Genomic DNA, 71,271 nt, shown 5'->3' with positions numbered 1-71,271 from the left:
GATTCACTGTGTCGGTGATTTGAGCTCCATTAGAGTTGTGAACTCCCTGTGTTGTCCTTTGAGCTCAAGTCTTCACTTGTGTGTGTGGTTGTGCTGCGTATTTGAGTCTTGTGTGTGTTGCTCTCCCAACCTTACTCTCATGCTTTCTTTGTGATCATAACCTTGTAAGGGCGAGAGGCTCATACTTGTGGAGATTCCTCGCAAACGGGAAGGATACTCAAAGACAAAAACACTGTGGTATTCAAGTTGATCATTGGATCACTTGAAAGGGGTTGAGTGCAACCCTCGTCCATTGGGATGCCACAACGTGGAAGTAGGCAAGTGTTACTTGGCCGAACCACGGGATAAAAATTGTGTGTCTCGTGTATTGCTTCTTGTGATTGTCTTGTTCGCACGAGCGTGTTCCATAGCCACTTGATTTCACTAACATCTTTACAATCAAGTTTGTGGCTATTTAGTGTTTGATTCCACAGGATCACCTATTCACCCCCCCCCCTCTAGGTGCTCTCAATTGGTATCAGAGTCGTACTCTTCATTTAAGGGACTAACCGCCCGAAGAGATGGATCCTAAGGGAAAGGGGATGGTGGTAAACGACAAGGAAAAGGAGTCCATCTTCAACGAGCCAAGAGACGACAAGCCCACTGACTCAGGCTCGAGTCACAAGAAGAGGGACGGGAAGAAGAAGAGGCGCATCAAGAAGATCATCTACTACGACAGCGATGCATCTTCCTCTTCACCAAGGGACAATGACGACTCCTCGTCCAAGAAAAAGAAGGTCAATCAAAACTATTATTTTGATTACTCTCGCATGCCCTATAATTCAAATGCGCATTTACTATCAATTCCCCTCGGAAAACCTCCACACTTTGATGGAGAGGACTATTCGTTTTGGAGTCACAAAATGCGTAGTCATTTATTTTCTCTCCGTCCTAGCATATGGGAAATTGTAGAAAATGGGATGCATTTCGATAGCACTGATAATCCTGTTGTTATAAATGAACAAATTCATAAAAATGCCTAGGCTACTACTATTTTGCTAGCATCTCTTTGCAGGGATGAGTACAATAAAGTGAGTGGCTTGGACAATGCCAAACAGATCTGGGACACCCTCAAAATATCACATGAGGGAAATGATGCCACCATGATCACCAAGATGGAACTAGTGGAGGGCGAGCTGGGGAGGTTCGCGATGATCAGGGGAGAGGAGCCAACTCAGACCTACAACAGGCTCAAGACCCTGGTCAACAAGATCCGAAGCTACGGAAGCACAAGATGGACGGATCATGATGTCGTCTGACTCATGCTAAGGTCATTTACTATAATTGACCCCCATCTTGTCAACCTTATTCGTGAAAATCCTAGGTACATCAAGATGATGCCTGAGGAGATCCTCGGAAAATTCGTGAGCGGGCACATGATGGTGAAGGAGGTGCGATATGTGGACGATGCGCTAAATGGTCCACTACCCGTCTACGAGCCACAACCCATTGCTCTTAAAGCAACGAACAGCAGGGAGGCGCTACCAAGCAAGGTGGCGCAAGTAGAGGCTGCCGGGCTAAATGAAGATGAGATGGCACTCATAATCAAATGTTTCAAGACCGCGCTCAAAGGACGCAAAGAGTACCCCCAATAAGAATAAAACAAGGGGAAAGCGCTCATGCTTCAAATGCGGTAAGACTGGTCACTTTATTGCTCAATGTCCCGATAATGACAATGACCAGACACAAGAAAGACATGGGAAGAAGGAGAAGAAGAAGAATTACAAGAAGGCAAAGAGCGAGGCACATCTTGGAAAGGAATGGGATTCTGACTGCTCTTCATCCGACTCCGACGATAAAGGACTGGCTGCCTCGGCCTTCGACAAATCTTCACTCTTCCCTAGCGAACGTCATACATGTCTCATGGCTAAGGAGATGAAGGTATGTATTCGAGATACTCCTAAGTACTCTTCTTCCAGTGATGAGGAATCTTCTGATGATGAAGTAGATTACTCTGAATTGTTTAAGGGTTTAGATAGAGCTAAGGTAGAGAAAATTAATGAATTAATCGATGCTCTCAATGAAAAGGATAGACTGCTAGAAAAGCAAGAGGACATTTTATATGAGGAACATGACAAGTTTGTTAGTGTTCAAAAATCCCTTGCTTTAGAGATTAAAAGAAATGAAATGCTATCCTCTGAGTTGTCTGCTTGCCATGAATCTGTCTCTAGTTTAAAGAATTCAAATGATGAATTAAATGCTAAGCTAGAGGAAGTTAATAAAACTAGTTCATGTGTAGAACATGTTATTATTTGTAATAGATGTAAGGATTTTGATGTTGATGCCTGTGATGAACATCTCATTTCTATTACTAAATTAAACAATGAGGTGGCAAGTCTTAACGCTCAACTTAAGACTTGCAAAGTTGATTTTGACAAATTAAAATTTGCTAGGGATGCCTACACTATTGGTAGACACCCCTCAATTAATGATGGACTTGGTTTTCAAAAGGAAACCAAGAACTTAACAAGTCAAAGGATTCCCACTCTCAACAAAGAGAAAGGGAAGGCCCATATGGCTAGTAGTTCTCAAAAGAATCATGCATATATGTATGATAGGAAATTTACTAGGAATGCTTATAATGATAGATGTTATGATCATGCTGCTTATAATGATTCACGTGCTATGTTTGCATCTAGTTCTACTTTTGTTCATGGGAGAAGTAGGTCTAGGAGAAATCATGTTGTGTCTCATGCTCCTAAGAGAATGTGCAATGGACCTTCTACTATTTATCATGCTTGCAATACTTCTTTTGTACTTTCATATAAGAACACAAAAGTAGTTGCTAGGAAGTTGGGATCCAAATGCAAGGGAGACAAGACTTGTATTTGGGTTCCAAAAGTTATTGTGACTAACCTTGTAGGACCCAACAAGAGTTGGGTACCTAAAACCCAAGCTTAAATTCCTTGCAGGTTTATGCATCCGGGGGCTCTAGCTGGATTATAGACAGCGGATGTACAAACCACATGACGGGGGAGAAGAAGATGTTCACCTCCTACTTCAAGAACAAGGATTCCCAGGATACGATCATCTTTGGAGATGGGAACCAAGGCAAGGTCAAAGGCTTGGGCAAGATAGCCATCACTAACAAGCACTCAATATCAAATGTATTTCTAGTAGAGTCGCTTGGGTACAACCTTCTGTCTGTAAGTCAATTGTGTCACATGGGTTACAATTGTTTGTTTACAAATGTTGATGTATCTGTCTTTAGAAGGAGTGATGGTTCATTAGCTTTTAAGGGTGTATTAGATGACAAACTCTACTTAGTTGATTTTTCGAAAGAGAATGCCGATCTAGATGCATGCTTAATAGCTAAGACTAATATGGGTTGGCTTTGGCATCGCCGTCTAGCACATGTTGGGATGAAGAACCTTCATAAGCTTCTAAAGGGAGATCATTTGTTAGGACTAACCGATGTCTGTTTTGAGAAAGACAGACCTTGTGCAGCATGTCAGGCAGGGAAACAGGTGGGAAGCACTCATCACGGCAAAGAATGTGATGACAACATCAAGACCACTGGAGCTCCTTCACATGGATCTCTTTGGACCCTTTGTCTATCTAAGCAGTGGGGGAAGTATGGTCTTGTAATTGTTGATGATTTTTCCCGCTTCATTTGGATGTTCTTTTTACAGGATAAGCCAGAAACCCAAGGGACCCTAAAGCGCTTCTTAAGGAGAGCTCAAAATGAGTTTGAGCTTAAAGTGAAAAAGATAAGGAATGACAATGGGTCCGAGTTCAAGAATCTACAAGTTGAAGAGTTTTTTGAGGAGGAAGGCATCAAGCACGAGTTCTTCGCTCCCTACACACCACAGCAAAATGGTGTGGTAGAGAGGAAGAACAAGACGCTTATCGACATGGCAAGAACGATGCTTGGAGAGTTCAAGACGCCCGAGCGGTTTTGGTCGGAAGCTGTGAACACAGCCTGCCACGCCATAAACCGGCTCTATTTGCATCGTCTCCTCAAGAAGACCTCCTATGAACTTCTTACTGGTAACAAACCCAATGTTTCTTACTTTCGTGAATTCGGGAGCAAATGCTACATTCTGGTGAAGAAAGGTAGACACTCTAAATTTGCTCCCAAGGCTGTAGAAGGGTTTTTATTAGGATATGACTCAAATACAAAGGCGTATAGGGTCTTCAACAAATCATTGGGATTAGTTGAAGTCTCTAGCGACGTTGTATTTGATGAGACTAATGGCTCTCCAAAAGAGCAAGTTGATCTTGATGACATAGATGAAGATGAAGTTCCGATGGCCGCAATGCGCACGATGGCGATAGGTGATGTGCGACCACATGAACTACAGGAACAAGATCAGCCTTCTTCCTCGACACTGGTGCATCCCCCAACTCAAGATGATGGACAGGTACCTCAAGAAGAGGAGCGTGATCAAGGGGGAGCACAGGAAGAACCGGCTATGGAGGAAGAAGCACCACGGGCCCCTCCAACTCAAGTCCGAGCGTCGATCCAAAGACATCACCCCGTCGATCAAATTCTGGGTGACATCAGCAAGGGAGTAACTACTCGCTCACGATTAGCTAATTTTTGTGAGCATTACTCGTTTGTCTCTTCTATTGAGCCTTTCAGGGTAGAAGAGGCCTTGCAGGATCCGGACTGGGTGTTGGCCATGCAGGAAGAGCTAAACAACTTCAAAAGAAATGAAGTCTGGTGCCCGGAGCCATGTCCAAAGCAAAACGTTGTGGGAATCAAGTGGGTGTTCCGCAACAAGCAAGACGAGCATGGGGTGGTGACAAGAAACAAGGCTCGACTTGTGGCAAAAGGTTATGCCCAAGTTGCAGGTTTGGATTTCGAGGAGACTTTTTCTCCTGTGGCTAGGTTAGAGTCAATTCGAATTTTATTAGCCTATGCCGCTCACCATTCCTTTAGGCTATTCCAAATGGACGTAAAGAGCGCTTTCCTCAACGGACCAATCAAAGAGGAGGTATACGTGGAACAACCCCCTGGCTTCGAGGATGACAGGTATCCCGACCATGTATATAAGCTCTCTAAGGCGCTCTATGGACTTAAGCAAGCCCCAAGAGCATGGTATGAATGCCTTAGAGATTTATTAATTGCTAATGCTTTCAAGGTTGGGAAAGTTGAGCCCACTCTCTTTACAAAGACTTGTGATGGTGACCTTTTTGTTTGCCAAATTTATGTCGATGACATAATATTTGGTTTTACTAATCAAAAGTCTTGTGAGGAGTTTAGCAGGGTGATGACGCAAAAGTTCGATATGTCGGTGATGGGCGAGTTGACCTACTTCCTTGGGTTCCAAGTGAAGCAACTCAAAGATGGCACTTTCATCTCCCAAACGAAGTACACTCAGGATCTCCTCAAGAGGTTTGGGATGAAGGACGCCAAGCCCGCGAAGACACTGATGGGAACCAACGGGCATGTTGACCTCAACAAAGGAGGTAAGTCCATTGATCAAAAGGCATACTGGTCAATGATAGGTTCATTAATTTATCTTTGTGCTAGTAGACCGGACATTATGCTTAGTGTATGCATGTGTGCTAGATATCAATCCGACCCCAAGGAGTGTCACCTTGTGGCCGTTAAGCGAATTCTAAGGTATTTAGTTGCTACGCCTTGCTTTGGGATCTAGTATCCAAAGGGGTCTACCTTTGACTTAATTGGATACGCAGACTCCGACTATGCCAGGTGCAAGGTTGATAGGAAGAGTACATCAGGGACGTGCCAATTTCTAGGAAGGTCCCTAGTGTCCTAGAGTTCCAAGAAACAAACATCTGTTGCCCTATCCACCGTTGAGGCCGAGTACGTTGCCGCAGGTCAGTGTTGCACGCAACTACTTTGGATGAGGCAAACCCTCTGGGACTTTGGCTACAATCTGAGCAAAGTCCCACTCCTATGTGACAATGAGAGTGCAATCCGCTTGGCGGATAATCCTATTGAACACAGCCGCACTAAGCACATAGACATCTGGCATCACTTCCTGAGGGACCACCAGCAAAAGGGAGATATCAATATTTATCATATTAGCACCGAGAACCAGCTAGCTGATATCTTCACCAAGCCGTTGGATGAGAAATATTTTCGCAGGTTGCGTAGTGAGCTAAATGTCTTAGATTCACATAACTTGGATTGATCTATAGCATACATGTGTTCTCTGCCTTTGATCATGTTACTTTGTGCATTTAAATCAATTATTGTGTGTTTATGGTGCTCAAGTTGTACAAGTAATCCCCGGACCTCATAAGTAGAGATGGCAATGGGTACCCGCGACCCGATACTCGATGGGTATTTACTCCATTAGGGTATGTATGTGGGCTAAATATTCTACCCGTGGGTTTGTTATTGGGCAAAAATCTTCACCCAATGGGTAAACGGGTATTAGAACGTTCCGCCTTCACCCATACCCGTTAACCCGTGGGTATAAAATACCCAATATAAACTTATCCGAAGCATGAACTTGGACTTTAGTCATCCAACTTTTTTACTATTTAACAACAATTTAATGACCATGTAATGGAACATGTAATGTGCTATGTAGTACTATCATAGTGTTACTACTTTATCCAATTATCTTTGGTGTGTTGAATGGATGGTTAAATGATGCTACAAAAATTTGTAATGGTATTTATATGGATATACTTGACATTTGTATAGTATAATATTTTGATAGTTGTTTAATTTTTGTGGGTACGGGTGACCCGATGGGTGACCCATACCCACATGGGTATGGGTATGGGGGTAAATCCATACCCGCCAGTATATATGGGTGACCCGGTGGGGTTATTTTTGTGTTGTGGGTATGGGTATGGGGTAGTAATACCCGGTGGGTATTTACCCATTGCCATCTCTACTCATAAGTCCATATGCAAATGATGCACATATTTAGGAGGAGATGTGCTACAACTTGACTCTCTGAGACTAACATGTTTGTTTAAGTACACCTGATGTAGTCTTAAAGGTACATTGAAAGGGAAAATGAACTTGGACAATGCAAAGACTTCCACTGCACTCCGGTATTAGTGTATTTAATTCCAAGTTCATCCTTATGCTCTCATTGCCTTTTTGCTCATTAATTGACATTTTTGGTGAGGCAATGCGGTTAAAGGGCCAAGAATGATCCTGCTTTTGTGCTTAATGCCAAAGGGGGAGAAATTAAGGCCAAAGCAAAATGGATCAGCCAACCACTTGTGAATTTTGAAAATAGAGGAGTTAGAATTTGGTTTTTATCAAAATACTCTTATTGTAAAATTTGGTCTCTTGTGGGGGAGAATGTTGATGATGAGAAAAAGGGGGAGTTTTTGGCACTTGATTAATTTTACTCTTGGAATATCTCTCGATTTGCCCAAACAAGTGTGTTTAACTTAGAGATAGGAAAATGAATTTGATTTGCAAAAACAAACCAAGTGGTGGCAAAGAATGATCCAAATATGCCAAATCCTAAGTAAAGAGAATTTCGTCTTCGTTTGCATTGATGTTGCACTTCTTTTGTTGCTTTTTGATGTGTTGGCATGAATCACCAAAAAGGGGGATATTGAAAGGGAAATGCGCTCTTGGGCCATTTCTATAATGTTTTGGTGATTAAATGCCCAACACGATTGATTAACTACTTATGTGCTAAATAAAGAGAGAAATACAAATCATATTACAAAGGTATGTTTCTATACTTAGTACATTGTTTTTGAATACTAATGTGTTTGTCTAAGTGATAGAAACAGTGACAAAAGAAGGAGAAAAGAAATGGAAAAGAGTTGGCTGCCAGCTCGGCCTGGCACATCGGACTGTCCAGTGGCGCACCGGACAGTGTCCGGTACCCCAGACTGGTCGACGGTGAACTGGCTGCTCTCGGGAAAATAATCGAGGCGTATGGCTAAAATTCACCGGAATGTCCGGTGAGCCAAAGGTGCTCGCGGCCAACGGTCGGCTGCACAATCCGTGGGCGACGCGTGGCCCGCAGCAACAGTCGGTAGGGCACACCGGACTATCCGGTGTGCACCGGACAGTGTCCGGTGCGCCAACCGGTCTCGAGGAGCAACGGTCGGCTGCGCCTTATATGGAAGGAGATCGCGCACCAGACATGAACAGTGGTTGTCCGGTGGTGCACAGGACTGTCCGGTGCACCACTCGACAGAAGGCAGGAATTGCCTTCTAAGTTGGTCTCCAATGGCTCCTAACTACCTTGGGACTATAAAAAGGACCCCTAGGCGCATGGAGGAGTACAACAAGCATTCTCTAAGCATACTAAGACATCCAGACTCCGCTCCCATGCATTTGATTCGTTGTGTCGGTGATTTGAGCTCCATTAGAGTTGTGAACTCCCTGTGTTATCCTTTGAGCTCAAGTCTTCACTTGTGTGCGGTTGTGCTGCGTATTTGAGTCTTGTGTGTGTTGCTCTCCCAACCTTACTCTCGTGCTTTCTTTGTGATCATAACCTTGTAAGGGTGAGAGGCTCCAACTTGTGGAGATTCCTCGCAAACGGGAAGGATACTCAAAGGCAAAAACACCGTGGTATTCAAGTTGATCATTGGATCACTTGAAAGGGGTTGAGTGCAACCCTCGTCCATTGGGACGCCACAACGTGGAAGTAGGCAAGTGTTACTTGGCCGAACCACATGATAAAAATTGCGTGTCTCGTGTATTGCTTGTTGTGATTGTCTTGTTCGCACGAGCGTGTTCCATAGCCACTTGATTTCACTAACATCTTTACAATCAAGTTTGTGGCTATTTAGTGTTTGATTCCACAGGATCACCTATTCACCCCCCTCTAGGTGCTCTCAGACGGCAAGAAAAAGAAAGTACAAGCTAGAACCACCCCCAAGTATACTACATCCAGTGATGAGGGTAGTTCTAGTGATGATGAAGATAACTTGCTTAGTCTTTTTGCCAACCTTAACATGCAACAAAAAGAAAAATTAAATGAATTAATAGGTGCTATTCATGAGAAGGATGAACTATTGGATAGCCAAGAGGAATTCCTTATTAAGGAAAATAAAAGCATGTTAAGGTAAAAAATGCTTACGCTCAGGAAGTAGAGAAAAATGAAAACTTGACTAAAGAGCTTACATTTGCAATAACACCATTTCCAACCTTAGAGCTGAGAATACTAGTTTAATTGCTAAGGTTGAAAAATCAAATGTTTGTCATGATTCAATTGTCAATCTTAAAAATGATAATGCTAGTTTAATTACTAAGATTGATAAATTGAATGAATCAATTGCTAGCCTTAAATCTGAGAATGAAAAGTTAATTTCTAAGGCTAAAGATTTAAATGTTTGCAATGTTTCTATTTCCAATCTTAGAAATGAGAATGCTATTTTACATGCTAAGATTGATGAATTAAATGCTTGCAAACCCTCTACATCTACTGTTGAACATGTTACTATTTGTACTAGATGTAGAGACATTAATGTTGATGCTATTCATGATCACCTAGCTTTAATTAAACAACAAAATGATCACATTGCTCAACTAACTGCCAAAATTAATGAGCATGAAATTGAAAATGAAAATTTTAAATTTGCTAAAAGCATGCTCTATAATGGGAGACGCCCTGGCATCAAGGATGGCATTGGTTTCCAACAGTGAAGCAATGTCAAACTTAATGCCCCCAAAAGATTGTCTAATTTTATTAAGGGCAAGGCTCCCATGGCTCAGGATAACGAGGGTTACATTTTATATCCTGCTGGTTATCCTGAGCATAAGATTAGGAGAATTCATGCTACGAAGTCTCATTCTATTTCCCATCATGCTTTTATGTATAAGAATGAGGCTTCTAGCTCTAGGCAATCAACCCATGTTAAATTGCCTAAAACGAAGACTCCTACTGCATCAAATGAGCCTAATGTTTCATTTAAAACTTTTGATGCATCATATGTGCTTACTAACAAATCAGGCAAAGTAGTTGTCAAATATGTTGGGGGCAAACACAAGGGATCAAAGACATGTGTTTGGGTACTCAAGGTGCTTGTTTCTAATGTGAAAGGACCCAAGACCGTTTGGGTACCTAAGAACAAGGCCTAAAACTGTTTTGTAGGTTTATGCATCTGGGGGCTCAAGTTGGATTATTGATAGCGGATACACAAACCACATGACAAGGGAGAAAAGAATGTTCCCCTCCTACGAGAAAAACGATGATCTCCAAAGAGCTATCACATTCGGGGATGGAAATCAAGGTTTGGTCAAAGGACTTGGTAAAATTGCTATATCACCTGACCATTCCATTTCCAATGTTTTTCTTGTAGATTCTTTAGATTACAATTTGCTTTCTCTATCTCAATTATGCAATATGGGTTACAACTGTCTTTTTACAGATATAGGTGTTACTGTCTTTAGAAGAAGTGATGATTCAGTAGCATTTAAGGGAGTATTAGAGGGTTAGCTATACTTAGTTGATTTTAATAGAGCTGAACTCGATACTTGCTTAATTGCTAAGACTAATATGGGTTGGCTCTGGCATCGCCGACTAGCCCATGTTGGGATGAAGAATCTTCACAAGCTTCTAAAGGGAGAACACATTTTGGGACTAACAAATGTTCATTTTGAGAAAGACAGGGTTTGTAGCGCATGTCAAGCAGGAAAGCAAGTTGGCACCCATCATCCACACAAGAACATCATGACAACGGACATGCCACTTGAGCTACTCCACATGGATCTATTCGGCCCGATCACTTACATAAGCATCGGCGGGAGTAAGTATTGTCTTGTAATTGTGGATGATTATTCTCGCTTCACTTGTGTATTCTTTTTGCAGGAAAAATCTCAAACCCAAGAGACCTTAAAGGGATTCTTGAGACGAGCTCAAAATGAGTTCGGATTAAGGACCAAAAAGATAAGAAGCGACAATGGGACGGAGTTCAGGAACTCACAAATTGAAGGCTTTCTTGAGGAGGAGGGTATCAAGCATGAGTTTTATTCTCCCTACACACCCCAACAAAATGGTGTAGTGGAGAGGAAGAATAGAACTCTACTAGACATGGCAAGGACCATGCTTGATGAATACAAGGCTCTGGACCAGTTTTGGGCTGAGGCGATTAACACCGCCTGCTACTCCATCAACCGGCTCTACCTTCACCGAATCCTCAAGAAGACATCTTATGAACTCTTCACCGGTAAAAATCCCAATGTTTCATATTTTAGAGTCTTTGGTAGCAAATGTTTTATTCTTAATAAAAGAGGTAGAAAATCTAAATTTATTCCTAAGGTTGCATAAGGCTTTTTACTTGGTTATGACTCAAACACAAGGGCATATAGAGTCTTCAACAAATCCACTGGATTAGTTGAGGTTTCTTGTGACATTGTGTTTGATGAGACTAATGGCTCCCAAGTGGAGCAAGTTGATCTTGATGAACTAGATGATGAAGAGGCTCCGTGCGTCGCGCTAAGGAACATGTCCATTGGGGATGTGTGCCCTAAGGAATCTGAAGAGCCCACTCATGCACAAGATCAATCGTCATCTTCCAATCAAGCATCTCCACCAACTCAAGTTGAGGATCAAGCTCAAGACAATGAAGAATAAGATAAAAAAGATGAGCCACCTCAAGAGGACAATGATCAAGGGGGTTATCGAGTCAACAAGGACGAGGAAGATGAGCAAGAAATTCAGGGTCAAAGACCGCCACACCCAAGAGTCCACCAAGCAATTCAAAGAGATCACCCCGTGAACTCCATTCTCGGTGACATTCATAAGGGGGTAACTACTAGATCTCGAGTTGCTCATTTTTGTGAATATTACTCTTTTGTGTCCTCTATTGAGCCATACAGCATGGAGGATGCACTAAAAGATTCGGATTGGGTGTTGGCAATACAAGAGGAGCTCAACAACTTCACGAGGAATAAGGTATGACATTTAGTTCCACGTCCTAACCAAAATGTTGTAGGAACCAAGTGGGTATTCCGCAACAAGCAAGATGAGCATGGTGTGGTGATAAGGAACAAAGCCCGACTTGTGGCCAAGGGTTATTCACAAGTCGAAGGTTTGGATTTCGGTGAAACCTATGCACTCGTAGCTAGGCTTGAGTCAATTCGGATATTACTTGCCTATGCTACTTACCATGGCTTTAAGATTTATCAAATGGACGTGAAGAGTGCCTTCCTCAATGGACCTATCAAAGAAGAGGTCTATGTTGAGCAACCTCCCGACTTTGAAGATAGTGAGTACCCTAACCATGTTTATAAACTCTCAAAGGCGCTTTATGGGCTCAAGCAAGCCCCAAGAGCATGGTATGAATGCCTAAGAGATTTCCTTATCACTAATGGCTTCAAAGTCGGAAAAGCTGATCCTACTCTCTTTACTAAAACCATTGCAAAAGATTTGTTTGTATGCCAAATTTATGTTGATGATATCATATTTGGGTCTACTAACAAATCTACTTGTGAAGAGTTTAGTAGGATCATGATTCAGAAATTCGAGATGTCAATGATGGGGGAGTTAAAGTATTTTCTAGGATTTCAAGTCAAGCAACTCCAAGAGGGCACCTTCATCATCCCAATGAAGTACATTCAATATATACTTACCAAGTTTGGGATGAAGGATGTCAAGCCCATCAAGACACCCATGGGAACAAATGGGCATCTCGACCTCGACACGGGAGGTAAATCCGTAGATCAAAAGGTATATCGGTCGATGATAGGATCTTTACTCTACTTATGTGCATCTCGACCGGATATTATGCTTTCCATATGCATGTGTGCAAGGTTCCAAGTCGATCCTAAGGAAGTTCACCTTAGGGCCGTGAAAAGAATCATGAGATACTTAGTTTATACTCCTAAGTTTGGACTTTGGTACCCCAAGGGATCTACTTTTGATTTAATAGGATATTTCGATGCCAATTAGGCAGGATGTAAAATTGATAGGAATAGCACATCAGGGACTTGTCAGTTTTTGGGGAGATCCCTGGTGTCTTGGGTTTCAAAGAAACAAAATTCAGTAGCTCTTTCTACCGCCGAAGCCGAGTACATTGTCGTAGGCCATTGCTGTGTGCAATTACTTTGGATGAGGCAAACTCTCAGGGACTATGGCTACAAATTGAGCAAAGTTCCTCTCCTATGTGATAATGAGAGTGCAATCCGCATGGCGGATAATCCCGTTGAACACAGCTGCACTAAGCACATAGCCATTCGGTATCACCTTTTGAGGGATCACCAACAAAGGGGGGATATCGAGATTGCTTATGTTAGCACCAAAGAACAATTAGCCAATATCTTTACCAAACCATTAGATGAGAAAACCTTTACCAAACTTAGAAATGAGCTAAACGTTCTTGATTCCCGGAATTTTGATTGAAACATTGCACACATAACTCATTTATATACCTTTGATCATATCTCCTTTATGTCTACGACTAATGTGTTGTCAAATGTATTTTTATGCTAAGTCGTAGATTGAAAGGGAAATGGAGTCTTCGGCGAAGACAAGGCTTCCACTCTACTCTATCGATATCATTTACCCTTCGCCATCACTCCACATCACTCTCAAATTAGTATAATCTTCACTCACATTTACTTGTACCAATAGGAGAGACAAAGGGCTCACAAAGTCTCCGTTTTTGGTGATTAAAGCCAAAGGGGGAGAGAGTATTAGCCCAAAGCAAAAGGACTGCACCACCACCAATTTCAAAAATTTCAAGAACCTTTCTGAAAGGGAAATAGGCTTACACCTTTTTCCTAAATGATTTTGGTGGTTGAATTGCCCAACACAAATAATTGGACTAACTAGTTTGCTCTAGATAAGTTTTACAGGTGCCAAAGGTTCAACACAAACCAATAAAAAGTCCAAGAAAGGGTTCAAATAAAAAGAGCAAAGACAACCCAAAGGCAGCCCTGGTCTGGCGCACCGGACTGTCCGGTGTGCCACCGGACAGTGTCCGGTGCACCAGGGAGATCAACTCCAAACTTGCCACCTTCGGGAATTCTAGGAGCCACTCCGCTATAATTCACCAGACTGTCCGGTGTGCCAGCGGAGTAACGACTATACCGCGCCAACGGTCGTCTGCAAAGGAACAGTGAAACGCTATAGTGCGCGCCTGCGCGCACAGAAGTCAGAGCAGGCGTCAGAAGGCGCACCAGACAGTGAACAGTGACTGTCCGGTGCACCACCGGACTGTCTGGTGGCCCACATGTCAGAAGCTCCAATGGTCGAACCCTAACGGTTGGGTGACGTGGCTGGTGCACCGGACAGTGTCCGGTGGCGCACTGGACTGTCCGGTGCGCCATACGACAGCAGAGTTCCCCAACGGCTGTTTTGGTGGTTGAGGGCTATAAATACCCCAACCACCTCTCTTCAAGATATCCAAGCATTCACTACTACTCATTCAATACAAGAGCAATACACAACACTCCAAGACACAAATCAAAGCCTCCGATCAAATCAAAATCCCCAATTCAACTCTAGTTCTTAGGACTTGTGAGAAGATCGGCTTGTGTTATTTTGTTGTTCTTGTCGCTTGGTTGGCTTTCTTCTTCCCCATTTCTTGTTCCCAAGATCATTGTAATCAAAGCAAGAGACACCAATTGTGCGGTGGTCCTTGTGGGGACTTAGTGTCCCGTTTGATTGAGAAGAGAAGCTCACTCGGTCTAGGTGACCGTTTGAGAGAGGGAAAGGGTTGAAAGAGACCCGGTCTTTGTGACCACCTCAACGGGGAGTAGGTTTGCAAGAACCGAACCTCGGTAAAACAAATCACCGTGTCATCCGCTTTATTTGCTTGTGATTTGTTTTCACCCTCTCTTTAGGACTCGTTTATATTTCTAACGCTAACCCCGGCTCGTAGTTGTGCTTAAACTTTATAAATTTCAGATTTGCCTATTCACCCCCCTCTAAGCGACTTTAAATTAGTATCAGAGCCCGGTTCTTCATTAGAGCCTAACTGCTCGAAGTGATGTCGGGAGCATCCGCCAAGAGGGAGATCGGGATTGGCGACAAGTCCGCAAGATCGGGGAGAACACACTCAAGGGAGTCCGCCCACAAGCACAAGGAGGAATCCTCTTCCTCCATCAAGTCCCAATGGAAGGGTGACAAGAAGAAGAAGATGAAGAAGGTGGTCTACTACGAGACCGACTCCTCGTCACCCTCCACCTCCGGCTCAGAATCGGCATCCGCCACTTCTAAGCACCATGAGCGCAAGAAGTATAGTAAGATGCCCCTTCGCCCCTCGTATTTCAAAACGCACTCCATTACTTTCCGTCCCATTAGGCAAACCACCTATGTTTGATGGTGAAGACTATTCTATGTGGAGTGATAAAATGAGGCATCACCTAACCTCACTCCACAAAAGCATATGGGATATTGTTGAGTATGGAGCGCAGGTACCAAAGAAGGGGGACAAGGATTATGATTCGGAGGAGGTCAAACAAATCCAACACTTCAACTCCCAAGCCACCACTATACTCCTCACCTCTCTAAGTCGAGAGGAGTATAATAAGGTGCAAGGGTTGAAGAGTGCAAAGGAGATTTGGGACGTGCTCAAGACCGCGCACGAAGGAGACGAGGTGACCAAGATCACCAAGAGGAAAATGATCGAGGGGGAGCTCGGTCGCTTCATGCTTCACCATGGAGAGGAGCCACAAGCCATGTACAACCGGCTCAAAACCTTGGTGAACCAAGTGCGCAACCTCGGGAGCACCAAATGGGATGACCATGAAATGGTCAAGGTTATTCTTAGATCACTCGTTTTCCTTAACCCTACTCAAGTTCAATTGATTCGTGGTGATCCAAGATATAAACTAATGTCTCCCGAGGAAGTAATAGGAAAGTTTGTGAGCTTTGAACTCATGATCAAAGGCTCCAAACAAATCATTGAGCGAGGCGCCACCTCCACACCCGAGGTGCAACTCGTCGCCTTCAAAGCGACGGAGGAGAAAAAGGAAGAGTCTACACCAAGTAGGCTTCCCATCGACGCCTCCAAGCTCGACAACGAGGAGATGGCTTTAATCATCAAAAGCTTTTGCTAAATCCTCAAGCAAAGGAGGGGGAAGGATTACAAACCCCGCTCCAAGAAGGTTTGCTACAAATGTGGTAAGCCCGGTCATTTTATTGCAAAATGTCCATTATCAAGTGATAGTGACAAGGGCGACGACAAGAAGGGAAAGAGAAGAGAAAAGAAGAGGTACTACAAGAAGAAGGGCGGCGATGCCCATGTTTGCCGGGAGTGGGACTCCGACGAGAGCTCCACCGACTCATCCGACGACGAGGACGCTGCAAACATCACCGTCAACAAAGGTCTTCTCTTCCCCAACGTCGGCCACAAGTGCCTCATGGCAAAGGACGGCAAGAAGAAGAAGGTAAAATCAAGATCCTCCACTAAGTATGCAACTTCTAGTGATGAGGATAATTCTAGTGATGATGAGGATAACTTGCTTACTCTTTTTGCCAATCTTAACATGCAACAAAAAGAGAAATTGAATGAATTGATTAGTGCTATTCATGAGAAGGATGAACTCTTGGATAGCCAAGAGGACTTCCTTATTAAGGAAAACAAAAAGCATGTTAAGGTTAAAAATGCTTATGCTCTAGAGGTAGAAAAATGTGAAAAAATAACTAGTGAGCTAAGCACTTGCCATGACACTATTTCTAGCCTTAGAAATGAAATGCCAAATTAATTGCTAAGGTTGAGAAATCAAATGTTTGTGATGATTCAATTGTTAATCTTAGAAATGATAATGCTAGTTTAATTGCTAAGATTGACAAATTGAATGCATCTCTTTCTAGCCTTAAGATTGAAAATGAAAAATTAATTGCTAAGGCTAAAGATTTAAATGTTTGCAATGATGCTATTACCAATCTTAGAGATGAGAATGCTATTTTACATGCTAAGATTGTTGAATTAAATGATTGCAAACCCTCTACATATACGGTTGATCATGTTTCTATTTGCACTAGATGTAGAGATGTTAATGTAGATGCTATTCATGATCACCTTGCTTTAATCAAACAACAACATGATCACATAGCTACATTAACTGCTAAAATCAATGAGCATGACTTGGAAAATGAAAAATTTAAATTTGCTAGAAGCATGCTATATAATGGGAGACGCCCTGGCATTAAGGATGACATTGGCTTTCAATAGGGAGACAATGTCAACCTTAATGCCCCTCCTAGAAGATTGTCTAACTTTGTTAAGGGCAAGGCTCCCATGCCTCAGGATAACGAGGGTTATATTTTATATCCTGCTGGTTATCCTGAGAATAAGATTAGGAGAATTCATGCTAAGAAGACTCATTCTGTTTCTCACCATGCTTTTATTTATAAGAATGAGGCTTCTAGCTCTAGGCGTTCTACACATGTTAAAATGCCTAAAAAGAAATCTCCAATTGCATCAAATGAATCTAATGTTTCATTTAAGACTTTTGATGCTTCTTATGTGCTCACTAACAAATCAGGCAAAATAGTTGCCACATATGTTGGGGGCAAACACAAGGGCTCAAAGACTTGTGTTTGGGTACCTAAGAACAAGGCCCAAATTTGTTTTGTAGGTTTATGCATCCGGAGGCTCAAGTTGGATCATTGATAGCGGGTGCACAAACCACATGACAGGGGAGAAAAGGATGTTCTCCTCCTACGAGAAAAACCATGATCCCCAAAGAACTATCACATTCGGGGATGGAAATCAAGGTTCGGTCAAAGGACTGGGTAAAATTGCTATATCTCCTGATCATTCTATTTCCAATGTTTTTCTTGTAGACTCTTTAGATTACAATTTGCTTTCTGTTTCTCAATTATGTAAAATGGGCTACAACTATCTTTTTATAGATTTAGGTGTTACTGTCTTTAGAAGAAGTGATGATTCAGTAGCATTTAAGGGAGTGTTAGAGGGTTAGCTATACTTAGTTGATTTTAATAGAGCTGAACTTGACACTTGCTTAATTGCTAAGACTAACATGGGTTGGCTCTGGCACCGCCGACTAGCCCATGTTGGGATGAAGAATCTTCATAAGCTTCTAAAGGGAGAGCACATTTTGGGACTAACCAATGTTCATTTTGAGAAAGACAGGGTTTGTAGCGCATGTCAAGCAGGAAAGCAAGTTGGTGTTCATCATCCACACAAGAACATAATGACGGCCGACAGGCCACTTGAGTTACTCCACATGGACCTATTCGGCCCGATAGCTTACATAAGCATCGGTGGGAGCAAGTATTGTCTTGTTATTGTAGATGATTATTCTCGCTTCACTTGGGTGTTCTTTTTGCAGGAAAAATCTCAAACCCAAGAGACCTTAAAGGGATTCTTGAGACGGGCTCAAAATGAGTTCGGCTTAAGGATAAAAAAGATTAGAAGCGACAACGGGACGGAGTTCAAGAACTCACAAATAGAAGGCTTTCTTGAGGACGAGGGCATCAAGCATGAGTTCTCTTCTCCCTACACGCCACAACAAAATGGTGTGGTGGAGAGGAAGAATAGAACTCTACTTGACATGGCGAGGACCATGCTTGATGAATACAAGACTTCGGACCGGTTTTGGGCGGAAGCAATTAACACCGCTTGCTACGCCATCAACCGTCTCTACCTTCACCGAATCCTCAAGAAGGCATCATATAAACTCCTAACTGGTAAAAAGCCAAATGTTTCATATTTTAGAGTCTTTGGTAGCAAATGTTTTATTCTTATTAAAAGAGGTAGAAAGTCTAAATTTGCTCCTAAGGCTGTAGAAGGCTTTTTACTAGGATATGATTCAAACAGAAGGACATATAGAGTCTTTAACAAGTCCACTTGACTAGTTGAAGTTTCTTGTGACATTGTGTTTGATAAGACTAACGGCTCTCAAGTAGAGCAAGTTGATCTTGATGAGCTAGATGATGAAGAGGCTCTGTGCGTCGCACTAAGGATCCATTGGGGATGTGTGTCCTAAGGAATCCGAAGAGCCTCCACAAGCACAAGATCAACCATCTTCCTCCATGCAAGCATCTCCACCAACTCAAGATGAGGATCAAGCTCAAGATGATGAAAATGAAGATCAAGAGGAGCCACCTCAAGAGGAGGACAATGATCAAGGGGGAGATGCTAATGATCAAGATAAGGAAGATGATAACGGTCCAAGACCACCACACCCAAGAGTCCACCAAGCAATACAACGAGATCACCCCGTAAACTCCATCCTCAGCAATATTCATAAGGGGGTAACCACTCGATCTCGTGTTGCTCATTTTTGTGAACATTACTCCTTTGTGTCTTCTATTGAGCCATACAGGGTGGAAGACACATTAAGAGATTCGAATTGGGTGTTGGCAATGCAAGAGGAACTCAACAACTTCACGAGGAATGAGGTATGACATTTAGTTCCACGTCCTAACCAAAATGTTGTAGGAACCAAGTGGGTCTTCCGCAACAAACAAGATGAGCATGGTGTGGTGACAAGGAACAAAGCCCAACTTGTGGCCAAGGGGTATTCACAAGTCGAAGGTTTGGATTTCGGTGAAACCTATGCACCCGTAGCTAGGCTTGAGTCAATTTGTATCTTACTAGCCTATGCTACTTACCATGGCTTTAAGCTTTATCAAATGGACGTGAAAAGTGCCTTCCTCAATGGACCAATCAAGGAGGAGGTCTATGTTGAGCAACCTCCCGGCTTTGAAGATAGTGAGTATCCTAACCATGTATATAAACTCTCTAAGGCCCTTTATGGGCTCAAGCAAGCCCCAAGAGCATGGTATGAATGCCTAAGAGATTTTCTTATCGCTAATGGCTTCAAAGTCGGAAAAGCCGATCCTACTCTATTCACTAAAACTATTGCAAATGATTTGTTTGTATGCCAAATTTATGTTGATGATATCATATTTGGGTCTACTAACAAATCTACTTGTGAAGAATTTAGTAGGATCATGGTTCAAAAAATTGAGATGTCTATGATGGGGGAGTTGAAGTATTTCTTAGGATTTCAACTCAAGCAACTCCAAGAGGGCACCTTCATTAGCCAAACAAAGTACATTCAAGACATTCTTACCAAGTTTGGGATGAAGGATGCCAAGCCCATCAAGACACCCATGGGAACTAATGGGCATCTCGACCTCGACACGGGAGGTAAATCCGTAGATCAAAAGGTATACCGGTCTATGATAGGATCTTTACTCTATTTATGTGCATCTCGACTGGATATTATGCTTTCCGTATGCATGTGTGCAAGATTCCAAGCCGATCCTAAGGAAGTTCACCTTAGGGCCGTAAAACGAATCTTGAGATATTTAGTTTATACTCCTAAGTTTGGCCTTTGGTACCCCAGGGGATCCACTTTTGATTTAATTGGATATTCAGATGCTGATTGGGCAGGGTGTAAAATTGATAGAAAGAGCACATCAAGGACTTGCCAGTTCTTGGGAAGATCCCTAGTGTCATGGGCTTCAAAGAAGCAAAATTTTGTAGCTCTCTCTATCGCCGAAGCCGAGTATATATTGCCGCAGGCCATTGTTGCGTGCAATTACTTTGGATGAGGCAAACCCTTAGGGACTATGGTTACAAATTAACCAAAGTTCCTCTCCTATGTGATAATGAGAGTGCAATCCGCATGGTGGGTAATCCCGTTGAGCACAGCCGCACTAAGCACATAGCCATTCGGTATCACTTTTTGAGGGATCACTAACAACGGGGGGATATCGAGATTGCTTATATTAACACTAAAGAACAATTAGCCGATATCTTTACCAAACCACTAGATGAGAAAACTTTTACCAAACTTAGGCATGAGCTAAATATTCTTGATTCTAGGAATTTTGATTGATATTTTGCACACATAGTTCATTTATATACCTTTGATCATATCTCTTTCATGCGCTATGACTAATGTAATTTTCAAGTGTATTTCATGCTAAGTCATAGATTGAAAGGGAAATGGAGTCTTTGGCGAAGACAAGGCTTCCACTCCACTCCATCAAATTATTCATCCTTCGCTGGCACTCCACATCGCTCTCCAATTTGGTATAATCTTCACTCCTACATTATTTACCAAAGGGGGAGAAAGTTTGAAAAAGGGCTTATATTTCACTCATAAGTATCCGTTTTTGGCGATTCATGCCAAAGGGGGAGAAAGTATTAGCCCAAAGCAAAAGGACCGCACCAGACACCAATTTCAAAAATGTAGTCTTTCAAATTTGTATTAAAAGAAGGTTTTTCAATTGGTATCTTATTTTTGATAGAATTTCAAATTGGTATAACCTCTTCAAAATTAATATCTAAAACCCTCTTGAACACTAAGAGGAGAATTTGATTGAGGGGGAGTTTTGTTTAGTCAAAGGAAAAGCATTTGAAACAGGGGGAGAAAATTTCAAATATTGAAAATGCTTCTCAAAATCTTACTCATTTACCTTTGACTATTTGCAAAAAGTTTTTGAAAAAAATTTCCAAAACAAAACAAGTGGTGCAAGCGTGGTCCAAAATGTTAAATATGAAGAAAGCATCCATGCATATCTTATGAAATGTAATATTGATTTAATTCCAAGTAACCTTTGCACTTACATTATACAAACTAGTTCAAATCCGCACTTATTTATTTGCTTTGGTTTGTGTTGGCATCAATCACCAAAAAGGGGGAGATTGAAAGGGAAATAGGCTTACACCTTTTTCCTAAATGATTTTGGTGGTTGAATTGCCCAACACAAATAATTGGACTAACTAGTTTGCTCTAGATTATAAGTTTTACAGGTGCCAAAGGTTCAACACAAACCAATAAAAAGTCCAAGAAAGGGTTCAAATAAAAAGAGCAAAGACAACCCAAAGGCAGCCCTGGTCTGGCGCACCAGACTGTCGGGTGTGCCACCGGACAGTGTCCGGTGCACCAGGGAGATCAACTCCAAACTTGCCACCTTCGGGAATTCTAGGAGCCACTCCGCTATAATTCATCGGACTGTCCGGTGTAGCACTGGACTGTCCGGTGTGCCAGCGGAGTAACGACTATACCGCGCCAACGGTCGTCTGCAAAGGAACAGTGAAACACTACAGTGCGCGCCTGCGCGCGCAGAAGTCAGAGCAGACGTCAGAAGGCGCACTGGACAGTGAACAGTGACTGTCCAGTGGCCCACATGTCAAAAGCTCCAACGGTCGAACCCTAACGGTTGGGTGACGTGGCTGGCGCACAGGACAGTGTCCGGTGCGCCATACAACAATAGAGTTCCTCAACGACTGTTTTGGTGGTTGAGGGCTATAAATACCCCCAACCACCTCTCTTCAAAATATCCAAGCATTCACTACTCCTCATTCAATACAAGAGCAATACACAACACTCCAAGACACAAATCAAAGCCTCCGATCAAATCAAAGTCCCCAATTCAACTCTAGTTCTTAGGACTTGTGCGAAGATCGACTTGTGTTCTTTTGTTGTTCTTGTCGCTTGGTTGGCTTTCTTATTCCCCATTTCTTGTTCCCAAGATCATTGTAATCAAAGCAAGAGACACCAATTGTGTGGTGGTCCTTGTGGGGACTTAGTGTCCCGTTTGATTGAGAAAAGAAGCTCACTCGGTCTAGGTTATCGTTTCAGAGAGGGAAAGGGTTGAAAGAGACCCGGTCTTTGTGACCACCTCAACGGGGAGTAGGTTTGCAAGAACCGAACCTCGGTAAAACAAATCACCGTGTCATCTGCTTTATTTGCTTGTGATTTGTTTTCGCCCTCTCTTTCGGACTCGTTTATATATCTCTAACGCTAACCCCGGCTCGTAGTTGTGCTTAAACTTTATAAATTTCAGATTTGCCTATTCACCCCCCTCTAGGCGACTTTCACTTTCAAATTGGTATCTAAATGCATTTGATTTGGTATTTTTCAAAATTGGTATTCCTCTAGAAATTATATCTCAATTGGTATCTGTATTTCAAATTGATATATATCTCAAAACCCTCTTGAACACTAAGAGGAGAATTGCATTCAGGGGAAGCTTTGTTAAGTCAAAGGAAAAGCATTTGACACAGGGGGAGAAAATTTCAAATCTTAAAAATGCTTCTCGCAATCTTATTCATAGACCTTTGATTATTTGCAAAAAGACTTTAAAAAGATTTTCCAAAAGAATTTGCAAAAACAAAACAAGTGGTGCAAATGTGGTCCAAAATGTTAAATAAAAGAAAGCAACCATGCATATCTAGTAAAACTATAAATTGGTTTAATTCCAAGCCACCTTTACACTTACGTTATGCAAACTAGTTCAATTCTGCACTTATATATTTGCTTTGGTTTGTATTGGCATCAATCACCAAAAAGGGGGAGATTGAAAGGAAAATAGGGTCAAACCTTTTCCTAAATGATTTTGGTGATTGAAATGGCCAACACAAATAATTGGACTAACTAGTTTGCTCTAGATTATATATTCTACAGGTGCTAAAGGTTCAACACAAACCAATAAAGAGATCCAAGTTAGGGTTCAAAAGAAACCAAAGAGAACCCTGGTCTGGCGCACCGGATTTTCCGGTGTGCCACCGGACAATGTCTGGTGCCCAGGGCCGTACTCCTTCAAACTTGCCACCTTCGGGTTTCTGGAGAGCCGCTCCGCTTTAATTCACCGGACTGTCCGGTGTGCCAACGGAGCGACGGCTAGTGAGCGCAACGGTCGACTCCAACGGTCGCCAGCAACGTGAATAGTGCGCGGACAGTTCGCGCAGAGTCAGAGCAGCGCCAGAAGGCGCACTAGACAATGAACAGGACATGTCTGGTGCGACACCGGATTGTCTGGTGCCCCAAGAAGTCAGAGCTCCAACGGTCGAAACTGTTAGAACTCTAACGATTGGGTGACGTGGCTGGCGCACCGGACTGTCCGGTGCACCCATCGACAGAAAGCCTCCCCAATGGCTATGTGGTGGTTGAGGGCTATAAATACCCCCCAACCACCACCACTCCAAGTATCCAAGTTTTTCAGACATCTCATTCAATACAAGAGCTAGTGCAATCAATACAAGACACAATTCAAAAGAATCAAAGCCTCTCCAAGTCCCAAATACACTCCAAACACCTAGTGACTAGAGAGAGAGAGAGAGTTTTGCTAGTGTTCTGTGAGCTCTTGTTCTTGGATCGCTTCTTCCTTCCTCATTCTTGTTCTCAAGTGTTTTGTAAGCAATGCAAGAGACACCAATTGTGTGGTGGTCCTTGCGGGGTCTAAGTGACCCATGAGAATTAGGAGAAAGCTCACTCGGTCTAAGTGACCGTTTGAGAGAGGGAAAGGGTTGAAAGAGACCCGGTCTTTGTGACCACCTCAACGGGGACTAGGTTCTTAGGAACCGAACCTCAGTAAAACAAATCACCGTGTCATCCGCATTATTTCTTAGTTGATTTGTTTTCCCCTTCTCTCCCAGACACAAATTTTATTCTAACGCTAACCCTGACTTGTAGTGTGCTTAAAGCTTCTAAATTTCAGTTTCCGCCTATCCATCCCCCTCTAGGCGACTTTCACACGGACAGTTCGACCCTTACGCAGACCGTCCGGCTTTCCCTGCCAGACAGTCCGGGACAGCACCAGGGCTACCGCATGGCGCCCCAATAATAGCGAACACAACCGGCCAGTTCGGATGTACCACCGGACAAACCAGATACGCATACGCAGAACCTACTAATGCACACTACGCACCAATTTATCACACATCATAGCAGCAGTACGTTCCACCCCCTACATGTTTAAACCTCAACACGCCATACGATCATAGGCCGATCCACATTGTCGATCGGTCACGACAAGAAGGTCGGCATAACAATGCCTAACCAAATGAACCCCGTAGCCTAGGGTCCGGTGGTCTTCCACCGGGCACAATGGAAAAAATTAGAGAAGCGATGAACTATTTCGAGATAGGCTCGGAGTTAGTGTAACTAGAGTGGGGCAATCCTATCAGAAGCCATATGATCACCGGTCTGACATTGTCCCATATCCACAAGGGGCAAGGATACCTGAGTTTTCTAAGTTTTCTGGTGAAAATGGAAGAAGCAAACATGAACATATAGGCCAATTCCTAGCACACCTAGGCGAATTGGCCGATGGGGAAACATTTCGTGTTCGTTTATTTTCTTTATCCCTTACAGATACCGCTTTTGCATGGTACGCCGCCCTGCCTCCTAATTCCATTAATTTCTGGAACGATTTAGAGAATAAATTTCATGAACATTTCTTTTCCAGGGAATATGAATTAGGGCTAGCTGATTTAGCTTTAGTCCGACAGGGACGCGAAGAATCGGTTAACGATTATATCCGGAGGTTTCGGGACACTAGGAACCGATGCTTTCGGATCCATGTCGCAGACAAAGAGCTAGCAGGGCTGGCTTTTGATGGGTTGCTATCCTACTTATGAGACAAATTAGATGGGACTCAGTTCTTTTCAATAGCTCAGCTACATCAGCGGGCTTTAGCCTGTGAAAGCCGATTTAAAGAGACATCAAAATCGACCGCCCGTACTATACATCTAGTAGAGCGTGATAATTCAGATGATGAATCCGCATATGTATATACCGCTGAGTTTGTTTGGCCAACAAAGGCCAAATCTTCTGTATGTAATTCCTTACAGCCGGTCCAAAAGAATCGGTAAGAAGAGATTAAATTTACCTTTAATATTGCCAAATACGATAGGATATTTGACGAACTACTAAAAAATGGCAACATTAAATTAACTCATACTATTCCTCCTATGGATGAATTAAAGAGACATACTTTTTGTAAGTGGCATAATTATTTTTCCCATACCACCAATGATTGCAATGTTTTTCGTCGACAGATACAATCGGCCATAAATGAGGGTCGGTTGGCTTTTGAGGAGATGCAAGTGGACACGCAGCCATTTCCTATCAATACCATAGAACCCACATACAATCAAGTCTTGGTTCGGCCTGAACTGGCCGATAAAGGCAAAGACAAAAACACTGTCATTGGCGATCCTTGCACGTCAAAATATTGCAAGAAGGGATTGCTCGGAAAGCTCCGGATAGAAAGACTAACAAGTTCGGAGGCACTGGGGGACAGGCTCAACCAAGCAGCCGAGCAAAACTCCTTGACTCAAACATCGCAGACTGTCCGACACCTAGGTGCAAACGGTCCGGTGCTCATGCGAACAGTTTGGCTAACTCAATCGGACAGTCCGCCCATGGCCAAAGGCGTCAGCCTCCACATAAAGAAAGGAAAGAAACATAAGGGCAAAGCACACATGGTCGGTTGGTCAAAGCCGGCCCTACTTTTGATCAGTTGCTCTCCAAATATGCTAGCAAAAAGGTCGTTCTATGTGATCGACCAACAAATAAACCTTGTCCACCCCATAAAACAAAACAGTTGAACAAAACGGCTGAAAAGGCAACACAACAAGCATCGCCTATTCATCATGTGATGCCAGGATGCTTTCCACCCACCTACTCATCGTTGATATATTGTCCTGTTCAAATATGGGGTGGTACGACGATGAACCCATGGTATATGCATAGTCCCTTTGTCTATTCAGGCCGGGGGGCACCTCCATTCTATTCCTTTTGATCCATTGATCAAATGGTCACGTTCGAGAAAGATGCAATCCTAAACGACCTTTATGCATTGGGGCTCTATTCAATGATCACCATATTGAATTGAAAAAGCTGGTGGCTTGCATCAGGCTTAGTTCATATGCTTTTGGTTCGTCAACCTCCACCAAAAGGCAGGGGCATATGTTGAGCTCAAGAAGTGGCCTCGCGGACGGTTCGCACGTGCGTAGAGTCAGTTAGGGTTCCGAGTTTCACGCGGGATTTGTTACCTAAAACCGCGGGATTAGCTCGGGAAACAACTCGTAGCGAATCCATACCTCCCCCTTTCTATAGATGAAGGGCTACGGCTGATTAAACCCCCAACAATCGATCAAATCAAGTATATTTCTCGTTTTACTTATGCATTAGGAGTAGTTCTAGTTTAGCCTCTCAATCCCCAAATTCTTCGCTTCTCTTCGGCTCTACGTCGATTAGAGGTGTCTAGGGTGGCCTGCTGACCCTAGACAACACCCAGAATCTCTCCTCCCCGACGGGGTCCCTCCCGGGAGCGAGATTCAAGCGCCGTCGGCGAACTCCGCCGCCCCTGCGCACGCGCGGACCGTCCGACCTCTAGGCTCGGATGGTCCGGCCCGTCAGGCAGGGAACCCGAACCCTGCGCCAGGTCGCGGACCGTCCGGCCCCTGGCCGCGGACTGTCCGCGCCTGTTCAGAGAGCACCACCGCAGGTTCTCAACACAGTGATTGGTGCCCGGATCGGCACCAACGGTCTCTTCAGCGATAGCCGACAGGAAATCTCATAGACTACGACCGCGTTTGGACGAGATAAACGTATTCAAAATCCTGGATTCTGCACTATACGAATTATGCATTATCTCTATCCAGCTTGTTTGGATTGCAGATATTTACACCTGCATGTTCATCACTGATTCCCTTATTACCCCTACCTTTTCTGTGGATGACGTGCTGCAGAGCTGGTGCAGAGGGTTATTTTCGTCTTTTCACCTGTAGAATCCCCCCTTTTAGCCCACCCAATTGTGGATAGGAGATTTTTGCATGGATAGTATACTGTAGCAGTTAAAATCTACGTCGTTTGAATCTGTATGAGATATTTTGCATTTGATTTCCAGTATCCCATTGAATCCAAACAGTGCCTAAAGCTTATTAATACAAAGAATACAACTATATTACAAGGTGTGAGAAAAAGTGATGGCTTCCTTGGTCTTTATTTTTCTCTTTCTATTTTATATGGTGGAAGCTCTTTAAATAAAATTAGGGTTCTATGCAATGATTTCAAGTCGCCTAGTCGCCTGGTCGAACACCGGGACCGACCAGGCGACTAGTCGCGATTAGGCGACGACTAGGGCGACTAGTCGACCCCTAGTCGGTCCTAGTCGGTCCCTGGTCGTCCTAGACTATTAGCTATACTTATATAGGTATATATATAAATATACCTGTATACATTATATAAATTAGAACAAACAACTAGGATAAACAAAGTAACATATTGCTTCATTGTGATTTGTGACTTACCTGAACCTGACATGTGACATCCCATAATGGCATAATCTCCAATTCTTCATCTCTCCATTTGTCCATCAATCTTGCAGCCCTACCTCTTGACTCTTGAAGACTTGATTCCTGAATAACAACATAAAAGCACAAGCCACAACCACAAGCAATAACCCAATTCCAATCATAAAAGCACATGCACAAGCCACAAGAAATAAGTTCATGTTTTAACTGTCTACTCTAGTGCAACAGCGAACAATAGCACAAAAGTAGCACAAAAGATATGAGCACCGAGTAGCACAAAAGATAAAAGCACAGTCTGCTTGCAGTTGTAGCCTACAATAATCTAAATTTTAAAGCAAATCATCATCCAAATGGAAGCCTGCATCAGCAACTTCAGCAGGTCCAGATTCATCATCATTATCCTCGTCCATTTCATCTGCTGCATCACCTTCAGGATGTTGGTCTATGTCCCTTTGTCGCTTTCTAGACCGAGAATAAGCAATAATTTGGCTAGAAACTGCAGCACGTGTAGAAGCAGCACGAGGCAAGTTACGACCCCTTAGACCCTCCGTTGCACCAACAACTTCATCCACATTGGCCCAAGTAATATCAGCACCATCACCTGCATGAACCTCATCGTTTTCAACAACCCATTCACTCTCCCATTGAAAGTCATTTAGCAGTAGTGGATTGCTCCTCTTTCCTTTAGAACCGAGCTCTCTGATTTTTTGAAATCTGTTTTGCATCTTATGGTTGTAGCTGACATACACCAATTTATCCAATCTTTTGTGCTCCAACTTGTTCCTCTTTTTGGTGTGGATCTAAAAGAAATAAAAAACAGAAAAATACACTCCAATTAAGGACACAGGACAGCAGGTCAGCAGCAGTTAATTAAGGACAGCAGGAGCAGGACTTCACTTACATTAGCAAATACACTCCAATTACGCTCACAACCAGATGCTGAACAACAAAGACTAATAATTCTTTTTGCTAGACATTGAAGCTCATATGCTAGGACACCATACGAACCCCACCAAAGAACTGCAATTGCAAACTAATATGAATATACAATTTCACGCAGAAAATAAAATAGAGAGACAAAAAAAAACTTACTAGGATTTTTTTTGTCTCTGTCCCTTATTGCTCCTTGCTTTGAGAAGCACTCTCCTTCCGACCTCTCATAGTCGTCAGCTTGCTTACTAATCACCGTTTGTTCATTATCATCGGCAACCATCTTCCACATACAATCATTGAACATGGATCTTAGCCTTGCAGTTTGTCTTCTGTCTTTGTCCCTTATGGCAAAAAACTTCCCTGGATTCAAGAACAGTGCAGCCCCATACAATTTTTGCTCAATTTGGGTTTCCCATCTCTTCTCATAACAATTTAGAACCTTTGCAAGTAACCTTTGGTTGTCTTTCAAAGCTTCCTTGATTGTGTTTTTTGCCACATCCATGGCTGCAAGAATTTCAGGAGCTGCTGGTGTCTCATCTCCATCAGCTATCCTCAAGGCAACAAGTAGTGGTTGTGTTGCTTTAAGGCAATTTTCAACTTTATTCCAAATTGGGGCCGACAGGACAATATTTTCTGCTTGTTGTCCTTCTGTGGTAGTAGAGAAACGACTAGCATGCCATTCTTCACAATAAAATAAAGCTCTCAGTCCATTCCTATGCCTATACATGCTTGCCAATGTAAGGAAGGAGGTAGCAAATCGAGACACTGCTGGCCGCACTAGATCCTCACCTATCTTCTCTCTCATTTGGTCAAGAAGTCTCCCATGCTTTTAGATGAACCTTGACACCTTCTTTGCCATATTGATACAAGTACTGAAATCTTTTATCTTACCAATGTCTTCCAACATCAAATCCAAGCAGTGGGCAGCACAAGGTGTCCAAAACAAATGGGGCATCCTATCAACAAGAATCCTACATGCTGCCTTGAAATTGGCCCCATTGTCTGTGACAATCTGGACCACATACTCCTTCCCAATCTTGTTGATTTGCTTCTCCAATAAATCTGCCAGCATTTGAGCATTAGCTACCTCACTTGAAGCATCAACAGACTCAAGAAAGAAGGTCCCTGCTGGACTGTTGGCAAGAAAATTTATTATGTGGCGTTGCCTCATATCAGTCCACCCATCAGACATAAGACTGCACCCATATTCTTTCCAAGCCTCCTCATGTTTCTTTCTCAATTCTGCTGTCCTGTCCACAGCTCTATCAAGCAAAGGAACCCTAGTGTCATGGTATGATGGTGAGCGATATCCAGGGCCATACTGCCCAATTGACTCAAGCATAATCTCCCAACTTCTAGATTTAACAACATTTAATGGAATATTATTCTCATATAGGAAATCAGCAACATGGTCATCAACTATTTGTTTGGCCTCCTTATCTTTTTTGGTGCAGTGCTCAAGTGTAGATTGAGATGTTTTAGATCTATGCCTCTCAGCAACCACTTCTTCTGGTGTCTTGCAAAGCATAGAACTCACTGACTTAGAGTGCTTCTGAGTTTGTGGTTTTGGTGGTGCTGAAACAACAAATGCACTAATGGCTGACTGATTTATCTTCTTCTTCGCTTGCTTAACCTTAGTCCCAGAACTTGGTTCAGCTGCAACTTGTTCTTTTTTTACCTTCACTTTCATCTTCTCCACCATCTTCATCCACATTCACAACCAAAGACCTTGCATTCTTCCTTAGGTAAGCAAGCATCTCTTTTGAAACCAATTCAGGCACACTACCACACTTCATTGTATCACCAAAACCTCCAGCGAGATGTTGCTTGAACCTTTTTATCCCAGAAGGGATGATCTTCCTACAGAAAATGCACTGCACAAAGTCCTTCTTTGTAGAATCTGGCCACCAACCATATTTCCATCCTGGGTCTTGTGATTTGGCTTTCCTCTTCACGTCAACAGCTTGGGATGCAAGCTCTGGTGGAAGTGCTGCTATAGCCTTTTCAACAAAAGCAGCAGAGTCTAAAGTAGCAGAAGCTGCTGAACCAGGAGCACCACCTGATGCGGCTGATGATTCTACATTATTCATAATAACTTCCACTTGTGCACGGCCAGCAACAAATTCTGTATAGGGCAGCAGGCCAGCAACACAGCATTGGTTGAATTGGGGGAGCAGGAGGGACAACAGCAAGTCAGCAACCATCCACTACATGCAGTACAAAGAAGGAAGAAAAGTGGAGGGAGCAGGAGAAACCTTCAGATGATGTGCTCATCTCGCCACTGGTTTGTAGCCACAGCCGCTGCAGGACTCCAGGAGGGGCAGGGACGCAGGCTGCTGTGCCGCTGCCCGCCGGCTGTGCCGCCGCCCGCCGGTGTCTAGGAGGAGGGGCAGGGACGCAGGGGCAGTGGCGCAGTGCAAGAGAAGGGAGAGGCAGGGGGCGCAAGAGAGGAGACGTTGGCCAGGCCAGGGAGCCAGTGTTTGGCGGCTAGGGTAGAATAGGAGAGGAAAGGAGACTTGTAGTCACTATAGATGGGCTAAAAAAGACCCAATAACTGAACCCTAGCCAGGACGACCAGATCACACAAATCGGACGACTAGTCGATCTAGTCGACGATTAGTCGGACGACCAGAACGACTAGGCTGTCTAGTCGAGTCGTCCGCCAAATCGTGCACAAAATACCGACTAGCCCGACTAATCACGATTAGTCGGACGACTTGAAATCACTGGTTCTATGACATGCGACTTCTTTGGCGTTTCTCAACAGTTTGAACCGGCCATCTCCCACCGGTACGAGTGGTGAGCCGAGTTCAGACAACACTGGCGGCACGAGCGCCGAGGGAGGAACACAGGGAAGGCTTGCTCCACAAGACAAGTCCAGTGCGGCGTCCCCACCTGGCAGCGAGCCAGCAGCGGCACTTGGAACCGGATGCGTCCGAATCGCATCCAACGAGCCGCAGGCCAACGACCACGACCTCACTCACACATCCTGCCGTCCAATCCATCCAGCTACTCGGCGACTTGGTCAGGACTCAGGACGCCCGCGCTAAGCAAACGAAACGACCCAGCCCCGCGTAGCCAGCGCGTATAGTTAAAGACGCGGGCGCACGCAGCCCCCACGCAGACAAGCAGTGCACCCACAGCTTCCTGGCTGCTTCGTCCATCTCGCCCAATCGCCCTCCCCTACTACTCGCTCCCCACCACCCTACCTCTGACGCTTCCCCCACCCAGTGCCGCCACTCCCAGCCTTGACTCGTCCGCTGGGCCGAACACCGCCCTCGAGCTCTTCGCTGTGCCCCCTCCAGGCTCCTCTTCCCCGCACGGCGGCGCCGTCCTGGTGGTTACGCGGGGCGCCGGTCGGGCGCGATCGGCCGTGCGGGCACCTGGGCTCCGGAGAGGTGAGCCGATCCCGTCGTCGGCCTCGACGTGCCGTTTCTGTTCGTCTGGTGCTGGTGCCCTGGTCGGTGTGCGGTGTTTTTGTTGGGCGTTTATCTGTTCTACGCGTCCCTGGCGCTCGGGGTGCGACTGCGCGGCGTGTGCGGTGGTGCGGCCACGATGGTGGTGGATTCGCTTAGGGTGGGTGTGATATCTGCTGATCGCGCACTCGCTTAGTTAGGATTCGTTGCGTTTCTTTGGTCGGTTAAGGTTTCGGGTGCCGATCCTAGGTCGATGCTTTTTTTTTCGTCAACGGGGAATTTCCTATGACGTCCTGAAGAAGGGGTTTGGCTCTGATTGACGCCGTGGTCACTAGGCTGGGTGTTATTATTCTTCTTCTTCTGTGCGAAATCACGGGTCCTGAGATGTCACATGAAACGGGGATTCTGGCGTATCTCGATCGTGTCCAATGTCTTCTTTTCTTGCCTTCGATTGCATTCTGGCAGTGGGAAGGAGCAGGAGGGTTCTGCTTTTGTGGGCGGATTTTGAGCTCCTCGACCGAATTTGCAGAAGGTTCTGCTTATCTGGGTTCTTTTGTCTATCTTTAGAATTTTCTTGTTGTCTATCTTCAGTATTTTGTTTTTGTTACACTATATGCTGAAAAATGCCTCCATGTTTGAAAATGATGCAGTTTGTCCTTTTGTGTTTCGTGGGACTGGAATTGTGGAACTACCTTTGTTTTTTTTAGTATATGCTTTGATGGATTTTGTTCCACTAGCAAAATTTTACTTTGCCATATAGCTCCAAGAACTCAAATCCTTTTTGTTGTTGTTGTTGTAACGCTTTAGAAATTTCTGCTTTGTTTTGAGAGTAAAGCCCTCAAAGAATTTCTTCTACTGGAAGAGTTAATGAGCTCAAAATATATTCTGCCTTTGCTGGCATGGTTGTTTATCATAGATCATTTGACTGATCAATATATCTTCTGCATTTCTAGGCATGATTGTTTACATCTATCGTTTGAGAATCCATACTTTTGAATTGTTCTGGTTCTGATCATGCTTGTGCTTTTGTTTGTGTTTTGTGGTTAATGCAGACATTGTAAAATGGAAGTACTGCGTGATATGCACCTGCCACCAGGATTTGGATTCCATCCTTCTGATATAGAACTTGTTTCTCACTATCTCAAGAGGAAAATACTTGGTCAGAAAATTGAATATGATCTTATACCAGAGGTGGATATATACAAGCATGAACCATGGGATTTACCTGGTAGGTTGATCATACTTTCATAGTTTTTAGTTGGGTTCATGGATAACTTCCCCCAAAAAAGTACCTCAGTTATTATCTATAGGGCCTAGATGTGATAACAATTTGAATCCTATGAAGTTCTTGAGAATCATAGGCAGATAGACGGAAAATATTTATCAATTAAGTCTATAATTGATGCAGATTTTTTTGTTTTACATTAAAGTGATCCCTGTCAATCTGTATCCTCGTTATCTAGTATATATTCTTTAGCTCTGTGGATGAAGTTTTCTGCTATGGACACCACTTATGGATGCAATTCAAATGTTCTCTCCTATTGCATGGCTCATATCCTCATGTTTCCTGATCTTCTGAGTTCTGATTGTATTTGCAGCAAAGTGCAATCTTCCAATCAAGGACAACAAGTGGCATTTCTTTGCCTCTCGTGACAGGAAGTACCCTACTGGCTCTAGGTCAAACAGAGCAACACTAGCTGGTTACTGGAAATCAACTGGGAAGGACCGAGCCATAAAGCTGAACAAGCTAACTCTAGGAACAAAAAAGACGTTAGTTTTTCATGAAGGCCGACCACCCTCTGGCAGACGCACTGAGTGGATTATGCATGAGTACTACATCGACGAGAATGGATGTAAAGTCAGCCCTGATATGAAGGTATTGCACTGTTGATTGTAATACATGTTTTTTAGTAATATAGTAGTGGTCTCAGATCTTGAAGAGTATATAGATCTTGCTTCTTGGATTTATATGTTGTAGGACTTTTAACTGTTAGATTGGGCCAAGGCCCATCACAGTGATAAGATACAATACGCTAACACCCTCGTAGTCGCCACTAGCTCGTACAGATGTTGGGACTGGACTGAAACTCCGAGAACACCGTGGATGGGAGCTTATTGGTGAAGATCGGCAGCGACGGATCCAGGAATGGACTAAAGGGGGGCTGATTTCATAGTGACCATTAGTGGAGGCAGCACAAGCTGGTAGGGGGCTCATTTTTCTCTCTTCTTCCTTCTCCCTTATCGTCTATGGAGTGGGGGGGGGGGGTCATTTTTCTCTCTTCTTCCTCATCCTCCCTCCTCTATCCTCCACCTCTTTTCTCCAATGAAGTTTCATGGGTGTAGGGGGAAGTTGGAACCCGCAGCCCCCCCCCCCCCCCCTTTCAGATCCGCCCCCTGTACTGTTGTACATAGGCTAAAGCCCTGTTTGGTTTGAGGGACTAAAAATTAGTCCATTTATTTTAGTCTCATTTAGTCTCTAAATTGCCAAAAGGTGGGACTAAAACAGAGACTAAACTGTTTTAGTCTCTAGTCTCTAAAAGGGACTAAACTATATTAATTCCACTTTTTGCCACTCATTTATTTCAGTTGCACTAATTGCGGGATAATGCTAAGGGGTATTTTGGTCTATTGACTCCGGTAGAATGATCCAGCGAACTCTTCCACACTGGCATCAATACTACTACTCCTCGGTGGCAGGCAGCATGCATATTGCAATTCATTCACATCTGCCATCCATCTGTCTCTCTCCTCAGCTCTACGCCGCCCTGTCCCTTAAGGAAACTAGACTAGAAATCAGAAGAACCAAAAGAGTGCCGCAGTATTCTCATAAGATCAGATCAACGCTCATCTCTTGCTCGAGGTTCTATCTCATTCCTTGCTGCTAGTGCTAGATAGATTCTTTTATTTGAGGATCGCATACCTTTCCTCTTGCTCGGTCTAGTTGCAGGGTCTAGATCGCATTCATTCACTAAAGTTTGCTTTTTCTACTCAGATTCATTTAATGTGCTCTAAATACTTTTAGCCCCTACAACCAAATAAGGTAGGGACTAAACTTTAGTCCCTGGACTAAAGGAACCAAACAGGCCCTAAGACCCATTACAGTGATAAGATACAATACGCTAACACTTACTATATATGGTATAGATGGGCTGTGCCACATGGGCTGGCACCATGTCCGACTTACTGTGTGCCTTCAAGCCATCTTGCAGCCAACTTGCTTGGTTATATGATTATCCTATATTATGTTGCCTAAGGTTGATGTCCAGTATGCTAATGTAGTTTTTCTTTTCTACAGGATGCCTTTGTCCTCTGCCGTGTTACTAAAAGAAATGACTGGTCATTAGATAATGATAATGAGGTGGGCAACAGGAGCTCTCATCTGGAACAACCAGATGCTGCTACATCAGTTGTCAGCACTGTAAAGCCAGAAGATGTTGCTGCCTCAGTCATCTGTCCAGAAGAATCGAACCATGCAACTACACCAATTGGCAGTGCTGAACTATCTAATGATGTTGCTCAGGCAGCTATCACTCCTGCAGCTATCACTCCTGATTCAACAACTCCAAATGGTGGTAATGAACTGGAAACATGGCTGCAAGAACTGTTGGATCCTTCACCTCCATTTAACCTTGTAGCTGATACTGGTTCTGCTGACGTGTGTCCGACTGAACAATATGCTGAATCATCAGTAAGTTTCTGAGGCTCAGTAGTTATAGAATTATTTGAATAAAGTACGTTGGCAATTCATAAGCTTCTCCCAATGTGTTCATACATGTCAATAAAATGCATATTTGGGTCCTTAAACTTACTAAGTGTGCCACTCGAAGTGTTCTTAAGGCGTCGCCTAGGCGACGCCTAGGCGTCCAGGCGCTCGGGCAAAACTGGCCGCCTTGCTCGCCTTACCCGCCTAGGCGTCGCCTAGGCGCTAAGGCGGTTGTCTGGTGCACTTGCTCGTCTAGGCGCCTTAAGAACACTGCACTCAAGGCCAAATCTCACTACTCATCGCATAACTGTCTACATGGCATGCCAACATAGCCATCTCTAGTAGTCCCCTCCACTGCTGACAAGATATCCTGCAATTGACAATGAGGCAACCTCTGATACTTCCCCACTCTCAGCTATTGCCATTTCTGTGCTTTAATGTATGGTTACACGTTGATTAGAGAGGCTTGGACCTTGAGTTTCACATTTAGTATGCTTAGGGACCTAGATCTGCATTTTAATACTTTAGGTGCCAAGAGGTTACAGTGAGACAAATATGGGTATCACTGGTATAATTCTAAATATTTGGGGATTTAGTTCCCCTGTGCAAAGTGATAATGCGCGGACAACAGGTTGCCTGACAAAGTGAGAGCACCTAGAGGGGGGTGAATAGGTGATCCTGCAATAACTTAAAACTTAAAGCCACAAAACTTGATTAAGTGTTAGCACAATGAAATCAAGTGGCTAAGGACCGAGCTCTTGTGAAACACAATAGTCACAGTGAGAACAAGCACAAGAGACACGATGGTTTATCACGTGGTTCGGCCAAGTATAACACTTGCCTACTCCACGTTGTGGCGTCCCAATGGACGAGAGTTGCACTCAACTCCTCTCAAGTGATCCAATGATCAACTTGAATACCACGGTGTTCTTCTTTCTTTACTCTTTCCCGTTTGCGAGGAATCTCCACAACTTGGAGTCTCTCGCCCTTACAATAAGGATCAAAGTGAAAGCACTAGAGTAAGGGAGGGAAACAACACACACAAATCCGCAGCAATACGCACACACACAGCCAAGACTTGCTCAAATGAATAGCACAAAGTTCACCACTAGAACAGAGCTCAAATCACTAAGAAAGTCAATCGAGTGCGTGAAGACAGAGTGTGAATGATTAAGAATGCTCAAAGTATGCTTGGGTGACTCCTCCATGCGCCTAGGGGTCCCTTTTATAGCCCCACGGCAGCTAGGAGCCGTTGGAGGCATTCTTGGAAGGCAATTCTTGCCTTCTGTCGGGTGGCGCACCAGACAGTCTGGTGCACCACCGGACATCCCCTGTTCACTGTCCGGTGCAGATCGTCTTCCTAAATTGGCGCAGCCGACCGTTGAAGACTTGGAGCCGTTGGCACACCGGACACTTTCCGGTGCACATCGGACAGTCCGGTGCCCCCATCAGACCGTTGGCTCGGCCACGCGTCACGCGCGGATTGCGCGGCCGACCGTTGGCTCACCGGACAGTCCGGTGCACCACCGGACAGTCCGGTGAATTTTAGCCGTACGCCGCCGACGAATTCATGAGAGCGGCCAGTTAACCAGACGCCAGCCTGGCGTACTGGACACTGTCCGGTGCACCATCGGACAGTCCGGTGTACCCAGACTGCGCATAGTCTTGGCTGCTCCAGCCAAGTCTTTTTCCTTTTGTATTTTCTCTGATTCTAGCACTTAGACAAATATGTTAGTACACAAAAACCAATGTACTAAGTCTAGACTCATACCTTGTACCTTGATTTTCACTTCTTGAGTCTTTGGCACAATTTAACACTTAAATCATTTGTGTTGGACACTTAATCACCAAAATACTTAGAAATGGCCCAAGGGCATATTTCCCTTTCACAAAGTTACAAGCTGACATTTTTATTTTATATCTAACATACTTATTCTAGATTAAAATTTTCCTTTTAAGATTACAAGGTAGGTACACATACAAGCCTGGTGTGCATGCAGAAGAAAATGGGCCTCCCAAGCACATATCCATAATTCTAGAGGCACTGAAAACCTTGATGCTGTTAGACTGGACACACTAACAAGTTCAACTCAAAAGCTTAAGCTATTAGGAGAAGGTAGGCAATCCACTTATACACTTCAACACCACCACTCATGTGCAGTTGGAGTCTTGGAGAGAAAGGCACAAACGTGGAAATAAAGGGACAGAGGCACAAATAAAGACTATATTAGGATTCGAACTCGAGACTTCTGGCTCTGATACCATATTAGATTGGACGCACTAACCAATTCAACTCAAAAGCTTAATCTATTAGGATAAGGTAGGCAATCCACTTATACACTTCAACAGATGCGCCCCCTAGCACGCAGAAGCAAACCTCCAACCTCATGGAACATGGGCATGTATTTCCTGACCGAGGTGCACTTGTCTGTTGGAGCCCCAGTGGAAGGAGTGGCACTCCCACAACTCCACCATGTCATTAACACGCTTCAATTCTCCCTGTTTGTATGTGCTGAGCAGTAGTAGATGGTCGGTGCTAAGTAAGGTTTGCGTCAAAGAACTGCCATGGGAATACTGAAGAAGTCTGCCAACATGTGGATACCAATTACATCACTTCCATAAACAAGTTCTGTGCTTCTATGTAACACTGTTTTTTTAAATCTAACCCGAGTTACACGAGGCCCTACTTTGTCTTGCTACTAAACTACCAGTTGGCTCATTGCAAGCTTATAACCACACAGGTTGAGTACTAAAATTGCAGGGATACCAATAGTATGTCATGGGGCACCCAAAATTTGGTTTTTTTAAATAGTTGTTGGCTGTTTGGTAGAGTTTCTATCTTAGGGCATGTTCATGTTTGATACAGCTTCTTCTGCCTTTGGTTCTCTGAGAGAAGTAATTCTGTGGCTGAAAGTGGATTCTCTAGGATAAACTATACGTAAAAGGTGATTCTGTGTTTGAAGTGAATCAGGAAAAGCTATTTTTTCAGCTCCTAGGCTCCTTCGTTCATTTCAGAGAATCAAGTTGTGGAATCAGTATAGAATCACTTCTATCTATTTTGCTGTTTGACAGAGCTTCTCCTAGATAGAATCTGCATCGGGAGGTCTACCAAACAAGCCATTAGCTTAGCATAATGGTTTTATTTTCCTTTAAAAGGCGAAAGGGCCTCTAGCCGAGTTGGTTAGGTGGTCTGAATAACACTCCTTAGGTCCTGAGTTCGAATCGGCTGAGGTTAAAAAATGTCACTCGCTGGTTTCGTCATGTGTACACGAGATGGGCTGACTTATAGGGGGCGGATCCTCGTGTAGGGGTTGGGAGGGGGCTTAAAGGATCTGGCCTATAGGGGGCGGACCCTCATGTTGCACAGGAGACCAACTTTCATGACCTTTCTCGGTCGGGGCTTTGATTGAGCTGCCAATTTTTTTATTTTCCTTCAAAAGCTCAAATAAAAATAATGAATATCTGCAAAAGTATGAAGAGTGAATTACTCTTGATAATTCAAAACATAAAGCGGCCAAGTTATTTTTAGTTTGTTTGATCTTTGAGATTTCTGGATAAGGTAAACTAAACATGTAACTAGACATTCAGTTCCCTTGTCCCTAATAATCAGTACTCCCTTCGTTCCAATTTGTAATTCACTTGACTTTTTAACCCCAAGTTTGACCGGCTCATTTTATTAAAAAATCATAATTATTACTCCCTCCGTGGCTCCGTCCCAAAATATAATTCGTTTTAGAGTAATCATATATTCATTAACTAACATATGAATGTAGTTTGCATATATGTTTATATTCATTATCATTTGGATGAATGTGGACATAAAAAAAGTGGGCTATTAATTTTACTGTGATATCGTTTAGCATTCAATATACTTAAGTATTTTTTTCACAAAAAATGAATAATGAGCCGGTCAAACTTGATACAAAAAGTAAAATGAATTATAAATTGGGATGGAGGGAGTACTTTTCTCTTTGGACCATTGAGAACTCGTCTGCAAATCGTCAATTCTTTCTCTGTTGCTGTTTTGTCCATGTTTATTATATTTTGACGTGGAGTTTTTATTCACTACTTTTAGAAATTGTGTGCTTGTTTGCATTGGTCTAACACCCTTTGCATTTGTTTTCCTTTCAGAATTTGCAGAATCCTGGTTCCATGGCTCCGAATATCAGACCAGGCCATGCTAGCCCTATCCAGGATGGAACAGATGCCACAGACTACCTATTCACAGATGATCTTCCCGAGGATCTTTACAGTATGTTGTATCCTGGTACTGACCAGTTCAATGATAGCATATTTTTGGAACAAACTGGCCAGGAAGGTAATAACAATCAGACAAACTACATGATGGGGATTGGTTCATATGTTCTTCCAAACAACTTTGAGAATGAAACTCCGAATGCCGAATTGCAGTTAGATCATGAAAATAACAAGATGGATATGTCAAATGAAAATAATGACACCGGAATTACAATACGAAGGCGCAGAGCAACTGCGCCTCCCGCTAACATTTCACTAGCAGCTGGCAAGATTAAAATGCAGGTTGGAATTAAGAGGATGGTTACGAGTAATTCAGAATCTATCAACCAGACTATGAAGTTTACAGATAACAGTGGTCGTCGTCTTGATCTCAGGACTGATGTTGAGCACCAGAAGAAAAATGCAAACAATGTCATTTCTGCCAAGCAGTCTGATGCAGCCAATCATGAAGCCCACAGCAACCAAGGTTATCTCGAGGGCTTCAAAAGATGTTCATCAGCTGGATTCAGGGCATACATATTTGTTGCCCTTTTTGTGGTTGGAGTTGCTGCTCTAGTGCTGCATTATCACCGCTCCAATGCCAACCTATGAATTTGAATCATGGAACATCAGCATGCTTGATTGTAGCTCTAGTGGTCAGTGGCAGCATTGGCTTCGTCCTTGGAGTAGTTCGCTAGCTTTGCTTGCATTGGAAATGGAATAGAAATCGAGTTCCTCAGCTTATCTCACTGGGATTACTGGAAATACATTTTTGCGACCACTGATTCCCAGTTATCTCCACTTTTTTTTTGTGGTGCTGTACATATTAATTTTTTTTCTCTCTTCTTTTGATCGTCTAGTTGCTACCAACGGGTGCCTATCGAAAATCGAAAAAGAAAAAAAGTGGGAAAAGGGTTGGTCGTATGAACAAAAAAGATGTAGCTTCAGACTGTTACTACTATCCTTAGCTTTGTAAATCTGAACCATGTTTGTACAGTACACTACATAGTGGAGCGGCCACTGCATTGTCTGCATTCTCTTTTATTATAGCATCTTTTTGAACAAGTGAAGATGATCTCTCGCTAAACTACAGAATTGTACTCCAGCAATCCATTTGATTTCTGCTGTCTAAGAGTTTGTAAGCACTCCAGTAATCCATTTGATACCGTGGGTGTGGCTTCATGACACTAAACGCTAGCTGGTACCTTACCCGCCGAGGGCACTAGACACAACTTTGCTTGCATCGCAAACTTGTACGAGTTCAGGTCAAATCTTCTGCAAACAGGCAGAAATGGAGCTCACATTTACTGGCAATTTTTTTCTAAGATGTGACCATATATGCACAAACGGATACTCGGTTCATCCAATCTCTCATCGGAAAATTCTACCACTGAAGACTTCAACTTAAACGCATTCCATCCAACAATACGAAGTACCTTAGTCAATCATCATTAAAAAACATCGAGTACAATAAATAATCTAGCAAGCTGGTTGTGTAACCCAGCATTGGGCCTTACATCCATGAAGGCCACACCGTTTCTGTTAGATTGCTACTATTACTAAGCTGCAACCAGGGCCTACAACAACCGTATCTCGCATGGTATAAAAAACCTTGTTATTCTACTATAATGGATCTGCTGGGACCGGCGCTAGCGTGCGCTCTGCACCAGTATCCGAATATTATGGCTGGGAGAAACTTCCAAATATGTTGGTTGCCCGCCAGGACGGCAGCCCTTGTGCCAGTCTGAACTCCGTGAGCTTGCATGCTGGGGAGTTCACCTCCTCTCGAAGACCCTTCCTGTGAAAAGACATTCAATTAATAATGTTGTTGTCCATTTCAAAATGTTCAGGGATGACACGAGAAATTCCAAATTCAACACATTCGAATTCATCCCCATGAAGGCCATGATGACGAAATGAATAGAACTAGTAACCTGCTATATGAAATTGAACTTACCAAAACACACTAATGGAAACCAGCCCACCTAATGGCAATTGGAGGCTATTCTACTCCCTCCAATGTCTTGCCCAGAATCCCTTCTTTCTCGTCGAATCGGTTTCTGAGACTGACCGAGGCGGTCGAGACCCAATGGAGAAATGTCTCCTCAAAAACGGGCGACTGAATGGGACCTTCATGCTTGAGCTTGTACCTAACCTGGGCTCTCTTCTACCTTTCTTCTGGTGCTTATTACTGTTCCCATCTGGATTGATATCAGCTGCCACATTTTTTGGTATCTTGTTCTTAACCTTGGATTCCAGCTTCCCAAATAGCTTCACTGTACATTTCTCACCATGCGTGCATACAGGGCATGGCGGATCGTATTTGTCAGCTTCTGTAGTTATGCTGTCCAGACAGTCAGCATGGTACACATGTCCACACAACAGAACAGCAACAACGGCCAGCTCCTGAGCATTCCATGTTGATCTCTCCTTCAACAGCTTCAAGCACAGCTTGCACACCTCTTGCTCAGGGGGAAGTGTAGTAGAATTTGAAGCACTAGTTCTTGTCACTTTACTAGAAATGGATCCCAAGAGTTCGCTATCAAGTGACCACCTCTCTCTTTGGGATGTTGCGACCATTTCAGAAAATGTGCGCATTGACCAACCATCAGATGACTCAGCATAGGATCCTGCTGCTGACAAGTCATTGCTGCAGACTGATAGCATGGAAGACGAAGGCCTTCCTTCAGGAGAGCTTATCTCATTGAGAGATCTGAGAGATGGAATTTTGCTGTCCGAAACTTGTCTGTATAATTGATACCCTGGTGACCGCCGTGCTTTCTTCATCGAATCTGAATCTGTAGGTTGAGAATGCCCCCTGGAGGATGATGGATCTGCTCTGGATACTAAGGGTGGTGTTGAAGGAACAGACCCTGATGTCTTCAAATCTGAAGCAACACTTGACATGTCCAGTGATTTCCTGAAAAGCTTTGCCTACACAACATATTAAAAAATATGTCAGACAACAAATGTGGTGGTATTACAACTGCATGGAACCTAGAAGGTAATAACTTCTTGGCAGGTAGCTTAATGATGCAAACCTCAAGGGAAGAGTTACTTGCAGTGGGGTGGTCAGCTGAAAATAGTACAAATCAGTAAACAAAGTTCATCAGTTTGGGAGACTACAATAACACACCCTCCCTTCCAAATTATAAGATGTTCTGGTTTTTTCAGATACAGTGCTTTTACGATGTATCTAATTATCTATGTTCTATACATAGTGTATATCAAAGTGCATAGCAAAAACTATGAATCTATAAAAAACCAAAACATCTTATAATTTGAAAAGGAGGGAGAATAAAGGGTTGCTCATTGAAAGCATATAGACCATAGCATCAATTTATTCATTACCTCGAGGATCAGCCATTGTAACCTTAGATGCTTCCATTTTTTTGTCAGATTTGTGCCACTTTGTTCCATGAGACACATTGGAAGGGCTAGTTCCAAGGCTATTTCCATTAGAAAACCCTTCGGTCGGGGCAATGGAACCACTCTTTGTATCAGGCCGAATGCTTCCACTACTATGGTTGGAAAACAGAGTAGGGATTTCCATTATGTCTTCTATATGTGTGCGATTGTCCCACCGAAAGCTCCATGATGGTGAATGTCTCACATTCCTGTACGCTGATACTTCTAATGGAGTAATGCATGGTTGTGTCCTCTCCTTTGCAGCAATGCAGCAATTAGCTCCCATATTGCTTAAAGGAGGGGAATTGATATGCTCACAGTTTTAACAATGAGATGCTCTGAGTTCATTCATGTGATACAAATGTCACAACTCAACACCGCCTAGCTGTACAGAAAGACAATAACAATAATAAGGTTGTTTTCAATAAATAAATGGACAGACAATCTATAGACAGGTGCACTCTAAGCCTACAGAGGGAGCTAGGGGTACCGCATCGGCATAGAAAGAAGAAAACAACATGGAAAGGAGGCTAAGGTGCATCCACAGTAAGATCATCAAAAGAACCGGTATGATTGGAATTATTAAGTGGAAATCTTGTAGCCTTCCGAAATCTACAAGAAATGCAATCCACAATGAATTGTGCAGCATATAATTACAGAGCAGCAGGGGTTGAGCTACTGAAGCAAGGTTTTAAAGTCGTCCGACTAATCGCGATTAGTCGCGAGTCGGCCTTATCTCTAGTCCGAGCTCGATTAGGGTCTCCGACTCGACTAGAGCGACTAGATAGAGATTAGTCGTCCTAGTCGCCGACTAATCGCGATTAGTCGTCCGACTAGGGGTTATGGTCAACTAGTTATGATTGTTTGGGCCACTAATCCGACCTCTATTATGTGGGTCGGCCCACCATCTGTACACAACACAAACGTTTTTTTGCCCTATGCCCCTGCTTGTACCAATACGGTACGCACTATTGCGCGTGCGCTCTTCCCCAGCTCAGCCACCCCTTCTCTAGCGTCGCCGTCCCTTACCCATTGTCGCCGCTCTCCTCTCCTGCTGCCCTGTTGTGCTTTGGCGGCCCTCTGCTCGAGCAGCAGCTGCGCTCCCTCCATCGTGCGTCGGTTGTAGTCTGCAGAGCCCCCCCCCCCCTCCAGCGCGTTCTCGTCCTCCTCTGTTGTCTTTTCAGCGGCTGAACAGGCGAGTAGGCGACCACTCCTCTGTTTAGAATTCAGAGATTGAGATGAGGACCTCTTCAGACCGTAATTGCTATGATATTTTGGTTGTTCAGTGTTCTCTGTTCACTAACTGAGTAGTATTGTGCCCGCATTGGCCTCCTCTTGAGTTGTGCTTCACTTGATTGTTGTGCCACTACATATGAGAATAGGAGGCGACCTAATAATGTTGAAGTCATCTTTCCAGAATCTGTGTTGCCCCAGCCCTAGAACGATGGCAGTGGCACTGGTACAGTTCATGCAGTCCTGCAGTCTAGCTAGGCAGCTACAGCTATATATATTCATATATATTGATATATACACACACATATGGTCCTGTTATAGGTGGACGACTATAGGACGACTAGGAGTCGACTAGGCTCGACTAATCGAGCAAATCGACGACTAATCGCGATTAGTCACCTTATCGGTGCTCAGGCGACTAGAGTCGACTAGCCGACTTTAAAACCTTGTACTGAAGGGACTTCAAGAGAGGCAATGGAACATGACAAAGACACATAGGAAAACATAAACTAATATGAACCCAACATTAAGACATGAATGATCAGGTAGGGGTCATTAGCCCAAACTAGGATAAAGAACACAAACAGGTTCTTGTTCCTGCTGTATTTGAATTTGTTTTGGTGAAGCAGAAGTGTATGGAGAAAGCAAATTTTCTAGCAAATGGAAGAACACTAGTAGCATGCTTTCAATACATGTGCATTCCCTCATACACCCCCAAATACTTCCAGGTGGGAACATCAATATCTATAAAGCAACCACTTCATTTATTCACAGCAAGAAACAACAAAACCTTTTGGTTCCAGCCCCAAGCAAATTGGGGTAGTCTAGAGTTCAAAAACAACAGAAGCCACAAATCAAGGTTCACATGGATAGCTGTTCTCCATTCACTCCTATTCAAGATCATCCTTTGAAATCTCCTTTTCCTACCTCTTCCCATGTCCCTGCCTCTCTTCCTATTACTATCACACTTTAGCGCCTAAGAATCCCATTACACATTGCACTACACACCCGTGCCTTTGGAGGTCTCCGTTGTTTGGAGAAGCTTGCCTCACTTCATATTATTATCGCGCCTTAGAATCCCGCTACACGCTGCACTACACACTCGTGCCTTTGGAGATCTCCGTTAGCGCCTTAAAATCCCACTACGTGCTGCATTACACACTCATCCCTTTAGAGGTCTCTGTTGGTTGGAGAAGTTTTTCTTCCATTGGTGCTACCCATATCATCGTTCTGGATTCTACCCCTTCTTGCACGACCACAAATCAAACGCAACAGCCAACATTCGCATTACATATTTCTGCAACACTTATCTGAACATGATGTCCCCTTCTTGTATGACCACAAATCCAACGCTACATACACATTTCGCATTTCCACGGCACTTATCTGAACATGGTGTCTTTTTGTAGACTGACATGCTGCACCATTCACAATAACAGAGCTAAAAGAAATGAGAAATAGATGCTTGTTTATAATTGAAGGCACAAAGCTGGGGGAGCTGGCTAACTACAGTTGGGTGAAAATGTGTGGAGGAAGAAAGCAGCTGTTAGGTAGACCAGCATCAAGACATTCCAAAACTAAAGTACACTCAAAGGCCAGGTCCTTCACCCCACACAACAAAATAGCATCTCGCATCTGTTCTTACTGCCGAAAAAGCACTGTGCAAAACCATGGCAGGATGGAACAAGCACACTATTTTATTGTTCGGTATCCGGATTAAAGCAAAACAAATATAATTCTGCACCCAGAGCCAGAACACAATACGATGTGCAATTCGAAAGGTCATGACTATATTGCTTTCGAGCCACAATTATTCTCCATATGATTTTTTTTTTCGTCAAAAGTCTCGATATTTAACTGATAAATAACGAAAGACCCGATGGTAAATCTACCTTAAGAATTTATGGCAGGAGCTAACACAAAATATCAGGTAAAATCAATACAATATCACACTCGAATCATATGCAAAGAGTACAGCTCACTAGGATACCAGATGGGAAGTGAGCACCGATGAAAAGCCACAATTCATCTGGAGCTACCTACCCCGACGGCACCAAAATTCCCCATCTGGACCCCCAACTAACGCAAAAGGTGCCCCCAAGTTCGCAGGAATTACCTCGAATCACGCGAACAACGAGCCCCGATCCGCCAGACTAACATCCAGCGGCTGCACCGTCGCCGAAGAAACACCGACCTAACGGCGCGGGGCCCGGATCTGTCACGGCTGGGCCACAGCAACGGCGGACGCCCAAGACCGCTCCCCGCCGCCGCAAGCAGGGGTGTGTTCCTTTAGGGTTGGAGCTCGGGGCAGGCGTGGGGTGAGATTGAGAGGTGGAAGCGACGCAGAGGAGAGAGGAAGGGGAGAGAAGGGCAGTGTGGCTGTGCGGGTACAAAACCCGGTGCGGATGGGAATGTGTCTCGGAGTCCCGGTCGCCGCTTTGGCGCTGTGCCTGGCTGAGAGCGGAAACGGAACTGCTCCGGCCACCCACTTGGGACTTGTTCGGTTATTTTCAATCCATATGGATTGAAGGGGATTGATACGGATTGAAGGGAATTTTGACTTACTAAGGATTGAAACTCCCTCAATCCCCCTCAATCCATATGGATTGGGGTATAACCGAACAAGCCCTTGAGTGGACACGAGACCGCGCCTCGCGACGCTTCTTTCCGCTGCCGCCGGGCCACGTGCACGGCGTCTCATCCTGCGTGTCCCGGACCCGGGCCCACCTGCATTGTCTCGTGAGGCGTGAGCGCATGCTGTCCACCTGACCACCTCTGTGGCGGCTTTTTTTACAGGGGTTGTTTTCGCCGGTCGTTCTCATGGTTTATCTCGAGAATATTACGACGATCAACGCACTTCGTGCGTTGTTAAAGTCTGTAGGTATAACGTATTACGTAGTTTATTAGAGAGTTTGTAGTTCGAAAATCTATCCAATAAATTCATGGTGCTCAGTGCTGTAACTCGTAAATATATGCATGTGAGACTTGGTTATTTATCTTATAACCATCTGTATATTTTAATTTATTTTAAGGTCGGGCTCTAAATTGTGTTTGAGATTGTATCATATGTTTATATTTGTCTTTAGATCAAACTTTATACATGTTCGTTTGTGTTTCCTTTTCTGTTTTTTTATTTTCTATTTGTGTTTTTATTGTTCAATCTGAGTTCTTATTTATCTCGGCTTCTTACAAATCTATTTAATAAAAAAATACATGGCTTAACTTATCTTGAATGTATCACTGCTAGATGCATATTGTTTTAACTGAACATTGGAGACATCTCAACTCCTATAAAACACTTGGTTTTCTTATTTTCACCTTCGTCTTTTTTTTTAAAAAAAAATCTCTATACCCTTTTTCAATCTAACCCACGAACCACAGTCTAACATCTTCTTTGTTCCTTTGGAGCACCAGTTTCGTACGTCACGTGTGAAGTATGTAAGTCTGTCCATCTCCCTCATTTCTTGGCTAACAATAGGTCTAATAGGCTGCACACATGGCAGTTGGACCCGTAGGTATGGATACCCGCGGGTTTCGTACCCACCGGATATGGATACGGGTACAAAAACTCACCCGTGGGTCCTATCGGGTTGGATACCCGAAATACATCGGGTCGGGTATGGGTAAAATACTTTACCCACGTATCAAAATACCTCTTTAAATGTGCTACATCCACTAAAAATGTGCTATATTCACTAGAAAAACTCACTCGCATATGTTGTTGATTAATGAATATTAATTTGTGTTGTGTTAACAGTCAAATGTAATGTAATCGAGACCAATGAGACATTGACAATGTTATAACTGTCAACTGTCATAAACTCATTAAGCTTTTATTCTCTGTACTCAAATTTAAATTTATTGGATGTGATAATTATGAGTTGAGATATTGTATCGACGTGTAGCCAAATATAGTCATTCTTGTGTTGCATTGGTGCTTAGATGTAAACTAAAATATTTTATGCATTTATTATAGCATTAACCGAATGTTATTTAGTCTACAATAACATATCCACTGGATACCCGATACCCGGTGGATACCCGATGGGCATGGGTACGGGTACAGTTTATCACCCGATTGGCTTGGTGGGTATGAATATTTGTAGAAGTCTCGGGTACAATTTCGGCTCGGGTATTATTATACCCGAACAAAACCCGACCCGCTGTCATCCCTACACATGAGCCATGAGAAACCATCAAAGCCCAACATGACAGGAAGGTACACACAGCACATCGCTTTTACATAGTATCACCACACTAGCTGAAGAAGAATGAACGACCAAGCGAGCTATAGAAAAAGAGTCTTTTTCAACGCATACTTTTCTCGACCTTTTGACTAAAATAAAGTGTAATATTTTGTTCTTATCAGTTTAATATCTGATATGTGAACCACATGTTCATTTTGATATTAAATTTATTATATATATATATAATATGATTATGTGCCACCTGTCGGCGTTTCGAGACCGGGGGGGGTCCCTGGGCCGACGAGTGAATGTCGCCGCGTGCCCCAGCCCAGATGGGTCGAGCGCGAGGGCGAGCGCGAAGGGGGGAGAGCGAGGCGGCCGGAGACCGGCGTGAGAGAGGTGGGAATCCCGCGGCCTTCGTGTTCGTCCCGCGCCCAGGTCGGGTGCGCTTGCAGTAGGGGGTTACAAGCGTCCACGCGGGAGAGGGAGCGAGCGGCTCCAAGCGGGCGCCTGTCTCGTCCTCGTCCCCGCGCGGCCAACCCTCTCTAAGAGGGCCCTGGTCCTTCCTTTTATAGGCGTAAGGAGAGGATCCAGGTGTACAATGGGGGGTGTAGCAGAGTGCTACGTGTCTAGCGGAGGAGAGCTAGCGCCCTAAGTACATGCCGTTGTGACAGCCGGAGAGATTTTGGCACCCAGCTGGTGTGATGTCGTGGCCGTCGGAGGAGCGATGGAGCCTGGCGGAGGGACAGCTGTCGGAGCAGTTGAGTCCTTGCTGACGTCGTCTTGCTTCCGTAAGGGGGCTGAGAGCCGCCGTCGTCACAGAGTACGCGGGGCGCCATCATTGCCTATCTGGCGGAGCTAGCCAGATGGGACGTCGGTCTTGTTCCCTGTGGCCCGAGTCAGCTCGGGGTAGGGTGATGATGGCGCCTCCTGTTGACGTGGCTGGCCTGCGCCCTAGGTTGGGCGATGTGGAAGCTCCTCCGAAGCCGAGGTCGAGTCTGTCTTCCGTGGTCGAGGTCGAGTCCGAGCCCCTGGGTCGGGCGAGGCGGAGTTCGTCGTCTTCTAGGGCTGAGCCCAAGTCCGAGCCCTGGGTCGGGCGGAGCGGAGTTCTTCGTCTTCTGGGGCTGAGCCCAAGTCCGAGCCCTGGGTCGGGCGGAGCGGAGTTCGCCGTCTTCTGGGGCTGAGCCCAAGTCCGAGCCCTGGGTCGGGCGGAGCGGAGTTTGCCGTCTTCCGGGACTTAGCCCGAGTCCGAGCCCTGGGCCGGGCGGAGCGGAGTTCACCGTCTTCCAGGGCTGAGCCCGAGTCCGAGCCCTGGGTCGGGCGGAGCGGAGTTCGCCGTCTTCCGGGGCTGAGCCCGAGTCCGAGCCCTGGGTCGGGCGGAGCGGAGTTCGCCGTCTTCTGGTGCTGAGCCCGAGTCCGAGCCCTGGATCGGGCGGAGCGGAGTTCGTCGTCTTCTGGGGCTGAGCCCAAGTCCGAGCCCTGGGTCGGGCGGAGCGGAGTTTCCTATGATGCCTTCGGCAGGGCCTGACTGCCTGTTAGTTTCACTCTGTCAAGTGGCACCGTAGTCGGAGTGGCGCAGGCGGCGCTGCCCTTCTGTCAGGTCGGTCAGTGGAGCGGCGAAGTGACGGCGGTCACTTCGGCTCTGCCGGCTGGGGGGCGTGCGTCAGGATAAAGGTGTCAGGCCACCTTTGCATTAAATGCTCCTGCGATTTGGTTGGTTGGTGCGGCGATTTGGTCAGGGTTGCCTCTTAGCGAAGGCAGGGCCTCGGGCGAGCCGGAAATATGTTCGCCGCTGGAGGGGGGCCTCGGGCGAGACGGAAATCCTCCGGGGTCGGCTGCCCTTGTCCGAGGCTAGGCTCGGGCGAGGCGTGATCGAGTCGCTCGAATGGACTGATCCCTGACTTAATCGCACCCATCAGGCCTTTGCAGCTTTATGCTGATGGGGGTTACCAGTTGAGAATTAGGAGCCTTGAGCGCACCCGCCGGGTGTAGCCCCCGAGGCCTCGGAGGAGTGGTTTCACTCCTTCGAGGTCTTAATGCCTCGCGTAATGCTTCGGCTGGTCTGGTTGTTCCCTCATGCGAGCTGGCCGTAGCCCGGGTGTACGGTCGGGTCCCAAGTTCTCGGGCTGGTATGTTGACGCTGTCAATGGTTCGGCCGGAGCCGGGTTTGCGAGAGCAGCCCCCGAGCCTCTGCACAGGGAGAGAGGGCGATCAGGGACAGACTCGGCTTTTTTACATACGCCCCTGCGTCGCCTTTCCGCAAGGAGGAGGGGGGAAAGCGCCATGTTGCCCTCGATGGGCGCCGAACATGGTGTCTCCGGTGAGCTGCAAGCGGGTAATCCGAGTGGACGTCCGTGCCCCGTTCGTTAGGGGTCGGCTAGGGGCCCAGAGGCACGCCCAAAAGTACCTGCGGGTGATCTGCCGGACCCGGTCCCCTAGCGACGGGGTCCGAGGGCTCGATGCCTCCCTCTGATGGGATTCTGTTACAAGATCGTTCCCGCTGGTCTCGGAAATGTCCTAGGGTACCTCGGGAGCGCAGCCCGAGCCTTGGTTATGTATAGAACGTACCCATGGTCATCCCTCGCTCGGTGTCTGAGGCGGCTGTGAACCCTTCGGGGGCCAGCCTTCGAACCCCTGATCAGTAATGGGCGCGGAGCCCGAGTAGCCTGAGGCGGCCGTGGAACCCTTCCGAGGTGCCGACCTTCGAACCTCTGACCAGTAGTGGGTGTAGGGCCCACACGATCTGAGGCGGCTGTCGAACCCTTCCGGGGGGCCAGCCTTCGAACCTCTGATCAGTAGGGAGGCTCGGAGCCTGGTTCCTTCACGGGGAAGGATCCTTTTCGGGGTATCCCCCTTTCCCGGTCCCTGTTGCAAGAGAGAGAAAGAGGAAAAAGGAAAAGGATACAAAATCGAACGACGCGGCGTACCTTTTTTAACGCGGTTATTATGGCGAAGGCGAAGCGTCGCCTGCTTCTCCTGCCAGAGGCGCCGCCTGTCCCGCCGCGGAGTTAATGCGACGGGACGAGTGGTTCGCGGGGCAGCCGTTGCGCGTGCGCGAGCCGTTCGAGGAACGGAACACGGGCGCGTTGTCTTCACGCCGTGAGAGAGGGTTCTCTCGCTGCCCCCGGATGGGACGTGAGCTTGGCTGACGACGTGACTGCTACTCCTGCCCGCCTGCCACCGTCATTACTGCCGGCCCATTTTTGGCCGCACTGACCGCCGCGCCAGGCTGGCGCTGCTGGGTCGTGCGCTGGGCCGCCTCGAGTCGCGGTACTGGTTCCGCAGTCGAGGAGGCGCGGTGGTGGCACAAGTGGAGGTGCAGTTGCATGCACGAAGCATTTGGCGCGCCGGTTGCATGACGCGTGGGCCTGGGCCTCCTTGCTGGGCATGTTGGGAGTCGGAGAAGCGCGGCCACTTGGCGCGGTTGCATGCCGCCTGCATGGCTGCCCGCCCCTTTCGCCCGTTGATCTGGGCAAAAGTGGAGGGTCACTTGTAACCGCTGGGCGGTTGTGCGCACCACGCACGGCGGTTTGGCTTCTTCTGCTCTGAGCCGGTTTGCATGACGTGTGGGACCCAGCCCCCGCGCCGCAGGGGAGGACCTTGGAGTGTGTTGGAGAAGACTCAGCCCGCGACGGTTGGGGGCGCAAGTAGGGAGAGTCGCCTTTAAAAGGAGGGTGACCCCCCTTTGGAAGGCGACCATGTCTTCGCGCTCCCTTATGCATCGTGTCTTTCCACCTTCCAAGCCCCCGGATGGGGGATACCCGCCGTCTTTCTGCCTCATCGTTGGAGGAACACAACTCCGTGGGAGTTGGTACCTTTCAGCCGTCGTTCGGCTTCAAGGATTTTCATCATGCAGCCCGGCTGCACCCCTCCGCCGGCGGTCACCCAAGATGGTGACCTCCAGTTTGATGGTGGGGGAAAGCGAGCCGGGCTGTGGCCTCTGCCCCTCCCTCAGCCTCAAGGATTTTCATCACCAGGGCTGGGGAGGGGAGTGTGCCGAGTTGGGGTCGGCCCCTGCGTGGGCGGTGGCCCGCTCCTTCCCTCAGTGATCGGAGGGAAGGGCGGTTGTCGTCCGTGGCGCCGGCAGCTGCAGCGTGCCTGGCTCTCGGACGCGAGTGGCTTCGGAGCCGCTCCCGGCGCCGGCGTCTGCCACGGCAGCTGGAAGAGGTTCTTCCGTCGACGAGATAGCCAGGGCCGCCCACGGAACGACCTCCAACTCTACGGCCTTCTGCCCGTCCTTGCCTCACGAGTTTGGGCATGGGCGGGGGCCTCTTGGCAGCAGCATCCGCCCTGAGGTCAGTGCTGCCGCTGTTCGGCCCCCCGGAGCAGAAGTCGTCGTCGTCGCCGCTGCTGGAGCGGGCGACGGCGCACCGTTCGTCGGTCTTCTGTTGCTCCGCAGGCCCTCCCCCATCGAGTGGGGTTGTTCGTACCTGCGAAGGTGGAACCGGAGTTCCGTTTGTAATGGCACTTTGAATGCCAGTGTTTTTGTTCATTGTGGCTGTCGAGGCCTGAACATGTATGTAACTTTGGCACGGAGCCGTGTTTTTTCCTCATTTTCGAGCACTAAGATTTGCCTGTTGGTTGTCTGAACCGCTTCACCAAGCGTGAGTCGCCCCGTGTCAAGGTGACGAGTGAGGTATCCGTATCCCGGAGGCGTAGGAGTCCCTCGGCTCGGTCGGCCTTGTTGTCCGAGGCTCCTCTAGCTTAGTTAAAGGGACCCCTTGGCCGCTCTTGGATGAGCCGAGGCCAGGGGTAGCGATATCAGCATGAACAGGGGCAGAGTTGGCTCGAAAATGAAACCTGGTTGGCCGGAGCCTAGCCGGGTCGTCCGTTAGCGGGACCGACGCCGGAGTTGACCAGTCGAGGCCTCGGGTCGGGCTGACGCCCTTGGAGGACGGCTGGCCGAGGCCCCGGGGTGACCGGCCGAGCCGCCTGCTCGGGCCGGATTCCCGGAGAAGACCCTGGCAGCGATTGCCTAGGCGTGGTGATGACGTCGTCCTTTAGAGTGGAGATCCTCGGACCGCGTCGCCGTCCGAGGCTAGGTCGGACCTCGCCGAAGGTGTCGTCGATGCCGAGGGCGCTGCTGCCCCCTTCCAGCGTCAAGACCCGAGCCTGCAGGATCAGATTGTCTTGTAGCGTGTGTTTCCTGCGGCCGCCGAGGCCAAAACACACCCTCGCTGTGTTGTAAAGCTACGTCTCTTTTCCTCTCGTTTCGAGTATCTGGACCTTTTTGTCGGTAACAGGGATGTTTGTGCGAGCGAGAGTTGCTTCTCGCGGAAGGTGATGAGTGAGGTATCCGTATCCCGGAGGCGTATGAGTCCCTCGGCTCGGTCGGCCTTGCCGCTTACGCGCACTCTTACCCGTCCATGGGGCTCTGTCACCGACGCAGTCGAGAAGGCTCGAAGGATCGCTTCGGCAGAAGAGCTTCCGAACGTGAAGACTTGTTCGGTCCGCGGAATCACTTATCCGAACGTGAGTTACTTATCGTAGAAGGTGATGAGTGAGGTATCCGTATCCCGGAGGTGTAGGAGTCCCTCGGCTCGGTCAGCCTTGGCTGCTTACATGTACTTCGTCGTTTTCAGGATCCACTTTTCGAAGTAGTCAAAAAGCACGAAAGACATTCTGGCAGAAAAGATCTTTCTTCGAGGAAAATTTCGACGCAGAGGGGGTTCCCCCCCTTTTAGCCCCCAAGGGAGGGTCGGGCTTTGCCGAGGCGAGGCCGACCCTTCCTTGATGACTAAACTTTGCGTGGTTGCGAGGTATATGAACAACTTGAAAACATCTTAAGGGTAGAAGCGACGTAGCTGTTGGATGTTCCAAGCGTTGCCGTAGACCTCGCCTTGGCTGTTGGCCAGCTTGTACGTTCCGGGCTTCAGAACCTCGGCGATGACGAATGGTCCCTCCCAGGGGGGCGTGAGCTTGTGCCTCCCTCAGGCGTCTTGTCACAGCCGAAGCACCAGGTCGCCCACCTGGAGGTCTCGGGACCGGACCCCTCGGGCGTGGTAGCGTCGCAGGGACTGCTGGTACCGCGCCGAGTGTAGTAAGGCCTTGTCCCGAGCCTCCTCCAGCTGGTCCAGCGAGTCTTCTCGGCTAGCTTGGTTGCTTTGATCGCTGTAGGCCCTCATCCTCGGGGAGCCGTATTCCAGGTCTGTGGGCAAGACGGCCTCGGCCCCGTAGACTAGGAAGAACGGCGTGAAGCCCGTGGCTCGGCTCGGCGTTGTCCTCAGGCTCCAGACCACCGAGGGGAGTTCCTTCATCCATCGCTTGCCGAACTTGTTGAGGTCATTGTAGATCCGAGGCTTGAGCCCTTATAGAATCATGTCGTTGGCACGCTCTACTTGCCCATTTGACATGGGATGAGCCACGGCGGCCTAGTCCACCCGGATGTGGTGATCCTCGCAGAAGTCCAAGAACTTTCTACCGGTGAACTGGGTGCCGTTGTCGGTGATGATGGAGTTCGGGACCCCGAAGCGATGGATGATGCTGGTGAAGAACGCCACCGCCTGCTCAGACCTGATGCTATTCAGAGGTCGGACCTCGATCCACTTGGAGAATTTGTCGATGGCGACCAGCAGGTGCGTGTAGCCCCGGGTGCCTTCTGCAAGGGGCCGACGAGATCCAGACCCCACACAGCGAAAGGCCAGGTGATGGGTATCGTCTGCAGAGCCTGAGCAGGCAGGTGGGTCTGCCTCGCGTAGAATTGACACCCTTCACAGGTGCGGACAATTCTAGTGGCGTCGGCCACCGCCGTCGGCCAGTAGAAGCCTTGTCGGAAGGCATTCCTGACAAGGGCTCGAGGCACTGCGTGATGGCCGCAAGCCCCCGAGTGTATCTCTCGCAGGAGTTCCTGACCTTCGGCGACGGAGATGCATCGCTGGAGGATGCCAGAGGGGCTGCGGTGGTAGAGCTCCTTCTCATCGCCCAGCAAGACGAACGACTTGGCGCGCCGCGCCACCCGCCGAGCCTCGGCTCGGTTGAGGGGTAGTTCTCCTTGGTGGAGATATTGCAGGTACGGGGTCTGCCAGTTTCGATCAGGCGTGGCCCCGCTTCGCTCCTCCTCGACGCGCAGTGCCTCACCCTCGGGGGCCGAGGGTACCTCGGGCTGAACCGAGGGCGCCTCGGGCCGAGCTGAGGGTGCCTCGGGCTGGGCCGAGGGTACCTCAGACTGGGCCGAGGGCGCCTCAGGCTCGGGCGTGTCGTCGATCTTGACGGAAGGTTGATGCAGATCCCGAGAGAAGACGTCCGAGGGAACCGTTGTTCGCCCCGAGGCTATTTTAGCCAGCTCGTCCGCAGTCTCGTTGTAGCACCGAGCGATGTGGTTGAGCTCGAGCCCGTAGAACTTGTCCTCCAAGCGCCGAACCTCATCGCAGTAGGCCTCCATCTTCGGGTCGCGGCAGTGGGAGTTCTTTATGACTTGGTCGATGACGAGCTGCGAGTCACCGCGGGCGTCGAGGCGCCGGACCCCTAGCTCGATGGTGATCCGCAACCCGTTGACCAGAGCCTCATACTCAGCCACATTGTTGGACGCCGGGAAATGGAGGCGTAGCACATAGCGTAGGTGTTTCCCGAGGGGCGAGATGAAGAGTAGGCCTGCGCCGACTCCCGTCTTCATCAACGACCCGTCGAAAAACATGGTCCAGAGCTCCGGTTGGATCGGAGCCGTCGGTAGCTGGGTGTCGACCCATTCGGCCACGAAGTCCGCCAAAACCTGGGACTTGATGGCCTTCCGAGGGGCGAACGAGATTGTCTCGCCCATGATTTCCACCGCCCACTTTGCAATCCTACCTGAGGCCTCTCGGCACTGGATGATCTCCCCCAGGGGGAAGGATGACACCACAGTTTCCGGATGAGATTCGAAGTAGTGTCACAACTTCCACCGTGTCAGGATCACTGCATACAGCAGCTTCTGAACTTGTGGGTAGCGGATCTTGGTTTCAGACAGTACCTCGCTGACGAAGTAAACTGGCCTCTGAACGGGCAATGCATGCCCCTCTTCTTGCCTCTCGACCACAATCGCGGCGCTAACCACCTGAGTGGTCGCGGCGACGTAGACCAAGAGGGCTTCTCCGGCAGCTGGAGGCACCAAGATAGGTGCCTTTGTGAGGAGCGCCTTCAAGTTCCTGAGAGCTTCCTCGGCCTCAGGGGTCCAAGTGAAGCACTCGGCCTTCCTTAAGAGGCGGTACAGAGGTAGACCTCTTTCGCCGAGGCGTGAGATGAAACGGCTCAGAGCCGCGAGACATCCCATGACCCTCTGTACGCCTTTCAAGTCCTTGATGGGCCCCATGCTGGTGACGGCTGCGATCTTCTCCGGGTTGGCTTCGATGCCCCGCTCGGAGACGATGAACCCCAAGAGCATGCCTCGGGGCACCCCGAAGACACACTTCTCGGGATTGAGCTTGACGCCTTTCGCCTTGAGACATCGGAATGTCACTTCAAGGTCGGAAAGGAGGTCGGAAGCTTTCCTCGTCTTGACTACGATGTCATCGACGTAGGCCTCGACCGTGCGGCCAATGTGTTCGCCGAACACATGGTTCATGCACCGCTGGTACGTCGCGCCCGCATTCCTCAAGCCGAACGGCATGGTGACATAGCAGTACATGCCGAAGGGTGTGATGAAAGAAGTCGCGAGCTGGTCGGACTCTTTCATCCTGATTTGATGATACCCTGAGTAGGCATCGAGGAAAGACAGGGTTTCGCACCCAGCAGTGGAATCCACGATTTGATCGATGCGAGGCAGAGGGTAGGGAACCTTCGGACATGCTTTGTTGAGACCAGTGTAGTCTACACACATCCGCCATTTCCCCCCTTTCTTTCTCACAAGCACAGGGTTGGCAAGCCATTCGGGATGGAATACCTCTTTGATGAACCCTGCCGCCATTAGCTTGTGGATCTCCTCGCCTATCGCTCTGCGCTTCTCCTCGTCGAATCGGCGCAGAGGCTGCTTGACGGGTCGGGCTCCGGCCCGAATATCCAGCGAGTGCTCGGCGACATCCCTCGGTATGCCGGGCATGTCCGAGGGACTCCACGCGAAGACGTCGGCGTTCGCGCAGAGAAAGTCGACGAGCACTGCTTCCTATTTGGGATCGAGCCCGAAGCCGATCCGGATCTGCTTGGAGGCGTCGCCGCTGGGGTCGAGGGGGATGATCTTGACCGTCTCCACTGGCTCGAAGTTGCCGGCATGACGTTTCACGTCTGGCACCTCCTTAGAGAGGCTTTCCAGGTCAGCGATGAGGGCCTCGGACTCGGCGAGGGCCTCGGCGTACTCCACGCACTCCACGTCGCATTCGAACGCGTGTTTGTACGTGGGGCCGACGGTGATGACCCCGTTGGGGCCCGGCATCTTGAGCTTCAGGTAGGTGTAGTTGGGGACGGCCATGAACTTCGCGTAGCATGGTCTTCCCAGTACCGCGTGGTAGGTCCCTCGGAACCCGACCACCTCGAACGTCAGGATCTCCCTTTGGAAGTTGGAGGGCGTTCCGAAGCAGACAGGAAGGTCGAGTTGTCCGAGGGGCTGGACGCGCTTCCCGAGAATAATCCCATGGAAGGGCGCAGCGCCTGCTCGGACGGAGGACAGATCGACACGCAGGAGCCCGAGGGTCTCGGCGTAGATGATGTTGAGGCTGCTGCCTCCGTCCATAAGGACCTTGGTGAGCCTGACGTCGCCGATGACGGGGTCGACGACGAGCGGGTATTTCCCCGGGCTCGGCACGTGGTCGGGGTGGTCAGCTTGGTCGAAGGTGATGGGCTTGTCGGACCAGTCTAGGTAGACTGGCGCCGCCACCTTCACCGAACAGACCTCCCGACGCTCTTGCTTACGGTGCCGAGCCGAGGCATTCGCCGCTTGCCCACCGTAGATCATGAAGCAGTCGCGGACCTCGGGGAACTCTCCTGCTTGGTGATCTTCCTTCTTGTCGTCGTCGCGGGCCCTGCCACCCTCCGCTGGTGGCCCGGCCCTGTGGAAGTGGCGCCGAAGCATGACGCACTCCTCAAGGGTGTGCTTGACGGGCCCCTGGTGATAGGGGCACGGCTCCTTGAGCATCTTGTCGAAAAGGTTGGCACCTCTGGGGGGTTTCCGAGGGTTCTTGTACTCAGCGGCGGCGACAAGGTCCACGTCGGCGGCGTCGCGTTTCGCTTGCGACTTCTTCTTGCCTTTCTTCTTGGCGCCGCGCTGAGTCGACGCCTTGGGAGCATCTTCTAATGGGCGGCCCTGGGGCTGCTTGTCCTTTCGGAAGATAGCCTCGATCGCCTCCTGGCCGGAGGCGAACTTGGTGGCGATGTCCATCAGCTCGCTCGCCCTGGTGGGGGTCTTGCGACCCAACTTGCTCACCAGGTCGCGGCAGGTGGTGCCGGCGAGGAACGCGCCGATGACATCCGAGTCGGTGATGTTGGGCAGCTCGGTGCGCTGCTTCGAGAATCGCCGGATGTAGTCCCGGAGAGACTCTCCCGGCTGCTGTCGGCAGCTTCGGAGGTCCCAGGAATTCCCGGGGCGCACGTACGTGCCCTGGAAATTGCCGGCGAAAGCTTGGACTAGGTCGTCCCAGTTGGAGATCTGCCCCGGAGGCAGGTGCTCCAACCAGGCGCGAGCGGTGTCGGAGAGGAACAGGGGGAGGTTGCGGATGATGAGGTTGTCATCGTCCGTTCCACCCAGTTGGCAGGCCAGACAGTAGTCCGCGAGCCACAGTTCCGGTCTCGTCTCCCCCGAGTACTTTGTGATAGTAGTCAGGGGTCGGAACCGGGTCGGGAACGGTGCCCGTCGGATGGCCCGGCTGAAGGCCTGCGGACCGGGTGGTTCGGGCGAGGGACTCCGATCCTCCCCGCTGTCGTAGCGTCCCCCACGCCTGAGGTGGTAGCCTCGGCGCATCCTCTCGTCGAGGTGGGCCCGACGGTCGCGGCGATGGTGTTCGTTGCCGAGGCGGCACGGGGCCGCAGGCGCGGTGTTGCGCGTGTGCCCGGTGTAGACCGAGGCTTCCCGCATGAATCGGGAAGTCGCGGCATGAGGTTCCGAGGGGTACCCCTGCCTTCGGGAGGCAGAGCTCTCGGCCCGTCGGACCGCAGCGCCTTCCAGGAGATTCTTGAGCTCCCCCTGGATTCGCCGACCCTCGGTGGTTGATGGCTCCGGCATCGCACGGAGAAGCATCGCTGCTGCAGCCAGGTTCTGGCCGACCCCACTAGATGCGGGTGGCGACATGACCCTGACGTCGTCGGCGACGCGGTGCTAGAAACCCTGGGGCAGATGACGTATTTCTCCGGCCGGGGGTTGGCCCGCCCATGCCTGCCCGACGTCTCGGCGGATCGGCTCAAGCGCTCATGCTCCCTCGTCGAGCCTGGCCTGCACCCCGCGGATTTGCTCGAGCTATGGGTCATGGCCCCCCGCCTGAACGGGGACCACAGCTAGCTCCCGTGGGATGTCAACGCGGGGCACCGGCCTAGGGAGATCACCGTCCTCCGGCATGCCGAGATGATTGCCTTCGGAGGGACCCCCTAGATCGACGTGGAAACATTCGCGGCTTGGGCCGCAGTCCTCGTCGCCGAGGCTGCGGCTACCGTCGGAACAGTCGGAGAGGCAGTAGTCACATGCGGTCATGAAGTCCCGCATGGCACTGGGGTTGCCAAGTCCAGAGAAATCCCAACAGATGCTGGGCTCGTCGTCTTCCTCGGACCCAGAGGGCCCGTAGGTCGAGACGTCCGTCAGCCGGTCCCAAGGCGACCGCATGCGAAACCCCAGAGGGTTTGGACTCGCCTCTACGAGAGCGCCCGCCAAAGCGAGGTCGCTAGGCGGGTTGAGGCTGAATCCAAATGACGTGGGATGGGAATCGGTCGGTACCTCTTGGTCGACGAGCGGCGATAAAGTCACGTCGGGGACTGACTGCACCGTCGTCTCAGGTACGAGGGTAACGTCCAGCAAGCTTTTCACGAGCGCGCTGGCGTCGTCCGCTTGCTCGGGATTGGCGTGTTGCGGGGAGATGGTGCTCGTCTTCGTATCAAGCGCGAAGTCGATACCCGGTGCGCCCCCCGTTGGGGTGCCGGCGCTGTCGACTCGCTCGACAGCCAACGAGGCGCTGCCTCCTGCTTGGCCTTGGTCGCCCTGCCTTCCCCTCCGTCGGCGGGGAAAAGGGCGGGATGCTCTCGAAGGTTGTTCTTCCACCACATGGGGAAGACGTCGTCGATTCCGCCGCCGGCGGGCGGGCTGTCGGCCGCCATTGTCGTTGTCGCGCGGCGGTGGAAGGAGTATCAGGTCGTAGCTGCCGTCGAGGGACATGAACTCAAGACTCCCGAAACGGAGCACCGTCCCGGGTTGGAGAGGTTGCTGGAGACTGCCCATCTGGAGCTTGACGGGAAGCTGTTCGTCAACACGCAGCAGGCCCCTACCTGGCGCGCCAACTGTCGGCGTTTCGAGACCGGGGGGTCCCTGGGCCGACTAGTGAATGTCGCCGCGTGCCCCAGCCCAGATGGGTCGAGCGCGAGGGCGAGCGCGAAGGGGGGAGAGCGAGGCGGCCGGAGACCGGCGTGAGAGAGGTGGGAATCCCGCGGCCTTCGTGTTCGTCCCGCGCCCAGGTCGGGTGCGCTTGCAGTAGGGGGTTACAAGCGTCCACGCGGGAGAGGGAGCGAGCGGCTCCAAGCGGGCGCCTGTCTCGTCCTCGTCCCCGCGCGGCCAACCCTCTCTAAGAGGGCCCTGGTCCTTCCTTTTATAGGCGTAAGGAGAGGATCCAGGTGTACAATGGGGGGTGTAGCAGAGTGCTACGTGTCTAGCGGAGGAGAGCTAGCGCCCTAAGTACATGCCGTTGTGGCAGCCGGAGAGATTTTGGCACCCAGCTGGTGTGATGTCGTGGCCGTCGGAGGAGCGATGGAGCCTGGCGGAGGGACAGCTGTCGGAGCGCTTGAGTCCTTGCTGACGTCCTCTTGCTTCCGTAAGGGGGCTGAGAGCCGCCGTCGTCACAGAGTACGCGGGGCGCCATCATTGCCTATCTGGCGGAGCTAGCCAGATGGGACGCCAGTCTTGTTCCCTGTGGCCCGAGTCAGCTCGGGGTAGGGTGATGATGGCGCCTCCTGTTGACGTGGCTGGCCTGCGCCCTAGGTTGGGCGATGTGGAAGCTCCTCCGAAGCCGAGGTCGAGTCTGTCTTCCGTGGTCGAGGTCGAGTCCGAGCCCCTGGGTCGGGCGAGGCGGAGTTCTTCGTCTTCTAGGGCTGAGCCCAAGTCCGAGCCCTGGGTCGGGCGGAGCGGAGTTCGTCGTCTTCTGGGGCTGAGCCCAAGTCCGAGCCCTGGGTCGGGCGGAGCGGAGTTCGCCGTCTTCTAGGGCTGAGCCCAAGTCCGAGCCCTGGGTCGGGTGGAGCGGAGTTCGCCGTCTTCCGGGACTTAGCCTGAGTCCGAGCCCTGGGTCGGGCGGAGCGGAGTTCGCCGTCTTCCGGGGCTGAGCCCGAGTCCGAGCCCTGGGTCGGGCGGAGCGGAGTTCGCCGTCTTCCGGGGCTGAGCCCGAGTCCGAGCCCTGGGTCGGGCGGAGCGAAGTTCGCCGTCTTCTGGGGCTGAGCCCGAGTCCGAGCCCTGGGTCGGGCGGAGCGGAGTTCGTCGTCTTCTGGGGCTGAGCCCAAGTCCGAGCCCTGGGTTGGGCGGAGCGGAGTTTCCTATGATGCCTTCGGCAGGGCCTGACTGCCTGTCAGTTTCACTCTGTCAAGTGGCACCGCAGTCGGAGTGGCGCAGGCGGCGCTGCCCTTCTGTCAGGTCGGTCAGTGGAGCGGCGAAGTGACGGCGGTCACTTCGGCTCTGCCGGCTGGGGGGCGCACGTCAGGATAAAGGTGTCATGCCACCTTTGCATTAAATGCTCCTGCGATTTGGTCGGTTGGTGCGGCGATTTGGTCAGGGTTGCCTCTTAGCGAAGGCAGGGCCTCGGGCGAGCCGGAAATATGTTCGCCGCTGGAGGGGGGCCTCGGGTGAGACGGAAATCCTCCGGGGTCGGCTGCCCTTGTCTGAGGCTAGGCTCGGGCGAGGCGTGATCGAGTTGCTCGAATGGACTGGTCCCTGACTTAATCGCACCCATCAGGCCTTTGCAGCTTTATGTTGATGGGGTTTACCAACTGAGAATTAGGAGCCTTGAGGGTACCCCTAATTATGGTCCCCGACACCACCGCAACATGCGGGTATTGTACTGGTCTTTATCTTTATATCGCACGAGTTTCCACCGTCGTCCGTCATGCCTAAAACGTGTAGATCTATTTTTTCTCCACGTTTTGCCTAACCAAGCAACAACCACGAGCGCTTCTCCTTTTTCCTATCACTGTTGTTTATTAATTCCCAACTTTCCATCTCTTTATTCATCTCTTCCTCCCACATTCAGATTCTTCCAAATCACCATAGAGAACTAAAGGACCTCGAGCGGCTCATCCTGGTAGTCTCCACTGTCGTGCATCACGTCCAAAATGCGTAGATCTATTTTTCTCCACGACTCGCCTAACAACCAGATAAGATAAGCCTTAAGCAACAAACACTAGCGCTTCCTTCTGCTCCTCCTTCCAGTTGTCATCATTTATTAACCTTCATCTCTTTCCTCGTCTCTTCCTGCCTCCCTTAGATTATCTTGATTAGAAATTATATTTTAGTCAAATTATCATCATGGACCAATTTAACTTTGGTTAGCAGGATTAATCTACTAATCATAGGCTAAAGCAATATCTATTTGTAAAAATATGTTTTATGGTACAAATAATGTCGTCTCTACGTAGGTAATTTTATTACGAAGCTAACACAACTTGAACGGGTTAATTCAAAGCAAAAATGGAGAAATCATGCATTTCTTAAGTTTTATGGAATTATTTTATAATTAAAAAACATTTTTCTGACTTATTTTATATTTATTCAGTGAGTTGGACGGTGGGTTACAATCTCTAAAGATCTAGGGTTGAATCTGTGAAGAAAAGGACCAACTTATAATTACTTTCGAACTAGTGTGGATGGCGGGTTGATTTAAAAGAAATCTGAGGGCTCTTTAGAGAAAAGACCAAAACGAAGAGGTATGGACCAATGACATCTGTCCAGATTTTAAAACGGCCGATCTAATTTGGTTCGCTCATTCTTCGATCTATGGTTGTGAGGAGTCCTAACTGAACCGGTACGCTAGACATAATCTTGGTCGTCCATTCCATGATCAACAACTGACACTCCCCCTCATCTCTCCCTCACCACGCCGACCGCAAGCGGCGCCGCCGCCCAGTAATGCGGCTAACCTACGCCGGAGAACGCCGATGCATTGTTCCAGTGCTCTACCTGTTTGGGGTATGCTTCATAGTCGAAGATCCTAAAAAGAACACCTTCGAAAGTTCTTCTCAGAAGCAAACGACGAAGCTATTATCTGTACAGCTTCGGCACAAAGACAAATCTCAAGATGAAGGATCGAACCGACTTAAAGATGAATTGACTTAAAGACCCATGATGTTTTGTGTCATCATTGTAGTTGATTTGTAAAGGACATAAATGTAATTTTGCACAGGTTGCATCCTGTGCCTATAAATAGGTGAACAGTATCCCGGTACTGTTCACACGATCCGGTAATCACGGACACATCACGCTTGTACATTTGCTTTCATTCAAGCCGAAGGTACACTTGTAATTTAATGTCATTTCTATTTTTCCGTGTTAATAGAATAGAAATGATTTAATAATAATATATAAATGTTTGTGTTATCTTTTGTATTTCACATGTTTTTCATTCATTATCATATGTCATAATTATGAAGGTATGTCCTTCATGACCTTCGTCCGAAGATCGTTATATCCCAAGGGAAATAATGTTTCGAAGGACGAAGGGCATTAACCATTTAACCCTCTTTTGTGTTGCCTTGTTCTTGATTCATATTATTTGAGAACAAGTCCTCAACATTGGCACCCACCTCCAGTGAACTCACATCCACTTGCTGAGCTGATGGCTTCGTTCAAAGCTGGAATTGCTTCGGCTCTGAAGCTTGTGCTCCCGATAACAGGCGGTTCATGCTCAGAGCCGGCTAACAAGAAACAGAAGAAGGAGGCACAGAGAAGAGTACAACATGTAGGGGTACAAGGACCCTTCATCAAGTCAAGATGGTCTCACATCCCGATTACCTTCTCTCAAGAGGATCTTCAACTCAAGGATTACCCACACAATGATGCTATGGTTATCTCTTGTGTGATCAAAGGATTTCTGGTCCACAATGTTTTGGTTGATACAGGCAGTGCGGCGGATATTATATTTGCTAAGGCCTTCAGACAGATGCAAGAGCCCGAAGACAAGATCCATGATGCCACACATCCCCTTTGTGGCTTCGGAGGAAGGCAGATTGTAGCACTTGGCAAGATCACAATGCCAATAACCTTCAGATTTATCAACAACACAAGGACTGAACAAGTTGTGTTTGATATTGTTGACATGGAATACCCTTACAATGCAATCATTGGTCGTGGTACTCTCAATGCTTTTGAAGCAATTCTTCATCCAGCATATCTTTGCATGAAGATACCTTCAGACAAAGGGCCCATTGCTATTCATGGAAGTCAGGAAGCTGCCAGAAGGGCCGAAGGAAACTGGACAGACTCAAAAGCAATCCATAACATAGATGGAACTGAAGCTTGTGAGTAATACAAGTACAGAAGGGAGAAAGCTGCTTCGGCCAATCAGCCGAAGCCCATGCTCTTATGTGATGACATAGCAGAGCAGAAGGTGCTATTGGGATCTCAACTGTCCGAGGAACAGGAGAAAACCTTGATAAGGTTTCTGTTCAACAACAAAGATGTTTTTGCATGGTCAGCTAATGATCTTTGCGGAGTCAACAGGGATGTTATTGAACACTCGCTCAATGTTGATCCATCCTTCAGACCCAGAAAGCAGAGGCTTTAGAAGATGTCTGATGACAAGGCCGAAGGTGCTCGGAATGAAGTAAAAAGACTCCTTAGCGCCGGGGTCATCAGAGAAGTGAAGTACCCAGAATGGCTAGCCAACACTGTTATGGTTAAAAAGGCCAATGGCAAATGGAGGATGTGTATTGATTTTACCGATCTGAACAAGGCTTGTCCGAAAGATGAGTTTCCATTACCAAGGATAGATTCTCTAGTTGATGCAGCAGCTTCATTAGAGCTTATGAGTCTACTGGATTGTTATTTAGGCTATCATCAAATTTGGATGAAGAAGGAGGATGAGCCAAAAACCAGCTTCATAACCCCTAGTGGAACATATTGTTATATTCGGATGCCTGAGGGGCTCAAGAATGTTGGAGGAAGCTTCAGCAGAATGACAGCGAAGGTTCTTCATTCTTAGATAGGCAGAAATGTGCTAACTTATGTTGATGATATCATTGTAAAAAGCACGAAACAAGAAAATCACATTGCTGATCTGCAGGAGACCTTCGCTAATTTTAGACAGGCCGGTCTAAAGCTGAATCCAGAAAAGTGTGTTTCCGGAGTAAAGAAGGGGAAATTCCTTGGTTGCCTAGTTTCAACAAAAGGGATTGAGGCTAATCCAAATAAAATCGAAGCTATTCTTCGAATGGAACCACCAAGCACAAAGGAAGGAGGCTCAGCGATTGATGGGAAGACTTGCATCTCTGAACCGAATCATATCTAGATCAGCAAAGAGAAATCTACCATTTTTTGAAGTGCTGAAGTCAGCCGAAGTTTTTCAATGGAGACCAGTTCAACAGAAAGCCTTCGACGAGCTGAAGCAGTATTTGATAAATCTAACGACATTAACTCCACCAATGCCAGGGGCTCCTCTGTTGTTATATGTGGCAGCTTCACACTCAGCGGTAAGTGCGGCACTTGTCCAAGAAAAGCTTGAAGGGCAAGTCAAAAAGCAATCCCCAATATACTTCGTCTCCGAAGTTCTTAGTTTATCAAGAAAAATTATACAGAATTAGAGAAGGTGCTGTATGCTGTTTTGATGGCTTCTAGGAAGCTTCGACATTATTTTCAAGCATACAATATAATTGTCCCTTCCTCACAACCATTGAAGGATATTATGAGAAATAGGGAAGCTACTGGAAGGGTTGGAAAATGGGCTGCGGAACTCAATGAGTTTTGCATTGATTATGTGCATAGATCTTCGATTTAGTCCCAGGCGTTAGCAGACTTCATTGCTGATTGGACGCCAGGGGCTCAGGAAGAAGGAGCGAGTAAAGATGCCGAAGCTTGGACAGTATTCTGCGATGGTTCTTGGGGAACCTTCGAGGCAGGTGCAGGTGCTGTTTTAATTGCACCTTCAAAGGCTAGAACATGCTACGCAGTGAAACTTGATTTTAGTTGTACAAATAATATCGCTGAATACGAGGCTTTGCTTTTGGGTCTTCGGAAGTTGAAAGCAATGGGGATAAGAAGGGCGGTCCTCAAAACCGATTCCCAAGTTATTTCTGGCCATGTTGACAAAAGTTGCAAAGCAAGAGATCCGAAGCTTGAAAAATACCTGGATACAGTTCGAAGACTTGAAGCCTCCTTCGAAGGGTTCTCTATTAAGAATATTCCACGAGGAGAAAATGAACATGCTGATCTACTAGCCAAGTCAGCAGCACAGGGGCTGCCATTACCTTCGGAAGTTTTTTTTGAAACAATAAAAGCACCTTCGGTTGACCTTCTTGAAAGAGCAGTGCTCAATATATCTCCTGTTTATAGCGAAGATTGGAGAACCGAGATCATTTCTTTTCTCCAGGGCAATTTTCTTTCAGATGATGAAGCTTATCAAAAGAGAATAGCGGCGAGAGCACGTCCATATGTAATAATAGAAGGGGAGTTATACAAGCAAGGAGTCTGTTCTCCATTACTCAAATGTCTATCCAGAGCTGAAGGTATAGAGCTGATGAAAGAAATACATGCAGGCCTGTGTGGATCTCACATTGGATCCAGGCCTCTGTTGGGTAAAGTTTTTCGTCAAGGATTCTATTGGCCGAAGGCAGCTTCGGATGCAGCAGAATTAGTCCAAAAATGCGAAGGTTGTCAAAAATGTGCAAGAGATAAAAAACAACCTTCGTCTCTAACTCAATTAATACAGCCCACTTGGCCATTGCAAAGATGGGGCCTTGATTTGCTAGGCCCACTCCCACCAGCACAAGGGAATTTGAAATATGTTGTAGTGGCAGTGGAATATTTTTCTAAATGGATTGAGGCAAAGCCTTTAGCCACAATAACTTCGGTTACTGTTCAAAAGTTTTTTTTTGGCAAAATATTGTTTGTCGCTTCAGAGTGCCGAAGGCCATTACCGTGGACAACGGAACGCAGTTTGATGTCGAAGCTTTCAGAGAATTTTGTGAACAAATTGGCACGAAGATCCATTTTGCATCAGTTCGGCATCCGGAGTCAAATGGACTTGTTGAAAGGGCTAATGGCATCATAATGACAGGAATAATGAAGTTAATCTTCAACCAGCCCAGGGCAAGTGGCCGGACGAATTAATTAAAGTTGTGTGGAGCCACAACACAACAATATCAAGGTCAACAGGTTTTACACCATTCAAATTGCTGTTTGGTGACGAAGCAATAACCCCAGAAGAAGCTAAAGCGGGATCAATAAGAACAATAGCTTCGGCAGAAGACGAAGCTGATTATTCTGTGGCAAAAGATGCTATAGAAGGGATCAGGCTTCAAGCTGTAGAGAATATCAACAAATATCAAGCCGAAACAATAAAATGGCGTGACAGAAAGGTCGCTAAAAAATATTAAGCCAGGACACTTGGTGCTTCGGAGAGTCGCCAACCCAGACACAGTAGGCAAGCTACAACTGAAATGGGAAGGACCTTTTCTGGTAGTATCTTCGTCAAGACCTGGTTCCTACAGATTGAAGGATATGGATGGCAACGACATTCCTAGATCATGGAACACGGATGAGCTTCGGCGATATTATGTCTAGATTGATGTAATTTTTTCTATTCTTTCCTATGGCACTCTTTTCCTTTCCAAAGGGGGAGAAAGGTTTTTAATGGGGCTATAGCATGTAATTTCTCTTTTTTCTTATTTCAGCTCTATAAGAGCAATATCCCCCAAGGATGTAAATGTAAAAGCTGAGAATGCACCATCGAGTGCAAAGAAAAAAGAAAAAGAAAACAAGGAGAAGCTCAAAAGTCGTCCCTAAGGGGATGCAGAGCACGACGAAGCTACAAAAAAGCCGTTCCTAAGGGAGCGTAGTGTAAGTTTTCTGCTCAAAAGTCGTTCCTAAGGGAATGCAGAGCTCACAGCGAAAAGTCAACGCTGATTCCGCCGAAGTAAAAGGCGAAGAAGCTCCTAAGGGAGGCTTACAGCGAAAAGTCAACGCTGATTCCGCCGAAGTAAAAGGTGAAGAAGCTCCTAAGGGAGGCTTACAGCGAAAAGTCAGCGCTGATACACCGAAAAAATAAGCGGTGAAGCCGAAAAATAAACGGCAAAGATGTGATATTATGATTTCATATGTGTCTTCAAACATTCATTTGCACGATACATTACATTATACATTTGCATTCATAAACATTCACTTAGACATACATAGGATCATCATCAGCATAACATACAAACTTGCTTCAGCCTCGAAAGAGAAGGCTTTGGAAAAAAAGCAATTTTATGCTTCGTTGTGTACATAAAGAAGGGAAGGTGTTTTTCGCCTATGGCTCAAAAGTATTAATTTCGTCCACACCAAAGCATTTCATACATGGACGGAAAATGAAGATTATATAACAAAGTGAAATTCAATTATATCATACTTTATACAAGTTATCACATGAGTTTTTGAACTATTTCTACAGTCTACTCGAGCTTCGACAGCATCTCTGGAGCTTCTTCCTCCTATTTTGCAGCTTCAGCTTCGGCTTGGTCAACCTGTATGTAAGTATTATTAGCCTAATTCAAAATCCAAAGGAAAAGGTAATCATAAGGTATAGTATTGTTACCAGCTTAAGGTGATCTCGGGCTTCGTCACCAGCTTTCTCTCGTCCACCCTACGTCCATATCACCTTTATAAATTTATTCGCAATGCTTCGGGCGAGGTTAGGAATATCATCTAAAATTGCTGGTGATAGGCTGAAATTGGGTCTGTTGATAATTTTTCCATGCTCACAGCCAGATTTCAGGAATGCAGCAGCGGTGCCCCGAGAAGCTACCAGGGCACAAAAGTCGCCGTGTCCAGCAATAACATCATCGAGGTCATCAATCTCACCTTCGATGTGTTCGAAGGCTCCTGGCAGATCTTCAACCGAAGGAATAAATTATTCACTACTGGCCCCGACTGAATAAAACACCTTCTTCAGCCGTTGAACACATTGATTGCTGAATTTCAAGCATTTGTTTTGAAGGTCCATCAATGATTTTTTCAAAGCTAAACCATTCTGGATTTCAGCCTCAAGTTTTTCATTAAGCTTCAGCTTTTCTTGTTCGGAACCGAGAAGCTTCGTATTCAGTTCTGTTATTTTAGCTTCGGCTTCTGATAGTAAACCTTCAGTTGTCTGGAGTTCAAACTCTTTCTTCTCAAAGGCAGCTGTTTGATCTTTTATTTTATTTTCTAAATTTTCAATTATAACCTCGTGCTTTTTGTCTTCCAAATCCTGTTGCATCCTCAAAGCTTTGCTTAATAGCATACTCTGTACATGAATAACCTTCGTTACAAAACATTTTTTGTGAAAATAAAAAGTTAAAGGGAGATTGTTTACCTTGAAATTGGAATAAAACAAACTACCGACGATGTGTTGTCGTCGGTAGCAGCTGATATCGGCTTCGAGCTTCGGGAAACCGATACTCTTTGATAGAGTACCGTAACCTTTGCTCCGATCTGATCTCGGATGCAACCTAGCTTCTCATCATCAACACCTCCGAAGAGAAGTGCCCCTGGTCGGTAGCCACAGGAAATGGCATATTCTTTCAATTCTTCTTTTTCAGCTTTTGTCAATTCTTGACCAACCAAGTTTTGAAAATTGAAAATTTCATCTTCTAGTGTTTCTTTGGCAATTTCTTTCTTTTTCTCGGCCTCTAGGGCCGAAGCCTCTTCGGTGGCCCCAGCAGCTTCTTCTGCGGCCATGTCTAGCAGAATTTTATCTATATCAAGAGCCACACTTTCCAAATTGATATGTTCGGTGGTCCCAGCAGCTTCTTCTGCGGCCTCCGAAGGTGCAGCTTCGGTGGCTGTTACCCTTTCAATAGCAGGCGCCTTCGGAGCTGAAGCCTTTGGTGGTGTTGTTTCAATCACTCTTGTCACAGTGACAATCCTTTGCCTCTTTGGCCTAGGTGCCTTTGTTTCTCTGGGCTCCTTTTCCTTATGAAA

At 47.1% G+C, this 71,271-nt stretch overlaps 2 protein-coding genes and 1 pseudogene across 5 annotated transcripts; 2 read left to right on the top strand and 1 right to left on the bottom strand.

The window, feature by feature from the left end:
- The first annotated feature begins 31,951 nt into the window (after window positions 1-31,951).
- LOC103649967 (NAC domain-containing protein 74) lies at window positions 31,952-41,288 on the top strand. Of its 2 annotated transcripts, none has more exons than XM_008675659.3 (5): window positions 31,952-32,261; window positions 33,332-33,507; window positions 33,878-34,155; window positions 35,575-35,967; window positions 40,114-41,288. In XM_008675659.3, the coding sequence occupies exons 2-5, from the start codon at window positions 33,342-33,344 to the stop codon at window positions 40,828-40,830; spliced, it is 1,554 nt and encodes a 517-aa protein (XP_008673881.1). In that variant the 5' UTR covers window positions 31,952-32,261; window positions 33,332-33,341; the 3' UTR covers window positions 40,831-41,288. The 2 variants fall into 2 exon arrangements, with proteins under 2 accessions (XP_008673881.1, XP_035822080.1); XM_035966187.1 differs by having other exon boundaries at window positions 31,952-32,439.
- Window positions 41,289-41,609: 321 nt separating this feature from the next.
- Window positions 41,610-47,356, bottom strand: LOC100382007 (putative RING zinc finger domain superfamily protein). Of its 3 annotated transcripts, none has more exons than XM_035965946.1 (5): window positions 46,976-47,356; window positions 43,570-46,277; window positions 43,260-43,294; window positions 42,176-43,152; window positions 41,610-42,016 (listed from the first exon to the last, which is right to left on the bottom strand). In XM_035965946.1, the coding sequence occupies exons 2-4, from the start codon at window positions 43,910-43,912 to the stop codon at window positions 42,226-42,228; spliced, it is 1,305 nt and encodes a 434-aa protein (XP_035821839.1). In that variant the 5' UTR covers window positions 43,913-46,277; window positions 46,976-47,356; the 3' UTR covers window positions 41,610-42,016; window positions 42,176-42,225. The 3 variants fall into 3 exon arrangements, with proteins under 3 accessions (XP_035821839.1, NP_001168244.1, NP_001313352.1); NM_001174773.1 differs by having other exon boundaries at window positions 41,638-42,016; window positions 43,570-44,007; window positions 46,976-47,257; NM_001326423.1 differs by having other exon boundaries at window positions 41,646-42,016; window positions 43,570-44,011; window positions 46,976-47,225.
- Window positions 47,357-49,174: 1,818 nt separating this feature from the next.
- On the top strand, window positions 49,175-49,360 carry LOC111591253 (uncharacterized; annotated as a pseudogene).
- The last annotated feature ends 21,911 nt before the right edge of the window (window positions 49,361-71,271 follow it).

This window comes from Zea mays, chromosome 3 (assembly GCF_902167145.1).
Source record: "Zea mays cultivar B73 chromosome 3, Zm-B73-REFERENCE-NAM-5.0, whole genome shotgun sequence".
Taxonomy (NCBI): domain Eukaryota; kingdom Viridiplantae; phylum Streptophyta; class Magnoliopsida; order Poales; family Poaceae; genus Zea; species Zea mays.
The sequence above is the reverse complement of the archived record's forward strand: the minus strand, read 5'-3'. Positions and strand labels throughout refer to the sequence as shown.

Bases quoted from the DNA above. Each gene is read 5' to 3' on its own strand.
- LOC103649967 (XM_008675659.3), top strand. From the start codon at position 33,342: ATGGAAGTACTGCGTGATATGCACCTGCCACCAGGATTTGGATTCCAT. The intron at 33,508-33,877 runs GTAGGTTGATCA...TTGTATTTGCAG, and splicing joins TGAACCATGGGATTTACCTG to CAAAGTGCAATCTTCCAATC. The intron at 35,968-40,113 runs GTAAGTTTCTGA...TTTTCCTTTCAG, and splicing joins AACAATATGCTGAATCATCA to AATTTGCAGAATCCTGGTTC.
- LOC100382007 (XM_035965946.1), bottom strand. From the start codon at position 43,912: ATGGGAGCTAATTGCTGCATTGCTGCAAAGGAGAGGACACAACCATGC. The intron at 43,295-43,569 runs GTAATGAATAAA...TACTATTTTCAG, and splicing joins TACAATGGCTGATCCTCGAG to CTGACCACCCCACTGCAAGT. The intron at 43,153-43,259 runs GTTTGCATCATT...TATGTTGTGTAG, and splicing joins CAAGTAACTCTTCCCTTGAG to GCAAAGCTTTTCAGGAAATC.